Source organism: Henckelia pumila, chromosome 3 (genome assembly GCF_033568475.1).
Source record: "Henckelia pumila isolate YLH828 chromosome 3, ASM3356847v2, whole genome shotgun sequence".
NCBI lineage: Eukaryota > Viridiplantae > Streptophyta > Magnoliopsida > Lamiales > Gesneriaceae > Henckelia > Henckelia pumila.
Genome location: NC_133122.1, coordinates 169,272,124 through 169,344,212, shown reverse-complemented (window position 1 = coordinate 169,344,212; position 72,089 = coordinate 169,272,124). Strand labels below are relative to the sequence as shown.

The 72,089-nt window shown below is 37.0% G+C and overlaps 2 protein-coding genes and 1 non-coding gene across 4 annotated transcripts; 2 read left to right on the top strand and 1 right to left on the bottom strand.

The window, feature by feature from the left end:
• Nucleotides 1-14,952: 14,952 nt before the first annotated feature.
• Nucleotides 14,953-18,870, top strand: LOC140887978 (phenylacetaldehyde reductase). The gene is given in 7 exon segments (XM_073295629.1): nt 14,953-15,115; nt 15,201-15,373; nt 15,458-15,643; nt 16,122-16,191; nt 16,194-16,283; nt 16,481-16,667; nt 18,540-18,870. Coding segments are annotated over 7 exon segments (972 nt in total). The 5' UTR covers nt 14,953-14,994; the 3' UTR covers nt 18,685-18,870.
• A 13,034-nt stretch (nt 18,871-31,904) lies between these two features.
• LOC140887626 (probable aquaporin NIP5-1) lies at nt 31,905-38,644 on the bottom strand. 2 transcript variants are annotated; one of them, XM_073295010.1, is made up of 4 exons: nt 38,310-38,644; nt 32,780-33,199; nt 32,634-32,695; nt 31,905-32,361 (listed from the first exon to the last, which is right to left on the bottom strand). In XM_073295010.1, the coding sequence occupies exons 1-4, from the start codon at nt 38,523-38,525 to the stop codon at nt 32,157-32,159; spliced, it is 903 nt and encodes a 300-aa protein (XP_073151111.1). In that variant the 5' UTR covers nt 38,526-38,644; the 3' UTR covers nt 31,905-32,156. The 2 variants fall into 2 exon arrangements, with proteins under 2 accessions (XP_073151111.1, XP_073151112.1); XM_073295011.1 differs by lacking the exon at nt 38,310-38,644 and adding an exon at nt 34,671-34,809.
• Nucleotides 38,645-58,682: 20,038 nt separating this feature from the next.
• LOC140894106 (small nucleolar RNA R71) lies at nt 58,683-58,793 on the top strand. Its single transcript, XR_012153656.1, has one exon. It is a non-coding gene; the product is annotated as a small nucleolar RNA R71 (small nucleolar RNA).
• The last annotated feature ends 13,296 nt before the right edge of the window (nt 58,794-72,089 follow it).

The following is a 72,089-nucleotide window of genomic DNA, read 5'->3' as shown; positions in this document are numbered from 1 at the left end:
CCATCTGGTCTCTTCTTTTCTACTTCATTTACTGGAAATTTAAGTATTGGAAAGTCAATCCTACCATCTCTGTTTTCATTTTCTTTCATCAATACTAATTTCTCAGTAATTCATACATTTTGGGGACAACTGAATGGATATTAAATCTGTTGTAATGTGCCTCTTTTCAAAGTCCAATATTCCATATCTAGAATATCGAGCACAATCAACCGATTATTCACTTCAAATACACTCACTCTAATATGTTGTATTACCTCATATCGGGATTTATCATTCTCAATCGAACTCTAATCGCTTGATCTCATATCAGAGTTGCTTTAATCTTTCCAAACCAATCGAACTTAGCTTGGATTTCAACAATTCTGTTTGTTTGAGTATCTATCACAACACTCAAGCACATAAAGGAAAGATCAATCGATCAAGCATTCATCTAGTTTCTTCGTTCTATTTCCCAATTATTGGCAATTCATGCCATTAACCCCAAAAATCTTGCTGATACTCTATCAGTTACGAGTCAAAGACATCAAAATATACTGAATATATACATCAACTACTCAACAACTCTTGAATTTCATAATCAAAGAAACTCATTCAAGTCAAGGTCATCCAAAGATCAAATATTCTGAATGACAAATCCGCTAAGTGAAAACAACTCACTTGCATCTGAATAACAAAACCTCAGAATCAATATCAAGAAATTCAAGAATCATGATTTTATGATGTAATAACTTCAGCAAAATCAAATAAAAGGCTCAACTGTAACTGAATTTTCTTTTATTCTCATTTGATATGAGTTTATCAAGTAATTCCCATTTGATCATAGTCATTTCAAATCCTATCGATTCAATTTACGGTTATACAATTCATAACCTCTCTGATACTAGGATAACTTGCTTTAATCACTCTTGTGATTGGTTCCGAAGTTCTTCATTTAAGTGGGGATATTCTATACGAGTATTCACACTAACTTCGTACCAGACACCCAATTCAATATAGAACTTTGTTCACATCACAGCAAGGTCGGAGTATATATCATCTGCACACTTTTGTACATTCTAACCATTGACATATATGTCAATTCCAGGTTAGTTCTCTACTGGTCTAGTTCATAAACTAGAATTCTTCCGACACTCTGTTGCATTAATCTTGATATAGCCCGTATCAAATAAAAGAACTCTTAGTTTTTGAAACACATATCATAAATTTCAAGTTCTATATCATCAAGTTAAATCTTATATCCTCAAATCTGTATTTCATCTTTTCTGACTAATCGTGCAAAGACTTCACATCTAGTCAAAGGCAAAGACTCAACAAATACAATAAATAAAGGCTCATCAGATCAAGATTGTAGCATAACAAATCACCGTTCTATTATGCAATGAGATCAATAATCATCAATACATAAACAGGTTAAGTAGAGTTACTCACTTACATGCAATCTCATTATCTGATACAACTTGAGCCCAATTCTTCTGTACTTGCTTCTTGCCTAGAAAATTATTCTCCTATTTCTTAACATACTCACCCTTAGACTAAATCGATTCTTTGTTGTTGGGTGATCATTAACTTTTTCTTCATAACTGTTCTGCTATAAAATCTATATCTGAGGTGAGAATCGTAGTTTTCTCAACTACAAAGTTTGGCAAATTCTGCTATTCTATCTTCTCTATCAAGTACAGAAACAACTTTCTGATAACGATTCTGTTTACATACCTGCCAAACAATTTCAGTACCTTGATTCTTAAAAATTCTTTTCTTCACAATTCATCAACTTCTTGCTAAGGCATGGAGTTGATATCAAATCAGGCTGGTTTCATGTTCATCTGAGTAATCTCAACTCGAACAACGGATCCAGCTCTTCAAATCAACTTCCTTTCGTCTTAGAATATTCTGTATCTCTCTGGGTTGGTGATTAATAGCTCAACTCCAAAGCTACTCAAATAACACCATCTTCAGTGCTATTATCATATCTATCAGTTCAATCTTACCTCAACACTGCTATGTTCTGTCTGAGGGACTCATTTTGTTTGTAAGATCTGTCCGATTCTAAACAGACATAATATATCATGCAGAGATTATAAAATATAATCAACATATAATCTCATGCTTTTCAATTCAACACATGCTCACAACGAATTCAAATAATCCTATGAATTAATTCAATTACTCAAGTATGCACATAATCAAGTTCACATGCAATTTAACAAATCAAGTAAAACATTAATCATGCAATACAATAAATGCATGCGACTCAATCTACCCCGCTCATACATTTCTCCCAAGTCTAGAACCTATGCTCTGATAATTTTATACATAAAATCATATTTTACTCAATATTTCCATAAGATCATATCTTATCATCAATTGTACCAAAAATAATTAATTTCATAAAATTTGATTTAACGGATAAAATATATAAATTTTCCAAAAATTCAAATTTATCCAAAAATCAATTTTAAAATTTTCGGACTCGAACAATTCGATCCGATGCCTCGTGGACCAATCAAAAATAATTTTCGATCGGACCAAAAATATAATTTTAACATATTAAAATTTTAATTTTAAAAATTAAAAATTAATTTTTCCGCGGGCCGCCCGGGACGCTCCCGGGCTGCCCGCGCCCCAAAGGGGCTCGGGCCGGGCAGCCCGGCTGCCCATGGGCAGCGATCCAATCGCTGCCCGTGTTTTTTTTTGCCCGAAAAATTTTTAATTTAAAAAAAATTTATTTTGTTTCAAAAAACCGAGGCTAAAAAATTTTTGTACAATCGATTAATTTAATCGCTTGATCTGAGCAACCTGGCTCTGATACCACTGTTGGAGAACTGCGATCAGATCAATCAAAATTGATACCCGGTGCAGCGGAAGTTTAAAATTTTATATGGAACGATTCCATAATGGGTATCAAAACTTTACGATTAAATTGTGTGTGTAAAAATTAAATAACAATTATAAATTTTTACCTCCAATCTCGAATCGAGATTATGGACACCAACAGATTGCTCTGCTCTTGTTGTATCTCCCAGAAACTGATGGACGAACTGTTCTTCAATCAGGTCCACGAACAGAGATTTAATCCCTCTGATAGATTGCACTAGAAAATCTATCAGAAGTTTCTACGAAGAGAATTAACGAATTTGATCCGTTAAACCAGACTGTAATTCAAAATTCACAGACTGGATTTTTCCCGAGCAGAGGGGAGGGGGGCGGCCACTATTTGAGAGAAAACTAGGGTTTTTCGAAAATTGTGACCTGTGTTGTGTAATTTCTGTACTGCAATAACTTATTTATAATGTAGGCCGCTAACAGCTTAGGGCCCATTAGTCATAAGTTTAAGCCTGACAAGCAAAGCCCGCATGTTCAGAAATTAATATAAAATTTATCGTGACTCTGATTGATAAACCGATTTTACCAATGTTCACAGAAACCATTTCTGCACCTTTTAAAGTCAAGATAAATTTTTCTGAATCCGAATTCAGTGATTTCCAAAAATGCCCATCCCTATGTCATTTTAGGAAATTTTACTCCTCTACTCTTAAATAAAAAGTCCCACTTCTTTGTTCATTAAATTTAACTATCTCAACGGGGATTAAAAATCCATTACTCTGTGTGACCCTCAATGGTTCAGGGATACAGCTAGCCGTGGGCTCACAACTCCTTGTGACTCGGAACAACAATTTCCGACTTGCCCATCGAATCATGGTAAGAGCGCCTAGCAACATCGCCCCATGATTCCTTAGGTATCACTGATAGTGCCTGCAAGAACCAATAGATTTTGGTTAGCGTACAGTACGGTCCCTTCATCCATATATCCCGATCGAATCAACAACCATTGGTAAATCGAGAGTCGTTCGAGATTCGATAACTATGCAATACATCTTGAAGATCAAATAGTGACATCGCATGTGCTACTAAGAAACCATTTCTTAAAACACATCATGTACTCTGGCCAGAGATTCGTCACACTAATATCTCCTCAGATCGCATAGGATATCCACACTCACAAGTATGTGGTGAATCCTTGACAACAAAGCATCGACTCCTATATGTGTTGTAACTGTACCCAATCCCGACACCTGATGACCCCAATAGAGTCGGTAAATGAGTCAAAGCACAGTACTAGCATATAGAGTCTCAATGATGTTTCAAGTAGTAAGGACTAATGGTGTAAAATCAAAACCGCGGACTTTATCCATTCGATAAGTGATAACCACTTGGAAAGTCCGGATAGGGTAGTTCGATCATTCATCGTATGAATATCCATTTGCATGCTTCGAACATCTCTATGTTCCTTACCAATGAAACGTGGTACTCTGCATCGCAAATGCTAGTCTCAATCTCGAGCGATCCTTATCCTTATTATCGGACGGCTCAATCGACTAGGAACAGTTTAGAATATACAGTGACTATAAGATGTGTTTCATGATAGACATCCCCATGTACTACCACATCTTACATACACTATAGTATATTCAAGGTCTTTATCAAAACAACAATAGTATATCACAATATAACAATATGAAGAAAGATAAAGTCATTGCCATTAATAAAAGTGTAAATTATATTAAACAAAAGATTGTTTATACAAAGAATCATCAAAGCCCTTAGCCACAAGTTGGCTCACCGGGCACCCACTCTTTCAGTAATGCCCATAGCGAGTACGGAATGCAGTCTTGGCTACGTCCTGATCACGGACTCTCAACTGATGATACACAGATCTCAAGTCGATCTTGGAGTAAACAGAAGTGCCCTGCAGATGATCAAACAAGTCATCAATACGAGGCAATGGATACTTGTTCTTCACAGTGACTCGATTCAGCTGCCGATAGTCAATGCACAGCCGCATCGACCCATCCTTCTTCTTTACAAAAAGAACAGGAGCTCCCCAAGGAGATACACTAGGACGAATATACCCCTTGTCCAAAAGATCCTGTAGCTGATTCTTCAATTCACGCATCTCTAACGGAGCCAGACGATACGGTGCTTGAGAAATAGGAGAAGCACCGGCATCAACTCTACGCCAAACTCGACTTCCCTAGCAGGAGGAAAACCTGGAATCTCATCAGGAAAAACATCTGGAAATTCATCCACAACAGGAATACTCTATAACCCAATGCTCTCAGCGGACAAATCAACTGCATAGATAAGGTAGTTTTCCCCGCCAGACTCTAGAGCTCGACAGGCTCTCAAAGCTGATACCAAAGGCATCGGGGGTCGCGCTCCCTCACCATAGAAAAACCAGCTCTCACTCCCCTCCGGATGAAAGCGTACTAATCTCTGATAGTAGTCCACTGAAGCTCGATAGGCAGTCAACATATCTATTCCCAGAATGCAATCAAAGTCGTCCATCGCCAGGACCATGAGATTCTCTAACAGAATATTCCCCTCGAACTCTAAAGGGCAACCCATCACTAGACGCTTAGCCAAAGCAGATTGGCCCGTCGGAGTAGAAACAGACATTACTACGTCTAGTGCAATGCATGGTAACTTATGCCTCTTAACAAAACGTGCAGAAATGAAGGAATGAGATGCACCAGTGTCAATAAGTACAAGAGCAGGTATACCATAAAGCAGAAATGTACCTGCGACGACTTTCTCATTCTCCTCCACTGCCTGATCATGTCTCAGGGAAAACACCTGGCCAGAAGCTCGTGGCCTCAAATGAGAACTCCCAGCAGGCTGTCCCTGCGTCCTCTGCTGAACGGTAGCCTGAGAACCAGATCCTGAACCAGAACCAGAACCGCCTCCCCCAGATAGTGGACAATCCCTCCGGATATGACCAGTCTCTCCACAACGGAAACAACCTCCAGAAGCTCTGCGGCAACGGTCAGATGGATGGTTCTTCCCACAGTGATCACACTTGTCCTTCTTACCGAAACGGACAACACCTCCAGACCCAGAGGAAGAAGTAGATCCAGACTACTTGAAAGATTGGGCACGGGGACCCAAAGAACTAGCAGGCCTCAACTGAGGGAAAGACCTGTTTCGCCGAATGCTGTCCTCCGCCTGGTGACAACGGCTCACCAAACCCTCGTAGGACATGTCGTCGCCAACCGCCACACGGTCATGGATCTCAGGGTTAAGGCCCTGAAGGAACAGATTATACTTCATCCCAGAGCTGTCGGCAATCTCGGGGCAATAGGATAGCAGATCAAAGAACTTCTGCTGATACTCATCAATAGACATGGCTCCCTGTCGCAGACTCAGTAGCTCACCTGCCTTCGACTGACGGAGTGCAGAAGGAAAATACAGCTTCTGAAAAGCTGTTCGGAACTCGGCCCAGGTGGCCACTCCTCTCGCCGCAATAAAGGGTGCAGAAGTAAACCTTCACCACCTACGGGCTCGCCCATCCAGAAGATAGCCAAGGGTCTCCATCTTCTGCTCCTCGGTGCAGTGGTAAGTCTGAAAAGTCGTCTCCATACGGTCTAACCAGTTCTCCGCATCCTCCGAAGACTCACCTCCAACAAGGGGCTTAGGACCCATCTGCAAAAATCGTCGTACAGTGAAATGATCCTCATCACGACGACGAGGATGACGGTCCCGACGACGCTCACGATCGTCATCTCCCCAGCGTCCACCTCCACTACCATTGCTACTCTGGTCATCGTAGTTCGCCATCTACAAAAGCACCTCACAGTTACCTTATGCAGAGTCTAAATCCCAAGAATACTATGCATGCTCTGATACCATAAATGTAGTGACCCTTACCTGGATCACCTACTAAATAGAACTTAGGCATGCAAATAACTTAATAAACAGATATCAGTATAAACTGCGGAAACATTACTAAAATTACAATCCCAAGGCAAGGAATCTGTAAATATCCAAATATTATACAACCAGATCGAAAAACTGTATTAATCCAAATAACAACAGAAATAAACCTAGACGAAGCTCCAGCTGGCCAACCACTGTCTAGCCCCTCTTGGAACCACCCGCCTCGTCCAATCGCAAACCTGCCCCATGGAATAGGGTGTCCAAAAACACAGAGTACGAGACGTGAGCATAAAACGCTCAGTACAAGAGTATGAGTATACATGCATACAAAGTGAACTCCCTATAAACTCGAGGTCAAGGATCATATAACAGAGACAGACCGGGCCCTGGTATGTAGCACGCTGTGCCGTCGCTTCAGGAGGTGGCTCCCATACCATAATACCAGTGGATATGCCAGACCCAAATCGATGGAAGTCCAACCACTAACAGGATAGGAAAAAACCCTACTAACAGACATCTCGAAGGAGATAGCTCAGTATGCAAATGAATGAAGCATAAATCAATGACATAGAAACCATGAAGTCACATAATACATGCATACTCAGTCAGGATATCTCGAACAGTACTTTCGTACCTCAAATCAGTGCAAGCTCTACCAACTCTAGGTCCACGCCTATAGTCTGCTCTACACTGTCAAATGATACTACTATCATTAAAGTGCTCTAAAAGACTAAACTAAGCTATTGCATACTCCTAAATATTTATAGGAAGCAAAAGTTATACCTTCGTCCGTCGTTAGCCCTTTGATGTCGAGTGCCTCAAAACTAGGCCACAGCTCCGCTACGACGTCTGGATCGTTATGCCACTTCTGGATTCCCCACGGGACACCTAGAATTCCCTAGATGTGAGTTAGAAGGCTAAGGGATCGAGAGAGAGAAGAGAGGAACTGGTGCACTTCAAAAATGAGCTCGGCACCCCCTATTTATAGACAGAGTTCGGATCGTACGAACACGTTCGGGTCGTCCGAACTGGGCTTCGGGTCGTCCGAACCCGATATTACATCATTGCTTACGTCAGCATGATGACGTCATCCATGACGACTATCGGCAGCACGTTCGGAGCGTCCGAACCACTCTTCGGATCGTCCGAACCCTGACTTCGGACCATCCGAACCTTGACTTCGGAGCCTTTGAACTCGATGACCCTCAAACCATTTCCAAGTGTTCTGAATCCAATTCCGGACTCCGTTAACCCATTAAGAGTTCCCTTAATCACGTTTACTCTTAACTAGTAGGATTAATAAATAGATTAATACTTAATCACTGATTTCGGGCACGGGCTACTACAATTTTTGTTAGAATTGAGTGTCCAATAATATTTTAGATAATGCTATTCACCAAAATCATTTATTACAATATTTCGAAAATTGTGCTTATAAATATAAAAAAAAATAAAAAGTCAAGCGATTAACTATATTTTAAAAGAGGAAATATAGTCAAAATGGTCCTGTAAGTTTGCCCATTTTGTGTTTTGCTCATGTAAGTATTTAATTTTGAATTTTGGTCCTATAAGTTAAGTTATAATTGGTTTTTAGTCTTTTCTTCATTGAATGTTGATGTGGCATCAGAAAATGCTGACGTGACAGCTAAAAATGCTTAAGTGACATTAAAAATGATGACGTGTCTGTTGTGATATTAACAATTAAATGCTATGTTTTGAAAACCGGACTGTATCGATCGGTTCAACCGGTTTGACCCGAAATCGGTCACTGATTTGATCCGAAATACTCCCAAAAACCATTTTAACGGTTAAATCACTCCCAAAAACCGTTTTAACGGTTGAACCAGCAAAACTGATCAAGAACCGAAAAATTAATTTTTCGATTTTTTGTTTGAAAAATTAGTTTTTTATTTTAAAACCTTAATTTAATATTTATTATATGTATACATGATTATTTGAAATTTTTTTTTTCATTAAAAATATTATTTATTAATATTAGAGATAATTTTTTTGAATATATTTATGTAGTTATTTAGTTTTCAAACTACAATAAATATATATTTCTATTTATATAAATTTTTTAGGTTTTATTTAATTTAAAATATATTATTAATTATATTATATTATATAAACGGTTTTTCGATCCGACAATCCGGTTAAAATAGTTCAACCAGATGGACCGTTTTTTTTAAGTTAGATCCGTTTAATCATTGGTCCGGTTATAAAAATATTGTTTAAATGAAAAAGAACTAAAAACCAAAATATAACTAAATTTACAGGACTAAAACTCAAAATTAAATATTTACATGACTAAATCACAAAACAAGTAAACTTACGGAACTATTTTAGCTATTATCCCTTTTAAAAATGAGTAACACTCTTGTAAGACTGTTTCACGAAGAAACGGGTCAACCCAACAAAAGAAATTACCCGGTCCGATTGGTATTTGACCTGTATTCTATTCTCCGCTTGATCTACCCTATATTCTCTCAGTCGCTCAATCTTTTCACCTTCTTCTCTCAATCGCTCAGTGGATCTTCTCACCTTTACTCACTTCTCTCAATCGACCTTCTCGCTTCACTCAATCACTCAGTCGATCTTCTCGCTTCACTCAATCTGCAGAATTTGAGAACAAAATCGAAATTTTAGGTTACATGTCGTTTTTATTGTCAAAAGTTGGTTTTTTTATCCTTTTTGTTGGTCCCCTTCCAGCTGATGCGAGGATTTTGGTCCAACAAGCAAGGAGCAAAGCTGCTGGGTTTCGCTTGAGATATGGTTATGAAATGCCTGTTGATAGCATTGGCGCGATGGTATGTTGATTTTTTTTTAAGGGATAGTATGATGATTTGATACTCATTTTGATTTATTGATTCTTCTTTGCTTTTTTGCTTTGATTTTATATTCTACTTGCCTCAGTCGAAATTAATTTGTTGGCCAAAAAATCTTGATGACTCAAAATAATTATATTATATTATAATCCAACTATTGTTCTGAAAAGCAATTGTCTCTTTGTAGTGTAACATTTGTTGAAAATGGTTCTCAAGTTCCCCTGTTTATGCAAAATGGATATGATGGTTGATGAGACACAATTCTTCTGTTGGAATTGTTGTTCAAATCTAAGTAAAATGGTCCCAGGATTATTTTGTACTCCAATTAGGTAATTAATGTTTCATTGAATGAATTGCTATTGTCCATGGCAACATCTATATCGATCGAAGGTTCTCGAATCACATCTACGATAATGTCCATGGCAACATCTATCTCGATCCTGTAATTTTCTAATTCATCTCTGCTTTCAGTTACATGCCTTGCTATCTTTGAGGAGTGGATTTGGAATTGAAATTTGTACATTTTGCTTTGAATTTGTGAATTTAACTTAGTTCGATGCTATTTGTATTGGCGTAGTAGCGTAATTGATTTGTAATGCTATCGTTCGAATGATAACGATATTGAAGTTCCTCTCGGTTTTCTGTTGTCCTCTTCTAAATTACAGTCTACAAATATTTCCATATCCTGAATCATTATTATACCTTACAATTGAAATGTGTGGCTTTTTTCCAGTCAAAAATTTTAGATTCTCTGAGAAATGCAAGGGCAAAAGATAATTCTTTTCAATTATATCTCATCTTATGGTACTGAGTTATTATGACAGCAGTCATTGAGATATAAATCTTCTCGAAATGGAAAATAAAATTGATAAGTAAGATGATCGACTTGTGCTGCTAGAAGGTGGTCTTTCTAACTCAGCACCGCAGAAGTTGCCCAGCCTATCCATTAGAACAAACTTAATCTGGTGAGTGTTTCTCAGAAAATTCCACTTTTATTCTTCTTGAATTAAATTGCTTGAATAATGATTAGGAAGTCAATTTTTCGTTGCTTTCATATTCATTTGAAGTTAATTTTTTTTTTCTTCAAAAGTATTAGTTTTCTATTTGGCGGCTAAGATGTTCAGAAAACAGAATTTTTGGGCAATATGCTCGGCAAATTCATGGATTGGATGTAATGATGGCTTTTGGGATGTCGTTAGTACCAAGAAGATGGTTCTACTGAATCAGGTTATCCAATGACAGATGTTATTCAATATGTTTCCGTCTTTTTGAGTTCGCAGTCTGTGAACCCTACTTTATCTATATTTTCCAACAGGCAATGGAGAGAAACGCAATGGACAGAGACAATACTGCAGAGATAATATGGCCTAATAATTAGTTGTTATTATGATAGAATATGCTCTCACCATCTTTGCTCTATTGTTATGGACAAGAAGTTGATTTGCTCTGTTCTAACAAGGAATTCTCAAATTTCTTGTAATTATTTTATGACGATTAAAGATGTCATCTAATTTTTGAGTTTGTGTTGCACTTTTTATGATATATAACATGTCCTCAAACACTTAAATATTTAAGTATAAAAAAGTCCCTTCATTATTCCAAATTTCCAATGTTTTGGCTTTCATTTTTCCATCTTGGTATAGTTCATTGCATCCTAGCAGCATAATATATACTTGTTATTACAGTCATTTCTACTCATATGATTTTATTCGTCTATATATATCCTCGTCTTCATCGTAATTTAATGGTAATGGACCTAATCCTTTTAACATAATAAGTAATAAGCATACTTTAAAATTAATATTTTCAACTAATACCTTAGGAATAAAAAGTAATACTTTTGGTCAAAAAAATAATATTTTATTTGTCAAATAATTAAGAATACATTAGAACTAATAATTTTGATATAAAAACTAATACTTTTAGCATAAAATATAATATTTTTGACCAAACAAATAATACTTTATATGTTAAATAAAAATACGTTAGAGTAGAGGTAATACTTCATACTTTTGATCAAAAAATAATATTGTTTTTATGTCAAATAAGCATATATTATGAAGTAATATTTTTCACACAAAAACTAATACTTTTAGCATAAAAACTAATATTTGTTTACCCAAACAGTAGTAATTTTTTATTTCGAATAAGCAAATATTAAAAGGTAATATTTTTAACATAAAAATTAATACTTTTAGCACAAAAACCAATACTTTAAACCCAGAAAAGTAATACTTTTTTTATATATAAAACTAATATTTTATATAAAACTAATATTTTTTGATCAAAAAATAATACTTTTTATGTCAAATAAACATATATTACAATACAATACTTTTGACATAAAACTAATACGTTTAACATAAAAAGTAATACTTCACATGCAAATAAGGATACGATAGAAATAATACTTTTAACATAAAAAATAATATGTTTAACTAAAAAATTAATACCTTTGACATAAAAATATTAATTTATACTTTTGACCAAAAAATAATACTTTTTAATTCAAATAAACATAACTTAGAAATAATAATTTTGACATAAAAATTAATTTTATTAATCAAAAAAGTAATATTTTTGACATAAAAAATATTACTTAATAATATTTTTGTATGTCAAATAAGCATATATTAGAAGTAATACTTTGAACATAAAATCCAATATTTTTGACATAAAAAGTAATATTTTTGACGAAAAAAAAAGAATTTCTATGTTAAATAAACAATCGTGAAAAGTAATAATTTAGTCCTAAAAAAGTAATACTTTTTTACATAAAAAGTAATACTTATAACATAAAAACTAATATTTTTATGTCCAAATATTCGGGATCCCGTCGGATAGGGACATGAAATCTCGAATTTTTTTTTCATTTTTAAGATTTCGTTCAAAGATAGAATATGTATGATTATTATGTTGTGTTTTACTCAAGATTCTACGCACATTAACATTTGATACTTTGAGTGCAACGTCGATTTATGAGATGCATCTTGGTTTTCAACCACCTACAAAAACCTTTGATAAAAATTAAAAACTAAACATAAGAGGAGAAAAGATTCACATTATCGTCAGCAGGTAGCCACAGCAGCATGCCTCTAACTATAAGAAAGGTCTCGCATATGGGCATGTATGGCAGTTTTACAAAACATCAAAATTATCAAATCCAAAAGAAAGTTTTAACTGGTGAGATCAGTGAAGTTTAAAGGCATTCAGTCACCGTGAAAATGTATCTTTAAACCAAGATAAGCCAAATACATGAAAAAGAGCACAAGGGACAACAACCAAAACAAGAATCCTTGTCCAGAAATCCGACCAAACCTCCTCCCTCGACGATAAGCCCGTGACTTTTGCTCACTTTGATCCAGAGACTTACTGACCACACCTGCAATGCCTCTTCTCTCAGGTAGCAATTCAGTGTTCTTAAATAAGCCATCAATACATGCCTCCCACAACTCAATTATAAACCTGCTCATCTGCTTTAATGAATAAAGGATGGTTCCTATAAGCTTCGCGTATAAGTTATTAGAGTTTGATCTACACACACATCATAAAAAACGCACTAACATATTTAAATCATGCAAGCTTGATTCGATCTTTTGAGCTTAAATTCTCAGAAGAGAAACATTTTCCACTTCAAGTAGCCTATAAACAAACCGATTGAATAGCTAATAATAGCAGCTAAAACAGTCGTGTGATCTACAATTAGCAGCTAAAACATTTTATATGCATCATAGCAGCACGTAAAATCCAAAATACATACACATCATGAGTACATAGTATATACAAAAACAACATAGCACTGCGAACAAATGCTTAGTTGATTTGGTGAACTAAATCTACTGAACGGACAATTAACAAGAAAAGTACAATATTCTCCTTAAATTTGCTTCGGAATAAAGCAAGACCATATCTATAACATGAAGCATAGCCAACATGCCTACAGAGCAATAACCAAAAACCCCCGAAGTTGTTAGTTTATGTAATAATCATACAAGATATATTATGCCAAACAAAAGGGCCAAAGTTTCGAGATTTACGGAAAATGAGGCGGCTAATTACGATCTCGAAATTACAAGCATTGTTGCCAGCGGATTCGAGCTCAAGACGCAAATCAAGGGACTCACTATTTCTTCTTAATTTTTTTGTTTCCTTTAATTAATTTGCTTTAGTTTCAATGCATCGTTTTTTGGTATAATTATATATTATTGAAAGAAATAATAGATGCCAGCCTCAAAAGTTCTCAAGAAAACATGCAATTACATCAAGAAACTGGAGAGAGAGGTGGACTATTTAAGTGACAAACTTTCCAAGATTCTGGCTTCTCAAGACATCACGAACCTTGATGCCAATGCCATTAGAACCCTTCTCCAGCAATAAGTCCAAAAAAAAAAAAAATTCCCCGAAAAGGAAGGCTATGTTTAAATAAAATGACACTTCCAAATATACAATTGCAGCATGAAGCAATCAATCAATTCAGCTCTCACTTTGCCACAACAGAAAAATAGCCCGGAGCTCAAGCAACAAAGCTGCATATTTAGGCCAGATACACAGTTACAAAACCCAACAAGGATAAGGAATGAGAATTGTATTTGATTTATCAGAAAACCCAACACATAAAGTGAACAAGTTTGCTCAAGCCAATGGGATAACAAGGTAACAAAAGCAAAAGCTCCAGTGTTCCATGAAGTTTTAGCTTAACTTGTTCATCATATCGGTTTCAGACCAAATAATCATGCCTTGCTGCTAATACCACAAAATCTAATTTCAAGTTTCCCATGGGTAAATAATTCGCAAAAAAGTGTCAAATTTATAGCAACAAGTCCCAAGATGAAACTTTCTGGCTCACCAATGTGTCTCCGTTAAAGACAACATGATCATCTCCCTCTTTGCCTGCGACAAAGTAACTGATATGATCCTTTGTATGGCTGAAATCCAAACAAAGAAATACAATGGCTAAAGAGATCAACAAAGACTCGATAATAAATTAAATTTCTCAGGGATCTTGCCGATTTCAGATTTTTTTAAAACAGGAAATTTAGATCTCAATATAGTAGCAATCTTCGCGATCTTCGTTCTTCAATGTAGCCAAAGATTTCAGATGGATGAAAGCGATTGAGAAGCTGGGAAAATAGCAGCGATCTTGTCGATTGAAAGTAGGCGAATGCGGAATCTCAAAAACAAGAAGGCCAATACGAAAAATTGGGAGAAAATAGAGTCAAGACTGAGAATTGAATCTCACGGGTTAAAAAAATGGGTTAATCCGACCCGAATCCATTGCACGAACATGACCCGTAAAACAGTCTCATATAAGTGTTTGCCTTTAAAAATTACAAACCGTTTCGTAAAAAAAAAAAAAAAAAAAAAAATACAAACTGTACCTAAATTATTCCAGAAAAAGCCATCTGAGAACTCTCTTTTGGACTTTCTGGAAGCAGAGGCGAGCTAAGTGAAAATGGAAGAGAAACAAAGAAAAGTAGTTTGTGTAACAGGTGGGAGCGGCTTCATCGGCTCATGGCTCGTTCAGCTTCTCCTGCAGCGCGGCTACACCGTCCACGCCACCGTCAAGAATCTCAGTTCCTTCCTCCCACCTTTTTGATTTCATGGAATTGTTGCGTAGTTGAGCTTTCACTTACATTTTCGATACTTTTTTCACCTCAGAAGATGAAAAAGAAACGAAGCACTTGGAAGCAATGGAAGGAGCTGAATCCCGCCTCCGTCTTTTCCAGATGGATTTACTTCATTATAATTCCATCGTCGCCGCCGTCACCGGTGCTGCCGGAGTGTTTCACCTTGCTTCTCCTTGCATTTTCGATCGAGTCCACGATCCTCAGGTTCCTGCTGAATTAAGACAACATTTCGCATTATTAACCGAATCATACTATTACCCTGCTATTCTTCCATATGTTTGATTTTAGCGTGAATTATTGGATCCGGCAATTAGTGGGACCATTAATGTACTGACGGCAGCCAAAGAGTTGGGCGTTGGACGGGTGGTTGTAACCTCTTCAATATCGGCTATTATTCCGAGCCCTAATTGGCCGGGTGATGTGGTCAAGAATGAAGATTGCTGGGCAGACCAAGAGTTTTGCAAGAAAAATGGGGTAATTTTCTTAATTATTCAAGTAGCGTGCTGAAATTAACGACTCAGAATTCGAAAGTCATACAAGTACACTGAAATTCGTAGTCTTTCTCCAATATCTTTTCTTCTGTTCAACTGCTGGGATTAGCTAATGGTTTGCTGAATGTGTGTCCGAAAGTAACATATTTAAGCTTTAAACTTCGAGTATTCCAGATGTTTTTATCAAATTTCGAGATTGAGAGAAGGTATAATTTTTCTAATTGATGATTCAGTTGTGGGCTGATTTCTTTTAATTTGTGGCATCATCCTATCATCTCACAACCTTTATCAATTGGATTAATCAATAAATGCGATCTGAAAAGATCAAAATTTTGACCATATTAGCTGATGACAGATAAAAGCTATATAGAGACTAGTATGGAGAATCCCTGGACTGTAGAACAGATGCAATGTTGTGCATGCATTATTACAACATATTTATATTGGAGTCTGCTTGTTAGGTTTGGTATCCGCTTTCTAAAACACTAGCTGAAAAAGCTGCTTGGAAATTTGCTGAGGAAAATGGTCTGGATATGTTGTCGTGAATCCTGGGACTGTGATGGGTCCTATAATCCCTCCAACATTGAATGCTAGCATGTTGATGATTCTTCGCCTTCTTCAGGGTAATCCAATTTCAATATGTTTAAGTATCTAGTGCTTGGGATGGAATTACTTTGTTACACTAACTGAGAGATGAAAAGCTGAAGCCAATGCTGTCATTTTACCGCGAGCTTAGTTTTCAATGATAAAAGTTTTGAGAATTCAGTGATGCACTTATTTATCAAATCGATACTAATTATGATTTTTTGATCTAATATAGGTTGCACTGAAGTATATGAGAATTTCTTTATGGGCCCTGCGCATGTTAAAGATGTGGCTCTAGCACATATACTTGTGTATGAAAATATATTGGCTACTGGACGCTACTTGTGCATTGAGGCTATTTCTCATTATGGTGACTTTGCTGCTAAGGTTGCAGAATGTTACCCTGAGTACAAGCTGCCTAGGTAATTTTCATCTACTCATAAAACTTCTCTACGATGTGTTACGTTCTTCAATCACATGAATCTGGTCTATGAAATCTGAGCATTAAACACCAGTATAAGCTTTGATTCTGTTATCAAAACAGATTCCATGTGACTCTGACAAAATGATCTCCTGCGCCTTGTCATTTCCTTTCAACCTAGTTCTGAAAATTTGTCTCGAGGGATGAAAACCCCGAGAAAAGGAAGTTCTCAGTTACTAAAACTTGTTTTGCACTGTAAAGTTTGCATGGCTATACCATTAGGTAATAAGCTATTGAATATTGAGTTGTTAAAAAGTACATTCAAGAGATGAGAATTGCTGGGAAGCGAATGGTAAGATTGAATGTGTGGTCACACCAGGATGAATCAAAGTATAGATGAACATATTGTAAAAAAGTTGGGTGCCTGCAAGATGAGCTTAGGTTTGAGTTATTAAATTGATTGAATCTATTCAGCGGCAAAAAATTAACATTTACCAAGTAAAAAGATGCGATACAAATATCTAGTCGAAGAAAATGAGAGGAATTGCAAAACTATCTAGGGGCGTAATTTATTAATTATGGCTTTGCTATTGGGCAAAAATTAAGGACAAACTAATAATATGTAGGATGATATGGTAGAAGGTTAAAAAATAAGGAATTGATTATATAGATTTTATTTAATTTCCTTATAATTTCCCTAGCGAATGTGAGATCACAGAGGTTCTATCAAAGCGATCCTCAAAACCCTCTCCAAAATACATTGATCATCCCATAACATGATCTAAACCTGAGATCATAACAAGTTGGCACTAGAGCCAGTCATCATGGAAGGATTCCAAGCACTACAACCACAATATGAAGCTTTCGTAATCAATTGAAGAGATATCCAAATGCTTGTAACCATGCGATCGGAAGATCGGGGCAAAGACAGCAGCATTCAACAGGGTTTACCGAAGGACATCAAGACAGTGAGTGTCTTATCGAAAGTACCTCAAAATTTGAAGCTACATTTTCCCCGGTGCAGTTGCCAATCAGACCTAGTGAGAGATCTTAGTCATTGTGAAAGTCTTTTCGACACCAACACGGATAAGAGAAAGACAAGGAAGGATTGGCCTCTTTCCACTTTTGAGGGCGATTGTGAACCATGGTTCCTCGAATGGGAACGAGATCGTCCAATGTGAAGTGGGAAAAATTTAAGAATTACCACCATTTGCGCTTAATCCTTGAAATACTCCTACAACAACAATTGTTCTTGAAGTGGTGAAGAATTTTTCAGAGTAACAAGAGAGTATCAACCATTTGGAAGAACCTGGAATGTCTCTTTATCGTGCTTGATGACAAGCACGATTTCGAAGGGGAGGAAGATGTAATGGGCAAGAATTGGACAAACTACTGATATCAAGGATGATATGGTGGGAGATTAAAAAAAAGGAATTGATTGGAAAGATTTTATTTAGTTTCCTTATTTAATATTGCATGCATTCTAGTCATGAGTAGGGGGATAAGGTCAGATTTCTTGCTAGGGAAAAATAATGTCTATTGTTGCAAGGAATAAAGTCATCCAGGATTCTAATTCAAATAGTGAATGCGAGATCGCGAGGTTGTCTCAAAACGAGCCTCGAAACCCTATCCAAAATACGTTGATCATCCCAGAGCATGATCCAAACCTGGGACATAACAGGCCTTGGCTATTTGCTGATCATTTAAACATCAATATCAAATGCGTGCAGTGGAAAAGAGTATCCTGTTTGTTTTGGACCTACTAATTGGTTTGGCGACAATGACAATGGTGATGGCATTGTTTTTCATTTTTATATCTAGTCTTTTCGTGTAACATTTCTGAATCATATTTTGCAATTCATGTAATTTGTAGGCTACCAAAGGATACTCAGCCTGGATTACTGAGAAGCAAGGATGCAGCAAAAAAGCTAATAGATATGGGTCTACATTTTATTCCCTTGGAACAAATTATCAAGGATTCTGTCGAGAGTTTGAGGAGCAAAGGTTATATTTCTTAAAACATTAGATTGCGTTGATGTCTTAATCTGAGTAATTGGAATTCTATGATTTGAATACTTGATAACGATGATTCTATGTAAATTTCGTGGCAATGTTGTGTTAAAGGATGTATCGTAGAGCGCGATCATCCTGGTAAATGGATGCATTTTATTTAAATTTTGGCTTTGAAAAGAAATAGAATGTAGCATGTGAAATTATCTATCTATATTATAAAAGATGTGTAGGTTAGAATAACCTTGGGGACACCAAAATAATTTATTCCAAAATTATCCTTTTCCAACCATTATTTTACTAAAAACTTCCCACTAACTCCATGATTTGTTTTTTTTTAAAGACTTTTTTTTACACACACAAAGTGTATGCATTTTTTACTAGTTGTAATAAAAGATGTGAGTTCATTTCCCATTTCTTGGGTTTCACAAGTGAACTAGAGTTTTTCTTTTGGTTTAATTAGTGCATTTTTTACTAGTTGTAATAAAAGATGTGAGTTCATTTCCCATTTCTTGGGTTTCACAAGTGAACTCGAGTTTTTCTTTTGGTTTAATTAGTAAATTTATCGTTGTTATTGATCTTGTTAAGCCTTTGTGTTAGGTTATAAACCCATGAGATGTCCATCCAAAAGGCTTGCCTATTGGGTGGGGTTGCCTCAAGGGTTTATAACCAACACTTTATTAGTTTAGTATTTCAATGTGGGATATTGTAACATTGTTGACCCCTTGAGAAGCCGACGTCCGCGGCGGCCTACTCTAGACGGCTTTCACTCACCATTCTTTTTAGGTGGTAGCCCTTTCCTAGGTCGCCCCTTCCGCATGGCGGCCCACTCTAGACGGCTTTCAGTCACCTTTCTTTTTGGTGGTAGTCCTTTCATAGGTCGCCCCTTTCGCTAGGCCGACTCTCAACGAGAGCACCAAATGTTAGGTTATAAACCCATGAGGTGTCCATCCAAAAGGCTTGCCTATTGGGTGGGGTTGGCTCAAGGGTTTATAACCAACTCTTTATTTGTTTAGTATTTCAATTTGAGATATTGTAACACTTTTTAAATTTGGAAGGGATTTTTTGTGATACGGGAAAAATGGTCAGACAATAAAAAATATTAAATTATATGAGGAGGATATGAGGAAGGGGAGGGGAGGGGAGGGCTCACTGATTAGTTTCGTGAAATTTTTCAACTTAAAAGCCATAAAGAAACCAATCTTCCCAGAGAGACCATCGACTCAGAAAGTAATTTCATTCAACTTGGAAATTTTCCAACTTACAAAACATAAAGAAACCAATCTTCCCAGAGAGACCATCGACTCAGAAAGTAATTTCACTCAAATTGGTATTTTTGAGAAAAATACATTCACGGACAAAAATTTAGGTTCACAACGGTTGTGTCATTAGCCCAAAATGGGCACACCTTGAAGTAGGGGTGTCAATTCGGGTGGGTTGGGTGGGTTAGGGTCGGGTTGACAAAAATAATTTTAAAAAATCGTCAACCTGAACCCGACCCAAACCCAACCCAACCCGAAAATGCCCAACCCGGACTCGAACCCGAACCCGTCTAACCCGATCAACCCGACCAACCCGATTTTATTATTTTTATTTTTTAACAAAATAATTAAATAAAAATTCAAAACACACAATAATAATATTAATATTTAATTTAATCACATAATAACAAAATCTAAGCTTATATATAATTTAAATTTGAACTTTTATTGAAGAAAATTTAAAGTATACTTATTACAAAAAATAAAAAATAATTTTAAAAAATAAAATTTTTACAAAATAAACATCAAATGACGAAAATATATTATATCAATATACAATTATTTTTTTTCAAACATACAACGTATAAAAATGTATTAAATCTATCTTAATTTTATATAAATAATAATAATAATTAAAAGTTTCGGGTCCGAGTTGACCCGAACCTGAACCCGATTAATGTTTTCGGGTGAGCTTTCGGGTCAACCCGATTCGACCCAAACCCAAAACCCCCATCCCTAATCTGATATTTTTCGGGTCGACTTGTGTCGGGTTGGCAGGTTGGGTTGAGTTTTGACATCTCTACCTTAAGGTCGGGACAATTAAATATATTAATATAGGTAGGGTCTTGGTTTTAATTCAGTAGAAGAGACTATTGACTTTTTAATTCAGTCAAAGGTCTCAATTTAAGGATAATTTGGTCTTTTCACATTGAATACTTTTTTTTGAAAAAAATATATAGCAATCATCTCCCATCCCCTCTCTCCTCCTCGGGTTTCGAACCGTGATCTCCTCTCTCCTCCCGAGTTCTGACTACTACGCCACCAATACTTTTATTTATTATTACTAACAATATATATATATACACACACAATTATAAGGCAGTCGAGACCGGTCGAGAAGCAGTGAAAAGCGGTCTAGACCAGTCGAGATTTTTTCAAAATCAGTCAAAATCACACATACTCGGTCAAGATCAGTCGACAAGACAGTCGAGACCAGTCGAGAAGCAATGAAAAGCGGTCGACACCAGTCGAGATTTCTTCAAAATCAATCAAACTCAACATACTCGGTCGAGATGTCGATATAAATTGAAAATCGATCGAAACCGGTCGAAAATCAGTCTATGTGAACAAAAAAAAATTAGAAAATCAGTTCATTTGAATCAGAAATAATTCCATATGAAGTGAAAATCAATGATGATCGGTCTCTTTACGATTTCGCTTAAAAACATTCAACAAAAACTGAAAAATGCGCAGAACAATGGTAAGAAAAAATGCAAAAATATGAGAAAGAGGAAAGAGGAAAGAAAAAAAACGCAGAGAAGAAGAAAGAAGAAGAGGGAGGAGAGAGAAAAACATATCTACACGCAATCTAATATTGTAAATGAGAGACAATATAGTCTTTTTGTTCAGAGGTCTATCTATTGAATTAAAATCAAGACCGGGTCTATATCCCCCATTTTTCCTATTTGTGAGTGAGTGGAGAGAATTAAGAAAACATCATCCAAGCCTTAAAGATCATTAGAGAGATTGTCTATTGTTTAGATCTTGATTTCTTATTTTGAAGAAAAACTGGAAATATATTGAAGAAATATCTTACCCAAGATTCAAGATGATTGAAGATCAAAAATAAAAAAAAGAAGAAGAAAGAGAAAAAAAAAAAAAGGAAGAGAGAAAATATGATCTTGAACAAGAGCATTGATTTGATTTCATTACAAGTCATTATGAAAGGACTCAAAATTCAAAAGAAGAGAGAAAAATAAAAATGATTAAATTTTGAATTAATAGATTTTTTATCTTTTGATTAATTTGGCTTGTTTGTTTATATGCATTTTAAGCTCATTTTTCCGAGTGCTAATCTGTATTCCAACTCCATGAGAGAAAACGTTACTTTGAAATACATTTAATAACCAGTGAGAATATGGAGTTGAGACTCTTATTTGAAAATTCTAAGGTCATATATATTTAAATATCTGGTAAGAATCTTTGAATTAATCGGCCCATCTTATTTCATAAATTACTATTATTCCGCTGCACGCGTTGCGTGCTCATACATTTTGTTTTTTTAACGAAGACACTAAATAATAAATTGTAAAATTAAAAAATAATAAAAATATAACGTTTTTTAAACAAATATTCACAAAAAATATATATCTTATAAAATGAGTGTCATTTTTGTAAATAAAAGAATATCAAAGGGCACAAAGTGAACATCTAATGACTAGAAAAGAGAATCGTAAAAAATGACTATTTTGTCCAATAATTTTGGTTTTATTAAAAATTAAGTTAGGAGATAATGATAATTTCAAATCAAGTTTCACCAATTAATTGGAAGTTTGTTAATTAGAGGGTCTCTACTTTAATAATAAATATTAAGATATATTAAGATAATTATGGTGATTTTGATATAACTTTGATAGTCTTCAAATAAATTTTAAACACTTGGATAGTTTCTATTACATTTATGTTTAAATCAATCAATATGTTTTGTTTTGTTATTGACGCTTAAATTTCTAGGGACTAGAAATAAGCTGGTTGGCAGGTGTGATAAACATAAAAAACTATATATTTATGATATGTTTTATAATAATATTTTAGAATTTAAGTTTTATTAATGAATAAATTTTATGTGTTTCTTAATAAATTGTATAAAATATAACTTGTCGTGTAATTGTATTATTTTGCTATTTTTAAAGGTTTGGTAAAACAATAATAACTTTGGCTTTGAAAATGGAAATAAGATTATTCTTGGACCTGTAGAAAGTTGATTTCAATATCTACAATATTGATTAAAAGCATGAGATAAATGTCTTTCCACAATTGGGACCAAATTAAGCAACAAGTGAAAGTTGTACTAATGGAATTATAGTTTTACCAAGCACGAGTATTTTGATCATATATCTCAATTTACTTGGTCAAATAGTACTAAAAAATTACCACAATTCATACACTCAATTATCTACAAGTTTTGTTTTTTTTGAAAATCTGAAATCGGATGGAGAGATGGTCAAATGTGGAGTGCAAGATCATATGAATGCTTGGGAAATTTTTGAAGACTTATATGTATAAAATAATAATTTTTTTTTTGTTTCCTCAAATTTGGCTATAAATAGGGGTGCATTTTGATGTATTGAGATATATCTCATTCTATGAACTAAACCTTGAGTTCATATTTTCTTTATCTCTTTATTCTCTCTTTAGTTCTTCAATTTAAAATATTTGTCATGATAATTATATGTTCTAAGTTCTACACTTTGAACATGAGTTACTAATCTTCCAAAAGTCGAGATGAAAATGTGAAACTCTTGGTATGATATTAAATTTATTATAAGATTATAATATATGCTTAATATTATATAATCTTTATTTATTATTTATGTTATATTTAATTTTTTTTTATTTGTGCACTTTTATACCCTATTTATAAGTGTGAGTCTTGATTTATTGTTATTACATGTTACACCAAATTCTTGGTACCATTTAAATGTTAGTTTGGTTTTACCAATCATTTCAAGTGGATACCTTGATTTATTATTTATAAATTATATCATAATATTGAATTCTTGGTACTATTTAAATGTTAGTTTGGTTTTCCAACCATTTAAAGTGGAGACCTTGATTTGGTGTTAACAAATAAATTAATAGCACAATAAATACTTGAAAATATCTATAAGTTTTGGTTTATATAATATAACTATAAGAGAATACTATATAATATAATATAAATAATGATTATTTAAAATATTAGAACCATTTTATCAAATGGATTCCAATTTTGTTCACTAATTCTAACTTTATTTGAATACCAAAAGTTGATCATCTAATCTCGACTACTTAGTTTAAAATTTGATCACATCTTAAATTCATAATCATCTCTAAAAAAAAAATTAAAAATAAAAATAATAATAATATTTAATAGATTTGTGATTTCCTTATCTTTCCTGTGGATACGACATTCGGACTCACATATTATACTACTTGTGGATAACATATACTTGGGAGTGCAACAATCAGAATTGTGACAGTTGCCTTCCAATAAATGTCTAGTTTATAGTCCTTAGCACTACTATAGCTGGTTCTAGTCCATTACTGTCACTTTGTTGGAAGTTTTGCTCTTATCTTTCACCCTCCAAACATACTCAACAATCTTCTTGAGATTAACTTTCCTTTTTTTCTTCTTTGCCACCAGCGGAACATGCTTGCTTCGCTCGTCCACTTTACTCGAAACTTTGCTGCAGCGTTCCATCGTCTTTTCTTGTTCAACCATGAACGCCTTTTCCTTGGATTGATTGCTAGCCTCCTTGAATACAGTAAATTAACGTTACTTTATCTCCTTCAACTCCCATCGACAGCTCTTCTTCTTGACATTGATCTTGGCTTCAGCAGTAGACAAGAATGGTCTCCCAAGATCAATGACATGTTTTCATCTTCCTCTATATCTAGCACCACAAAATGCGCAGGAAATATAAATTTGTCAATTTTTACCAGAACATCCTTAATGATTCCACGCGAATAGGTGAGAGATCTAATTGCTAGCTGCAATGCGATTGTCGTGGGTTTCACTTCCCCAAATCCTAAACTTTTGAAAACGGACAAAGACATTAAATTAATGCAAGATCCTAAATCACATGGTGCTTTGTTAAAATTAGAAGAACCAATAGTGCAAGAAATCTTAAAATTCTCTAGATGATAAAAATCTTTAATGATATGAATAGAAAACACGATTATAGATTTAAACGTGCCCTCAATTCAATAACAAAAAGAATCAAAAGTGTTTTTTCTAATCTTTTGATACAAGTAAGTTTGTGTATTTTGGATAATCACTCCTAGTTTACAATAAAACTAGTAACAAATAAACGCAGAATAAACAACTGAATTCAAAGGAACCTTCAAAGAATTTGTCTTTGACAATCCATGATAAAGAACAATCGACAAACTCCATAAAGTTTTTAAACTTTGATAAGTTTGATTTAGAACAACGCAAAGCTTTGAATAAAAGTCTAGAGAGAATTTTAATTGATAAAAATAAAAAAACTGAATAATTCTTATTAATGAATAATGGATGTAAGTTTTCAATATATAAAAGAAAACAAACTAGGATTCCTAATAGAATTAGACTATAAGTTTCCTAGTTGAAAAAAAGGTAAAAAATAATACCAAAATATTAAAAATAATTTCATAAGGACTCTAAAATACTTGAAATAGGAAAATATTAACAAAATATAAAAAATCCCCGAAAACACACACAAACATGCCGCACTGTATGTTTTCGTTTGCCATGTGCGCTCGAGCGGGAAAATATGCTCGCTCGAGCGAGCAAGGTTCTGCCCGAGAATTTCAAAATCCACAGGGCGCGCTCGAGCAAAACATCTTGCGCTAGAGCGCGGCGCACTTGAGCGCAACAACTTGCGCTGGGGCACGAGCAGTTTTGCCTCCCACTTCGAATTCTTCCTTCTCTTGCCCTCTTGATACTTCAATGACATTTAATTGTTGTTGGGGATCGAATACGTGTGTAGAGGGGGGGGGGAGTTTAATACACACTTATGAAAATCTTTAACTCTAATGTAATGTGATTGAGCAAATGTTAGTTTACTCAACCGATTTTCTGTTAGCTTGCTAGAAATATAAGAGCTACTTATAATAGTGCGGAAACAGCTCTTAATATGCTAGATGATAATGATAGAATATTGTAATGCAATAACGTAAGTAAGCACATATATGTTTCTGGATGTTCGGAGCTCAATCTCCTACGTCACCCCTTCTTCCACCTGGGAAGGATTCACTAGAAGACTTTGGTTATTACAACGTCTTGCAGTATACCCGATCCAAGTTAGGACTTATCCAATGCCCAAGATGGAACTCCTAGATTCACAGTGATAAGATTTAAAGCTCTTATCAAACTTTTCTTCAGTTGGTGATGATAAATGTTTAAGTTTCTTGAAGACTTAGACTATCAAATCCTTGTAGCAGATAGTGTTTTTAAAACAACAGCTGGATTTGAGTAACCCTTGATAAGATCTCCTTGTAGATCGAATATGATTTTTAGCTAAGGGTTGAATGAGCGGTCGAATATTCAAAGTAGATTCAAGAGCTCAAGTATGCAAATTCTTTGTAAGCGTTGCGTCTCTTCTTTGTAGAGAGGCTCTATATTTATATCAACTTTCTTTAACGTCTTTCTCTTTTGTCAACGGTAGAAAAGCGTCTATGATGTCAGATATCAATAGCTGATATGTGAAGAGTGATAATATCTTTTGAATATGTTGTACTCGTCCGCCTTTAATTGTCTATTCAATGTGTCTTCACATTAAATGCTATTTATGTTTTTCTCACTTTATCAGACGGCTCCTTAAATGCTTCCTTCTTTGCATTTAAGTTGTCTTGTCAACTTTCCGAGAACTGGGAATCTGTGACTTCTGAATATGGCATGTATCTTAACACCTTCGAAGTTTAGTAGATACCTTAGCCGGTAGACATGTCTTGCTCGGTTGACAAGTAGCGGATGACATGCTTTGATCAGCTGATACTGCTTATTCTAGTTGATATTTCTTTGTCAGCTGATGTCTTGACGTCGGTAGATTACCTGTGTATACAAGTAAATGGCAGCCGATCTAAAACAACGATGTATTGTTTTGTTATCACCAAAAGTCAGGATTCAACAATTGTTCTCCAAATTGACTCCCGTGTTCTCCAACTTGGTTTCCATGGATCCCAAACCCTTCAAGTCTTGATGGCAATTCATGAGACGATTCTTGAAACATCACGACTCTTCGAAACGTCTCTTTGAACCTTTTGGCTTGGCTCCTTGATTTTGGACTCTCCAGCAACTCAATCAAGTTCATAGCATCTTTAGCAACTTGATCACTTCGTAGGATTTTTATATTCATATTAGACTCTCCTTCTTCAAAAAGATTTTTTCTCAAATCTTGCCCTTTACCTACATCAAACAACAAGAAATTATTAACACTAAAATTTTTTTATTGAAAATACAATTACTTCTCATTTTCTCTTTGTAAGCTTTATCACCCAACTTATCCAATAATTTCAATGAATCCAACTCAATGATTGATCATATATTCTCCACAACAACTTTTGTACCTTGCACACTCATAACAAAGTCAAAGAACTTCATGCTCAAACTAAACATCTTAACACTACTAGCATGCATAAATATGATAAACATCTCGTTATGTATGACATAAATTAAACTTCTCCCCTTCTTAGACCTAGTTAACCCTATCACAAAAGTCATAGATAATTGTTTTGTAGGAATAAAAAGTAATTCATTCAAATCATACAAATATAACACAACCAAATCATCAAGATATCTATCCAACACATATAAAACTTTGACATGCTCATAATCCAAAATTTTGATATATACTAAGATATAATCAAAGCATATCAAAACAAATATACCTATATGCGCATGCAAAACATAACTCATCAATCTCATGAAAATACTAGGCTCATTAGTTAGTCCAAAAGTCATTAATAACCATTCTAGCAAATAAAAATTTCCACATATAAAGTTATGCACTATCCACACACTTCAACACAACTCAATCTCCTAATATACCAAGATTCAAACTTAATATCAAGATTTGAATTTAAAACATATCTCATAGATAACACATTCTCAAACCTTTCAACAAAGTAATTAAATCCCAACAAATTAATATTAAGGTCATACCTTCAAAAATTGACATTGTATTTGTACTTGAGATTTGAAGCTAAATCATACCTCATGAAGGGAACAACTTTAAAATTTCTAACCTCACCTAGAGTTTGCTCATCTTTACATGGATTAAACATTTTGACTCTTTCAACATCAAATCTCCTTTGTTTAGCCATCCAAACATCTTTCACAACCTGCAAAGAAGAAAGAATATTGCTCGGGATTGAACCGGCTATTTCATCACAATGAGATAAAACCTCTTTGTACAAAAGCACTTTAAAGGTTTTATTTAATTATTTCAATCTCATAATTTTGGACCATTATATTATTTTCATTGGTCTCTTACCAATCATTTTAATTCCTCTCTTTTTTTTCTCTCCAAGGCCATCTTACTCTTTCGTACACTCTTTTTTTTTCGGGCTCTAATATTTCTTTTTCTTTTTTTTTTTCAATGGTCATCTCACTTTTTTCTTCACTCTTTCTTTCGGCCATATCACTCAATCTATGCAATTCCAATTGATCCTCAAGAACCTTTGGACTCAATTGAAAAGGAAGAATACATCGTTCCTCCAATAACTCATTACTAGTCTCACCAGTAATATCAACATAGTCATCCTCTACAACATGCACATTGGAAGCGTAGTAGCCCAGTTCCATTCTACAAGATTAATTGGATAAACATGATTAAGGAATTGATCAAGGGATTAAAGGAGATTAAAAATAGTTGATTTGTGTGTTAAAAATATGTATTAGTAAATATCGGGTTATAGATGATATTAAAATACATATGTGATTTTTATAGCACACAGGAGTTAAAATAATTCAAATCGAGTCAATAAAATAGTACACATATTTAAACACGTGTACACACACGTTCTCTCCACATCACCATCATCTTCGCGTCTTCTCTCTCTCTCTCTCCCCTCCCGTGAGTTTTTTCTCTCCTCACCATCGCCACGTTTTTCCGTCGTTTGGCTGCCACCAGTGGTCGAAACTCAAAAGTAAATATACGGTTGGAATTCTCGCGACGAGAGCTAGCTATTGACACCCATTTTGCACATTTTTATTGCGACTCTCGGAAACCGCCGCCATCTTCTCGCCATCGGCTAACCATCTTCGGTTGAACAAAATCGAAACCAAATATACGGTTGGAAAGCCCTTGACGAGAGCTATCTATTGGTACCGATTTTGCAAGGTTTTATTGCGTCGACTGGAAACCCATTTTCGGCCGTCGCCTTTGCCACCGTGTTTCACCGCCGTAAGTCATCGGAAATTTGAAATTGGTTGATGGGTTGTGTTCATTATGTCGTAAGCTTTGTTTTGATATAAATATTGTGCAGAAAAGCCGCAACTCCGATGATCGCCGTTTTCCAACCGTCGTCATCGTTGTGCCGCCGCCGGCGTCGATCATCGTTCAGATCAGGGACAATCTTATTTCATTGTTGGGGCTTGTTTCGAAATTTTGAGATATAATTTCGAACCTAGAGTTTAGACATCAATAGGCTAACTACGAACAAAGATATGGTCTGAGAATCCTATTAAAAAATATGAGTATCTGTTATTATAGTTAAAGATTTTAGAGTATTATAAGTGATATGGTGATTATTGCTTACAGGCTTGGATTGTGAGTACCTGGACTGCTAGATTGCTAGGGTGCTTGATTTGTCTGGATAGAGGCACATACGTATTATCCGAGATAGCCTTGTAGAATATACATATTCTAAGTTTTCATGTTTTCTGTGACATTTTTATATGCACTGATATTATGCGGCATGCATGTACACGTTGAGCTTTATGTCTTGATTTTCATAGCACGTAGTGGAGGCTGCTCTGCCCCATGTTTCTAGTGGATGGATTTCCATGGACTTGGTTCCGATTATATCCACATATTTTTATGGTATAGGAGCCACCTCCATACGCGACGACCCAACGTGCTGCATACCATGGAACCTTAACTGAGCAGTTTTTTTGGATAGGTTTCCGGTACCCTACAATTGCATTTGTATTTGCATTCATTGCATGTTTATATTCGTACTCTCGTACTGAGCTTTAATGCTCACGTCCAGTATTTTTCTATGTTTTCTGGACACCCCATTCGATTGGACAGTTACAAGTGTTCCACCGGGACTTGGGATTAGGTGGTGACCAAGCAGAGCTACATTTATATTTGGAATTTGTTTTATCGGTTGTATTCTGTCGATCCAGTATTTATTTGGGTTTCCGCGATTTATCTCTGATTATCTCAAAATAGTCCCTGATCAAAATCAAATCGATCCTCGAATTCTATAATCTCCTATTATCTCAAATAAACTCAATTAAGATAAATTCGGGGCGTTACACCAATAGAACCTAATTCTCTCTTCCCCCATTAGGTTCTAACAGTCGCTTAGCCTTATATTTCTTGATTATATTGTCTGACATCAGGAGATGTTGTGATGATGGGGATTGAATTTACTGTGATCTGGATGAGTGTGTGGATGTACCTAACATGTTGACCCCATATGGTACTACAAGATCATTGACACCTAGACTGAGTAGGACTTGTGATAACTAGTATCTAGTCATTTTCATGCATAATACTAGGTTTGTATACTCATGCTTATCTTATTGAGCGTAGTCGCTCACGTCCAGTATTTTGTTTCTTGGACACCCTATTTGAGAGGCATGTCTCAGGTTGGACGACGCCAGTGGGTTGAAAGGTTGAGAACTAGAGTTGTGGTCGCAGTGAGTTTTCATTAGTTTAGTGGTGTAGATACTGAGTTTCTATTTGGTTGATATCAGTTTATCACTTTTGGTTTTAGTCACACAAATTGTATTCCGCCGGTTTGGTTTGTAAACACAGTTTTATTTTTCTTTGTTTAATTCACTTTATCGCTTTGATTAAGTTAACTCGTTTTGCATGCTTATTAAGTTTCGTAGTTGGTGATCTAGGTAGGGCAATACAGTATGCATGTTTATATGTTGCATTTTATGTGTCATGTTCAATTTTTACTTCTTTATTATATTATGTTGCATATGCATACTCATTTTGATCCAAATCTTCTTTGAGATAGTCATTTGAGTAGGGTCGGTCAGCTATACATCCTTGTTATATTGTCGAAAACCAGGAGACACCGTGTTGATGGAGATTGACGTTACGGTAATCTTCGACGAGTGTGGGGAGCTACCCAGCGGCGTGGACCCCAGATGGTGTTACACACTCATTGGCGCCTATACTGAGCAGAACTAATTGGCCAATACTCTGTCATTTGCATGCATCATATTAGGTTTGTATACTCGTACTTTACGTTCTGAGCGTTATTCACTCACGTTTTTGTTGTTATGTTCTTGGACACCATATTCGACGGGGCAGACCTCAGGTTGGACGCGAGGTCGATGGTTCGAGGCAGGGTTGAGATTCGGATCAGTTGCAACAGAGTTTGCTTCAGTGCTTTTTAGGATACTGTTATTCGATTTGGTTGTATAACATTTTATCGCTTTGGGTTTTAGTTTTCGATTGTATTCTGCCGGATTGGATTGTAAAATATTTTCCAGTTTCCATTGCTTTATCATTTACTTAAGTTATCTTATTTGCATGCTACGTAGACCAAGTAATATAGTGATTCGACTCGGATCCCTACAAAACTGTTGTAAAACCATTGTCGTTGACAGAAAGACAACGATTTTTCACCATTGTTTTTGAGCGCTCTTTTTAACAACACGACTTTTAACAACAGTATTTTATGACCCACCGTTGTTAATTAAAAATGTTCTTTTCACCGTTAATTAAAATTTTCTTCGCGGGAAAAAAATATTTGTGTTTTTTGTCCTTGACTTGTAGGATAATTTATGAATTTGCCAAATTTATATTCTCAATTTGAAAATAACGGAGTGATGTAAATTGTCGAAGACATAGGTATAATTTTACCGGATCTCGCAATTTTTTGGTGTTATTTCTTTTACTTTGTTACAATATTCAATATATATGTGGGAACAAGTACAAGAAATTTCCCAATAAATAACTGCTTTTTAATTGATCACTTTATTCACTAATGCATATATAAGTATATAACAAGCAAATGGACCTACCCAGCAGTTAATAAACAAATCGCGTCCTTGGCCTTTATTCTCACACACAAGTCACATATAGTGCCAATCATTTGGATACATATTAGTGATAATCAAAATAATAAAGCACAACCAGAGTTGGTTTACTCATCAAGGGCCGGAAAACAATTCGTCCTTGGCCTTTATTCTCACTCACAACAAACCACACACAATACAGTACCATTTGGTCAGCATGGCAACCATAATATATATTTCATATGTATGTATATATAGTTCCCAGCTAACGACGGAAGCTCCTAACCTGGCGCGGTGGTGGAACCCCATCTTCATCTTCTCCTCGGAGTTTAACGAGTGTATAGATGGCTGCTCCCGCCACAGCACCAAGTGTTGGTGCCACAATATATATCCATATCGACTTGTAATTCCCCGCAGCAACAGCTGGTCCTAGAGTTCTCACTGGATTCATTGAACCACCACTAGATGGCCTACAGGATAAATAAAGTTGGTGCATAACGATAAGTAATTAACCATTGAAAACATGATTAAGAAATTTAGATAATATTTAAATGAACGGTGGAATAACAAAGAAAAATTCACAATTGAAAGTGACATATTTAAATGTAGTGTAATAAAAAATAAATGTTAGATTAGAACAAGATCTTTAAGTTACAAGTTCATTATTATTGAAACACAGCACAACAAATCAATGAATCATTAGATATATGATGCAGATAGTTACCATAATTTATGTACTCACCCAGCAACAAGAATGTTAAGCAAGACTGTAGCTCCAACTGCTATACCTGCCAGTTCTCCTACCTATAAATTAACCGAAATTCACTGAATCAATGCTAAGAAGATATACTAAGTTAATATAGAAGTGAACAAAGATGGAGTACTCACGGCACGGGTATCAGTAGCAACTGCTGTTACCACGAAGAGTAGATTAAATGTAATGAGGAACTCTAGAGCAAAAGCCTGACCGTTGCTGACAGAAGGCAGGGTGACACCACCAGACATAAAAGGGTGGAATACGCCTTTGAGTGCAAATGACGCGCATATAGAACCTGATACCTGCGCGGCAATGTATGCGGGCACATGTGCCCAGGGAAAGTGACGGAATACCGCAAATGCTATGGTGAGTGAAGGATTTAGATGTGCTCCAGAGATGTGCCCAGTCGATAGAATCACTATCATCACGGCCAATCCCGCGCAGGCCGCATTTCCAATCAGTGTTTCAGCTCCATTATACTTTTGGTTCACTATTGGCCCAGCAGTTGCTGCAAATATGAGGATGAAGGTTCCCACAAACTCTGCCCCCACCTGCAAAAAAAAGATTGTAAACAGGAAATGTCTCAGGCCTTTGCCTTACCTTAGTCAAAGGATAGATGGCGGGAAATTTAATAGAAAATTTATTGAGAATGCTATTTGCTCCCTCATGTGCAGATTATCATGTAAAACTATAAAACAGTAAAAAAAATCTACATGACGATCAAATAAACTCACGAGTTGATGGATTCTCTCCATTGATCTACTAGCATCAATGCAAAGTAACAACTGAAAAATGATTGAGAATGCTCACAACTCGTTTAAGAGAGAGAAAGTTAAGCTTCTGAGGAAGCCTCAGACCTCAAACAGAGTGACAAGATTCACCACTAGCAAGTAGCTAGTTACACATTAAAATGCGTTTGATTGCCGAAAATTTGGTCATTATAAGTCTCCATGAGCCCAAAAACTAGAAAGTAGCTGGTTACGCATGCATTTGCTACGTGCGCATGTAAGATCAAAACAAAGACTTGCTTTGGGAAAAGGGTTACAAAAAATCTTGTATGTGACGAGGAGCAATTCTCAATACAAGATAATTTTGTCAAATCATTAGCAAACATTTGGAATAAAGGAATGATTCACGTGATACAGGAAAGCCACATAAAAAAAATTGGACAAGTACATATCTGATGATGCCAAACTCAATAAAAATTTCTTAGAATAGAATCAGCTGGCTATCATACGTACATTAAGCAGTAATTGCTTAACTAAAGTAAAAACTTCTATCAGACTTTTTTAAAGCCATGCCCTCGTGCAATTTGGGCATTTAAGGACAAGCAAAATGTCGTCTTACTTCTATAAAAATATGCTATAAAGAAATTTAGACTTGAATCAGGCCCAAGTTCTTTCATATACAGGTTAATTATAATTAATTTCACCTCTCTAGTTAGCAGTTTATGTAGACATAGTTGCATGATCTACCGTTGACGCATTATATTCGTGGAGTTCAAAGTCTATGAAGAGAGTTAAAGTGAGATGAAATAAAGAACTTGTGAGCCAACAAAAGGCAACTGTCAAGCAACAGTTCACTTCATTTCTCAAGAATATACCAATGTAAAAGCTAGGCACATGTAGTTGTCTATGCATAACACCTTGAAAAACCTTTAGAATCAAGCATCTTCAAAGATAATTTCAAGTAGTTGAACATCATTTTTCACAATGTTATGAGATACGATCAAGGCATTTTATTTTTTTTTGCTATAACAATGCTACCAAGAATTGTATCATGGGAAATCGATCGAATATCTCATATCAACTTTGATGAAATTAATGTTAATATAGTGGAGCATTGAAGAAGAGAAGCAGATCTAATTTATCTGTCCTATGAGGATGTCTCTTCTTCAAAGAACCATAATTGCATTCGATGTCGAATGGTTGTTAATCCAATAAGCAGTGTCATCAACCAGCAACATATGATCATCAATACATATTCAAAAGGATCGTAGCAGATGATTAGAAGATTATTAACCTGCTTCACTTCGCAGGTTATGACCCACAGACATATCATGTAGAAGCCTTGTGTGATGAAAGTAGATCAAAGTTATGGACAAAATGATGCATGCAACTTGGTTCCATGTATCTGATAGATGCTTGTAATAATACCTTCTATATATTGAAATTTTATTTATAATGTATATTACTGGGGAAAAATTATTAATTTAAAACTGCTTGGTTCTTTAACAGGTGGGACAAAAGCCTTGAAGTATGAGCTGTAATAAGAATTTGATGGAGTACTTAGCCAAATTTAAAATAAATGCATTGAGAAAAGGAACTACAAACAAAAATGACACAACACATATTACATATACGCGTGGTATCTATAACTAGCTCCTTAATCCTTATATGTATATTGTTTTCTTTTCCCTCTAGCAAGTAATTAATTAAATCACGATAAAATTTTATTTTTATCTTTTTAAAATAGACATATAACGGTTATATTTTGTAAAGCAAGCAAACAAAAACTACAAGTATTGAACTCTGGTGTTTTGATTCAGGAAGAAAAAAATATTCTGGTGTTCCATATTTTAAAAAAATAAAAAAAAATGTGTTGATTTTTAGTCAAAGTTTGCTTGCGTTGGATAGGTACTGAAATTTTTAAATACGCACTAATAATATGGTACACGCTACACATGGTTCTGCCAAATTAATTATATTAGAAACATTTTAGTATTTTGAATTGAATAAAATATTAAAATTTATTGTTTTATATCAGTATTAAATGTGGTGTATATTTAGATATATTGAATTAAAATAGTGTAGATAGATTTACAAAAAAATTACAAAAAAATTATAGAGGACATAGTTTAATTTTATTGAAATGAATATTCGATCTAATTCAAAAATCGAAAAAAAATTATTTAATTTATATATCAAAAACATTAGTTTAAATAATTATTAATGTGTTTCAAATCGACCGGTCACATATATAAATAAAATATTTTTTCGGAGACATACTAATTTATTTGAAGCTTTCTACAAATATAAGAAGAAGAAGAATAATTTAATTCGGAAAGCCATATCAATAACACACGAGAGCACACACAAAAAAACTGGATCCACATTGAAAAAATATATTCTAACATAATATATATACTTTTTAAGTTATTCTAACATAATATTAGAAAATGGAAAAATCATATCAATATCAAAGACAAAGAAACAGTGTTTGTTATATTATTTATGTTTGGTGTGAACAAGGAAAAGCGCAGATGCGTATAAGATGAATGCGTGCCAGTTATTCCGGGTGTAAATGGTTGTCAAGTTTTTATTATCTCAGTCGGAAGCCAAAAATATTTAACAAATTTAAACTCCAATTAATAAAAAATAACTCATTTAAACAAAACAAAGTTAAATAATTCAAATCAACTTGTTAATTATTTATTTATTTTATATAATAAATAGTACTGGCATGGCCAGCTGGTGTTATGATGCTAGCATGAATAGAGAGATGATTATGTTTTTTAAGTTTAAAAAAAGAAATAATAGAGTTGAAAAAAAGTAAACCAAAGACATCAAAATTATCATTTTTAATTAAAGGGAAAAAAGTCAAAACAAATGATATAACTGAGTGTTTGTTATTACATAATAACTCATATGAAATCGTTTAACGATTAAATTATTTGAGATCCACTTCATAAAAATAATTTTTTCTCGAAAAGCATTATTTCCACGTTCATAGATTTTAAGTAATTCGATCCAATTCATAAAAATAATTTTATGTCAAAAAGAATTAATTTCCACCGTTCATAGATATAAATACTTAAAATCATCTTTATATATATATATATATATATATATATATATATATATATATTTTGTAATAAGGTCTCAATTCCGATACATTATTCCAAAACTATTTTGGACCTTTGGTGCGATAAACATCATTATGACAAGACTAAAATGGTCAAATAAAAAATGAATTATCTTTTCCCCGAGACCGACCTAAATAATTGATTGAAATTCTTTATTTGTCAAATCATAACTTGTATTTTATAATAAAATGTTATCGACCATCGTAAAAGTTGAAGGGATTTGGATAATTATATTAAATCATCTAAAAAATGGACAAAAGGAATAGGGACCTATTTCTGTCAACAGCATATTTTGCAATGTACGTATTTGTGACAATTATTATTATTGAACTAATGCAAACAAAGATTTATCGATATGAACCGTGAATTTACGTCTCATGAAATCAATCACATCATCAATCACTTTATAAATAGTAAGCTTACATTATCATTCGCTAAAATCCGCCCTTGGGCGCTTGACGGTGACGGAGACTTCCAAAATGCAAAGCTATTACTTTTATTTAATTTTTTAATATTTTAAAGTTGAGTTTTAATAGATGAATTTCATTTAATAAAAATATTCGATTGGGACGAAGATTCCACGGTGGATTTCAATACATATATAAATATAATATTTGAGATCTTCCATAATTATTATAAAATTTACTTAATGCACATAGAGTGAATTTAAAATTTATTTAGCGATTCAAACACAAAGTTTGTCAAACTAAGTGGAATTTGAATCTAATTAGTGGTTAAATTTGAAGATATTCTCTCTTATTATAATATAATAATAATTCAATTATTTGTGGTGTTACATTTAATAAATAAATATAAAAATAACAAAATTATGCATTAAAAAAATTATTTTAATTATGTAAACATGCAACACAAGTATGAAAAGGTTGAAGATCAATATTTTTTCTAAGATATCTTATATCATTTTATTATAAAAATACAATTCAAAAAAATATAATCTGGCCTGCTTTAAACTTTTATGGGAGTGTTTGCTAAAGATTATGCATTTGGAGAAGTGATTAAATTTATAAATTATAAAAAAACTTAAAAAAATCAAAAGTTTGTAGTGGAAACAAATGTGAAAATTTAAAAATGAAAGTTGGATAGTGTTTGATAAATATGATTTTAACATTGACTTTTTTATTAGAATCACTTTTGAAGAATCATAATCATCATATGACTAGCTTTTGGATTTCAATTAAGTTAAGCATAAGTTAATAAATAATTTGGGTTTAAAAAACATACAAAAGTGATTTTTTAAACCAAAATCTAACGATCACTTTTTTTTTTTCTAGTGATTGCAAACACTACCTGAACCTCTAATTTACGGTTTTACAAGAGTTGTCGTTGCACCAATGAAAAATAAGGTTGAGGTGCAAGTAATGTTAGTAGTCGAACAGATCTACATCTAGAAAACAATTCACTCCATCAATTTAGTAGTATTACTATCTCAAAAAGACAAAACACGCCAGTCAAATTATTAATTAACTAACTATTATTTTTACACACATATATATATATAATCAAACACATAATATATATTTGGGTAATCCATACTTACATTAAACAGGCACAAATAGTAAAATCATCGAAATTAATTTCTAAAAAGTTTCGTGAGTTAGTTGAGCAGATTGTTTTATTAAACAGTAGAAATTAAATAGAACAAGTAGATTTATGAATTAAGAATTAGGCAAAAGAAAAAAGAATAGAGGTAGGAATAACAAACAAAACAGAACCCCACAAAAAAAAACAAATTAAATACGAATCTGTGACAGAAAGAGAGAGAGAGAGAGACAGACCTTCCGAGTGAGGGAGATATCATTTGGAGAGAAGCCTGTGAGGCATGTGTGAGGCGTACCCCATGTTGGCGCATCCACAGGCAGGCACTTGCATCGAGGCATTGACTTGCGATCGTAGGACAGTGAATCCACCCGCAGCGAAGACATCAGCGGAGTCGGCGTCCCCGGAGTCACCGGAGCCGACATAGTTGCCGCTCCTTCTTCAAAGTCCGGCATCGCTCAGTAAACTACGTACGTACAGATTTCTTTCTTTTTGTTTTTTTTTTGTTTTCTAATTTGGTGCTTGCTATATATATATATCAAACGGACGTGTAAATCGGGAGAGGACACAGTTACATGATTTGCAGGTTTTTATAAAAGTTGTGGCTACAGGAGCTTTGGAATGGTACCCAGATCGAGCACTGTTTGATTAATCAAAGAGATTGAAGAAACATGTATGTATGCAAACAAAAAAAAATTTAATTTTTTTTTGGGAAAAGGTGACGGAATGAATTGAATGGAAGATGGATGAAATTACATGATTTGCAGATTTTTATAAATGTGCGGCTACGGAATCAGGGAAAGAAGTAAGATACCCAGCTCAACAAAATCAGAAATAGTATTGAGATGTTTGAGCTCAGCAATAATGAATTGCAGGGTATTGTAACTAAGAAGAATGGGAAATGGAATAGCAAATTAAAGTATGGGAGTGGTTGGGGGTGTTGAATCAGCAAATTGTATTAAGCGAGTAGAAGAGATGCGAGTGTAGGCTGGAATATAAGGATGTGGAGAGGAGAGGAGAGATGAGGGGCCAACCAGCCTATCAATCCTAGGCCTAGCTAACACACTCTTAATTAATTAATTAATTAATTATCAGGTATAGTTTGAAGATGAATTATATTGTTAAAAGTCAATGACCAGCCAAGCTATATATTTTACTTTATTTTTTATGGTCGTCACACTTGCCGCACCATTTTATTTTAATGTATTTTTATTTATGATGATCATTTTCTTTGCCGTATTCAATGCTTTTGTTCTCAGAAAAAAGAATTAACAAATTCCAACGCATGTGATTTTTTTCGAGTCAAAGGTAGTGAAGCTATTGTGTTGTGTGTCTATTATGTGAAACGTAATGAAGCTAATTTTTTTTTAAAGGTCAATTTCATCATTTAACGCACAACGAGCAAATTCCAGTTGATTCGAATATAATTAATTATGTGGTGAGAAAAATTGCTGTGTTTGGTTTTGCACCAACGTTTTTGAAGAATGTGATATTGTAATGTTCCAATTTTATAATCGGAGCGTTACTCGACATACATAATTAAAATTTTGAGGAAAATTAAAAATTTTGCGGAAGCATCATCTTCTTTATTAAATAAGCGGATTAAAAAGTGCACAAATAATGAAATAAACATTTAAAAGACTATGCCAAAATATGATCATCAACTCAAAATTCAAAACTTGTTTCCCATCAAAACATAAATTGGTTTGAACAACTTTCATTCATAAATCTTTCGCACTCATGCATCACCCACTGGACCGACCCCTGCCTCTTCTTCATGTCCGCCCACAAAATCATCAATGAATGCATCAACATCATCGTTACATGCACCATTCAAGTATAGTGAGTCTAAACACTCATCAAGAAAATGCATAAAAAAATATCCTTCTAAACATTAAAAGAGAAAACTGTAGTAACCCGTAACCCAATAAAGTGTTAAGGAAATTAATCATAATTAATATTCCTAATGATCGAACAGCCCGAGGAGATGACCGGAGGATCCGAAGACGTTCGGACGATCCGAAGTGAAGTTCGGAGGCTCCGATCGTGTTCAGACGGTCCGTCGGCAGGTTCGGAGGATCCGAACAGTGCTAGAGCTTACGTCATCAATTAGGTCAGCGAGGTGACGTCATGGCTTACGTGTGGATAGGACATCAGACGGTCCGAATTCGGGATCGGACGCTCCGATCGTGTTCGGACGGCCCGAACTCCGTCTATAAAAAGGGGAGCCGAGATTCATTTTCACTCGCACCTCTCCTCTCTTCTCTCTCAATTCCTAGGCCTTCTAACTCAGATCTAGGGAGTTCTAGAAATCCTATGGGGAATCCGGAAGTGGCATAGCGATCCAGGAGTCGTAGCGGAGCTGTGGCCTAGTTTTGAGGCAAGCGGCAGCAAAGGGCTGACGACGGACACAGGTATAGCTTTGGCTTCCTAAAAATATTTAGGAGTATGCAATAGCTTAGTTAAGACTTTTAGAGCTTAATTATTGATGCATGGATAATTACATTGTAGTAGCAGTAGACTGGACTAGTAGGCTTGAAGTCTAAACCAGTGATGCTAGGATTTGCCTGCAATTGTTAGAGGTACGTAAGTATTGACCGAGATGGCCGACATGATATATATGCTTATATGTTGCATGAGTATGTGTTATATGTTTTACCATGTTTTACGGCTTTAGCACATGCATATTTTAACGGTTGACTGCATCTGGTATGATGTGAGTCATTGACGGTTTCCATCGGTGATGGGTTACTCCTTATGGATGGTTTTGCTATCACTAAGAGCGGCCACGACGGTGGGTTTTGACGCTATAGTTGATAGGAGAATATACGAGTACCCCGCGGAGTCTCTCTCTTAGCACGGTACTGTATATTCATTGGCGCCCTGAGTAGATTGTTTTAACCAGTATTTTAAAGTCATTTACTTGCTGCATATTAGTCTATATATCATTTCTTTCGTATTGAGCAATGTCGCTCACGCCCCTATGTTGGTTTCTTTTGGGATTCCTTGTGGCGGGGCAGGTTTGAGGCTGGACGGTCCAGGTGACTCGCAGCAAGGTTGAGGTTGCTACCTGTTGCAGCGAGACTTTAGTGGTAGGGTTTGTTATCCTAAGACTTTCGATTTGGTTGTATAAGAGTATTTATACACTATTTTATCATCGGTTGTATTCTGCCGATTGGATTTGTTGTATTTGATATATTTCGATCTTTACGCATTAAGTATTTATTGCATGCACTAATTAAACTCTAATTAGATAGTGGATCCGGGTAGGGTCGCTACATTTATTGGTATCAGAGCGCATTGCAACTGAGAATTAGTAAAGCGGATTAATACATTATCTGTTATTAATTGACAGATGGCAGATTACGACGAGAGCCATGACAGTGGAGGTGATGGTCGTTGGGACGGTGGAGACGGTCATCGACATCGCCGTGGACATCGCGAAGAGCGAAGGAGAGTCAGCATGCATAGGTTTATGCAAGTGAGCCCTAAGCCATTAGCAGGAGGCAAGACCCCGGAGGCTGCTGAGGATTGGCTAGAGAGGATGGAGCATTGCTTCAGAGAGTTCCGTTTCACAGACGAGGAAAAGATGGAGACTCTTGGTTTCTTGCTAGAGGGTCGAGCGAGGAAGTGGTGGAGATCTACTTCCGCACCATTTGTAGCAGCAAGAGGAGCAGCTACTTGGATTGAGTTTCGTACCTCTTTCCAGTGATTGTATTTTCCTCCAGCCCTTTGTCAGGAGAGAGCTAGTGAGTTGCTTGGACTGCGACAGGTGACGATGACTATTGAGGTGTATCAGCAGAAGTTCTTTGATCTTCTTCCTTATTGCTCGCATATCGCTGAGAGTTCGGTTGCCAAGTTTGATCATATTCTCCAGGGTTTGAACCCTGAGATTCATCAGATGGTTGTTGTTAGGAGCGACATGACCTATGAGGATTTGGTGAACCGTTGCCATCAAGCTAAGGACAGTCTACGGAGGAACCGGTCTATGATTCCTTCCTTTTCATCCAGACCGACTAGTTCTTTGGGTTCGATGGGTCAGTCTTTCAAGAAGCAAGGTGGTACTTCTTCTTCTTCTTCCGGATCTGGCAGAGTGCAGTGTTTCGGTAGCCAGAGGATGAGCCGATTTCGTTAGTGCAAGCGGAGACATCCTGCAGGATCGTGCCCTATCTCGGCCAGCGCATGTTACCAGTGTGGTCAGGAGGGACATATGAAGAAGGACTGCCCTATAGTAGCCCGTAACCAAATAAAGAGATTAAAGGACTAATCGCAATTAGAAACCCTGAGTTCGGACGCTCTGAAAGAAAGATCGGAGGCTCCAAACGTGATCGGATGATCCGAAGCCAGGATCGGAGGCTCCGAACGTGATCGGACGCTCCGTCGGTAGGTTCGGACGGTCCGATCGGGGTCGAGTATTACGTCATTGATTACGTCAGCAAGATGACGTCACGGCTGATGTATTGAGGGGACTTCGGACGCTCCGAAGATGAGTTCGGGCGGTCCGAACGTGTTCGGAGGCTCCGAAGTGGGGTTCGGATGGCCCGAACTCCGTCTATAAATAGAGGTGCCGAGATTCATTTTCAGATGCACCAATCACCTCTCTTCTCTCGATTCCTTAGTCTTCTAGCTTAGATATAGAAAATTCTAGGCGTCCCATTGTGAATCCGGAAGTGGCGTAGCGATCCAGGCGTCGTAGCGGAGCTGTGGCCTAGTTTTGAGGCAAGCGACAGCAACGGGCTGACGACGGATGCATGTTTAGCTTTTGCTTCCTAAAAATATTTAGGAGTATGCAATATCTTAGTTAAGGCTTTTAGAGCACTATAATGATATTAGTATCATTTGGCAGTGTAGTGCGGATTATTGGCGTGGACCTAGAGTTGATAGAGCTTGCCTAGTATTTGAGGTACGAAAGTACTGTTCGAGATATCCTGACTGATTATGCATGTATTATGTGACTGCATTATTTATATGACATGATTTTATGCTGCATTCATTTACATATTTAGCTATCTCGTTTGAGATGTCTGTTAGTAGGGTTTTACCCTATCTTGTTAGTGGATGGACTTCCATCAAATTGGGTCCGGAGTATCCACTGGTTTTTGGTATGTGAGCCACCTCCTGAAGCAACGGCATAGCGTGCTACATACCAGGGCCTGGTCTGTCTTTGTCATCTGTTTCTTAGCCTCTAGTCAGTAGACGGTACACTTTCATGTATGTATAGTCATACTCTTGTGCTAAGCATTTTATGCTCACGACTCGTACTTTGTGTATCTGGACACCTTATTCCATGGGACAGGTTTGCGTTTGGATGAGGCGGGTGGATCCAAGAGGGGCTAGGCAGTGGTTGGCCAGCTGGAGCTTCGCCTAGAGTTTTATTTTATTGTACTGGGTTGATACAGTATTCGATTTGGTTGTATAAATATTTGGGTAATTACAGATTCCTTTTCTTGGGATTGTATCTTGTTATTGCTTCCGCAATTTAATTTTGTTTATTTAAGTTAATTGCATGCCTAAGTTTCTGATTAATAGGTGATCTCGGTAAGGGTCACTACATTTATGGTATCAGAGCATGCATAGTATTCTTGGGATTTAGATTCTGCATAAGATAACCATGAGGTAATTTTGTAGATGGCGGATTGCGATGATCAGAGTAGCCATGGCAGTATAGGTGGACGTTGGGGTGATGATGATCGAGAGCGTCGTCGGGAACGCCATCATCGTCATCATGATGAGAACCGTTTCAGTGTGCGCCGGTTCTTACAGATTGGTCCTAAGCCCTTAGTCGGAGGCGAGACTCCGGAGGATGAGGAGAACTGGCTAGATCGCATGGAGACTTGTTTTCAAAAATTTAACTGTACTGAGGAGCAGGAGATGGAGACTCTTGGTTATCTTCTGGATGGGCGAGCCCGTAAGTGGTGGAGATTCACTTCTGCACCATTCGTTGCGGCAAGAGGAGTTGCTACTTGGGCCGAGTTCCGCGCAGCTTTTCAGAAGCTGTACTTTCCTCCTGCACTCCGTTAGGCGAAGGCGGGTGAGTTACTGAGTTTACGTCAAGGATCTATGACGATTGACGAGTATCAGCAAAAGTTCTTTGATCAATTATCCTATTGCCCTGAGATTGCTGATAGTTTCGATATGAAGTATAATCTGTTCCTTCAGGGTCTTAACCCAGAGATTCATGATCGGGTGGCGGTCGATGATGATATGACCTATGAGGGTTTGGTGAGACGTTGTCACCAAGCCGAGGATAGCATTCGGCGTAACAGGTCTTTCTCTCAGTCTAGGCCTGCAAGTTCTTTGGGCCCCCGTGCTCAGTCTTTCAAGAAGTCCGGATCTACATCCTCTTTCTCTGGTTCCGGTGGTGTTGTCCATTTTGGGAAAAAGGAGAAGTGCGACCATTGTGGGAAGAACCATCCGACAGACAGATGCCGTAAATCTTTTGGGGAATGTTTTTGCTGTGGAGAGGTTGGTCATCTCCGGAGGGATTGTCCATTAGCTGGGAGAGGCGGTTCAGGTTCTGGTTCAGGATCGGGTTCTCAGGCTACCGTTCAGCAGAGGTCGCAGGGACAGTCTGTTGGGATTTCCCATTTGAAGCCGCAGATTTCTGGCCAGGTGTTTGCCTTGAGGCACGATCAGGCAGTGGAGGAGAATGAGAAAGTCATCGCAGGTACATTTCTGTTATATGGCATACCTGCTCTTGTACTTATTGACACTGGTGCATCTCATTCCTTCATTTCTGCATGTTTTTGTTAAGAGATATAAGTTACCATACATTGCACTAGATGTAGTAGTTTCTGTTTCTACTCCGACGGGTCAATCTGCTTTGGCTAAGCGTCTAGTGATGGGTTGCCCTTTAGAGTTCGAAAGGAACATTATGATAACGAATCTCATGGTTCTTGCGATGGATGACTTCCATTGTATTCTGGGGATAGACATGTTGACTACCTATCGAGCTTCAGTGGACTGCTATCAGAGATAAGTATGCTTTAATCCGGATGGGAGTAATAGCTGGTTTTTATATGGTGAGGGAGCGCGACCCCCGATGCCGTTGGTATCAGATTTGAGAGCCTGTCGAGCTCTGAAGTCTGGCGGGGAAGGTTACCTCATCTATGCAGTTTATTTGTCCGCTGAGAGTGTTGGGATAGAGATTATTCCGATTGTGAATAAATTCCCAGATGTATTTCCAGATGAGATTCCGGGTTTTTCTCTTGCTAGGGAAGTCGAGTTTGGCATAGAGTTGATGTCGGGTACTTCTCCTATTTCTCGAGCACCGTATCGTCTGGCTCCGTCAGAGATGCGAGAGTTGAAGAATCAGTTACAGGATCTTTTGGACAAGGGGTATATTTGTCCTAGTGTATCTCCTTGGGGATATTCTGTTCTCTTTGTGAAGAAGAAGGATGTGTCTATGCGTCTATGCATTGACTATCGGCAGCTGAACCGAGTTACTGTGAAGAACAAGTATCTGTTGCCTCGTATTGATGACTTGTTTGATCAGTTGCAGGGTACTTCGGTTTATTCCAAGATCGACTTGAGATCTGGTTATCATCAGATGAGAGTCCGAGACCAAGACATAGCCAAGACTGCATTTCATACTCGCTATGGGCATTACGAGTTTCTAATGATGCCTTTCGGTTTGACTAATGCGCCGACTATATTTATGGATCTAATGAACCGCATTTTCAGGGGGTTTCTGGATAAGTTTTTCGTGGTTTTCATTGACGACATTCTGGTATATTCGCGCGATGCAGACGAGCATGTTTCTCACTTGCGGTTGGTACTGCAGACTCTTCGGAATGAGCAGTTGTACGCCAAATTGAGTAAGTGCGAGTTTTGGATGGATCGAGTGATATTTCTTGGCCATATTATATCCAGGGAGGGGATTTCTGTTGATCCGAGCAAGATAGAGGCGGTGCTTAATTGGTCGCGTCCGACGACGGTTGCTGAGATCCGTAGTTTTTTGGGTCTAGCAGAATATTATCGTCGCTTCATTCTGAACTTCTCACAGCTAGCTCGACCGTTGACGTAGCTTACTTGCAAGGGTGTTGATTTCGAGTGGTCCTCAGAGTATGAGGAGAAGTTTTGTGAGCTTCGACGGCGGTTGACTTCTGCGCCGGTGTTGGCATTACCGTCGGGATCTGGAGGATATGTGGTCTACACAGATGCTTCTCTTCAGGAGTTAGGTTGTGTCCTAACTCAGAATGGGCATGTGATCGCATACGCTTCTAGACAGTTGAAGTTGCACGAAGACAATTATCCAGTTCATGATTTGGAGTTGGCAGCTATTGTGTTCGCTTTGAAGATCTGACGTCATTATCTATATGTCGAGAAATTTGAGATCTTCACCGACCACAAAAGTCTCAAGTATTTGTTTACTCAGGCGGAGTTGAACATGAGACAAAGGCGTTGGATGAAGTTGCTGAAGGATTAAGATTGCAAGATCAAGTACCATCCGGGAGCTGCTAATCTCACTGCTGATGCCTTGAGTCGCAAGGTGCGACTATCCGCACTTCAGACTTGTTCGATGTCAAGTGCGATCGAGGATTGTTGTTCTTCAGGGTATACCTTCAAGCACAAGAAAGGTATGCAGAGTATCCAGATGTTTGCAATATTATCTGAGCCAGCTTTGTATTCGCGGATTCGGGATGCTCAGATGTCTGATTCGAAGACCTAGCATTTGGCTCGTCTAGCCAACGAGGGTAGCACGTCTGGATTTCACTATCAGTCAGATGGTTTTCTGTGTTTGTCTGGGAGGCTTGTGATTCCGGAGGATGTAGAGTTGCGAGAGGAGATTTTGTCTCAGGCATATCGCACTAAGTTGAGTATTCATCCGGGGAGCAGCAAGATGTACAAGGATCTACGTAACGGTTTTGGTGGAAGGGGATGAAACGCAACGTGTATCAGTATGTTTCGAAATGCTTGGTTTGTCAGCAGGTCAAGGCAGAGCACCGACGACCTGGAGATTTGCTTCACAGTCTGCCTATTCCTGAGTGGAAATGGGAGCTTATCACGATGGATTTTGTGACCCATTTGCCGGTATCCTCGAGGAATTGTGATGCTATCTGGGTTGTGGTGGAACGACTCACCAAGTCAGCGCATTTCATTGCCTATAGCCGAGAGTATTCTATAGATCGTATGGCTCGGTTGTACATCCAGGAGATCGTTCGACTTCATGGAGTACCTGTGAGCATTGTCAGCGATCGAGACCCCAGGTTTACTTCTAGATTCTAGGGGAGTGTTCAGCGTGCGATGGGCACTACTCTCAGTTTGAGTACTGCCTATCACCCGGAGACTGATGGACAGTCAGAGCGCACTATCCGTACTTTGGAGGATATGCTTCGAGCGTGCGCCATGAATTTTGGTTCAGCCTTGCAGGATCATTTGCCATTGATTGAGTTCGCGTACAACAACAGCTATCATAGTAGCATTGGGATGGCACCTTTCGAGGCGTTGTACGGGGGACGTTGTCGTACTCTACTCTTCTGGGAAGAAGTGGGGGAGAGACAGGCTGAGGGACCAGAGTTAGTCCAGCAGGCAGCCGATATTGTTGATCAGATCAAGAAACGAATTAAAACTGCACAGGATCGTCAGGCCAGCTATGATAATACCAAGCGTAGGCCTTTGCAGTTTGATGTTGGGGAGAAAGTGTTTCTGAGAGTTTCTCCTTTCCGCAGGATTATCAGGTTTGGCCTCAAGGGAAATTTGTCTCCCAGATTTATTGGTCCTTTTGAGATCTTGGAGAGCATTGGAGATCTGGCTTATCGTTTAGCTTTGCCACCGTATCTGTCCAGTATTCACGACGTGTTCCACGTATCTCTGTTGCGATGGTATGTGGTGGAACAATCTCATATTCTGCAGCCGTCTGAAATTCAGGTGGATACAGATTTGACTTATGTAGAGAGATCTATTCGTATTCTGGATCATAAGGATAAGGTCTTGCGTAATAAAGTTATTCCTCTGGTTTTAGTTCAGTGGCAGCGCCGAGGCATTGAAGAAGCCACTTGGGAGCTGGAAAGTAGGATGCGTTCAGAACATCCTGAGTTATTTTGATTTTGTTTTCGAGTTGTATTCAGTTGTGAACTCTGTAAACGTTTAATTTGAATAAGAATGTTTTTGCACGTTGTTTTGCTTTCAGTACTTAAGATTTTATTTCAAGGAAGAAATATCTTAAGTGGGAGAGAATGTAGTAGCCCGTAACCAAATAAAGAGATTAAAGGACTAATCTCAATTAGGAACCCTAAGTTCGGACGCTCTGAAAGGAAGATAGGAGGCTCCGAACGTGATCGAACGATCCGAAGCCAAGATCGGAGGCTGCGAACGTGTTCGGACGCTCCGTCGGCAGGTTCGGACGCTCCGATCGGGGTCGAGTATTACGTCATTGATTACATCAGCAAGATGACATCACGACTGACGTATTGATGGGACTTTGGACGCTCCGAAGATGAGTTCGGACGGTCCGAACGTGTTCGGAGGCTCCGAAGTGGGGTTCGGACGGCCCCAACTCCGTCTATAAATAGAGGTGCCGAGATTCATTTTCAGACGCACCAATCACCTCTCTTCTCTCAATTCCTTAGTCTTCTAGCTTAGATCTAGGAAATTCTAGGCGTCCCATTGGGAATCCAGAAGTGGCGTAGCGATCCAGGCGTCGTAGCGGAGCTGTGGCCTAGTTTTGAGGCAAGCGACAGCAACGGGCTGACGACGGACGCAGGTATAGCTTTTGCTTCCTAAAAATATTTAGGAGTATGCAATAGCTTTGTTAAGACTTTTAGAGCACTATAATGATATTAGTATCATTTGAAAGTGTAGTGCGGATTATAGGCGTGGACCTAGAGCTGATAGAGTTTGCCTAGTAATTGAGGTACGAAAGTACTGTTCGAGATATCCTAACTGAGTATGCATGTATTATGTGACTGCATGATTTATATGACATGATTTTATGCTGAATTCATTTACATATTGAGCTATCTCGTTTGAGATGTCTGTTAGTAGGGTTTTACCCTATCCTGTTAGTGGATTAACTTCCATCGAATTGGGTCCGGAGTATCCATTGGTTTTTGGTATGTGAGCCACCTCCTGAAGCGACGACATAATGTGATACATACCAGGGCCCGGTCTGTCTTTGTCATCTGTTCCTTGGCCTCTAGTCAGTAGACGGTACATGTAGTAGCCCGTAACCAAAATCAGTGATTAAGGGATTAAGCAATGCTAATTAAATAGATTGGGTACCGGACGGATCGAAAGCTCCGATGCAGGATCGGACGTTTCGATCGAGATCGGAAGCTCCGATGCAGGATCGGAAGCTCCGATGGTATTACGTCAGGCATGACGTGTGGTAGGATCGGAAGCTCCGATCACCCCTATCCGAAGTCAACCAGTGATAGTTTGACACGTGGCAGATGAGGATCTTTGGAAGCTCCGATGGCAGGATCAGAGGTTCCGATCGATGTCTATAAATAGAAGGCCGAGGGTTCACTTTCATTTGCCAATTCCGAGAATCCCTCTCTATTCCAGGAATATTTGAGTAGTTCTAGTCTTCCTAGGCTTGACCCGGGGGTTGGCGAGGCATTCGATAGTCGTAGCGGAGTTGTGCCCAAGTTCTGGAGGCATCGATATCAAAGGGCTAACGACGGACGAAGGTATAGCTTTTGCTTCCTATAAATATTTAGGAGTATGCAATAACTTAGTTAAGGCTTTTAGAGCACTATAATGATAGTAGTATCATTTGGCAGTGTAGAGCATACTATAGGCGTGGACCTAGAGTTGGTAGAGCTTGCACTGATTTGAGGTACGAAAGTACTGTTCGAGATATCCTGACTGAGTATGCATGTATTATGTGACTGCATGGTTTTTATGTCATTGATTTATGCTGCATTCATTTACATACTGAGCTATCTCCTTCGAGATGTCTATTAGTAGGGTTGTACCCTATCCTGTTAGTAGATGGACTTCCATGGCTTTGGGTTCGGTAAATCCACTGGTATTATGGTATGGGAGCCACCTCCTGAAGCGACGGCACAGCGTGCTACATACCAGGGCCCGGTCTGTCTTTGTTATCTGATCCTTGACCTCGAGTTATAGGGAGTTCACTTTGCATGCATGTATACTCATACTCTCGTACTGAGCGTTTTATGCTCACGTCTCGTACTCTTTGTTTCTGGACACCCTATTCCATGGGGCAGGTTTGCGATTGGACGAGGCGGGTGGATCCAAGAGGGGCTAGGCAGTGATTGATCATCTAGAGCTTCGTTTAGGTTTTTATTCTGTTTTTTTGGGTTTATACAGCTATTCGATTTGGTTGTATATTATTTTGGATATTTACAGATTCCTTTTATTGGGATTGTATAAATGTTATGGATTCCGCAGTCGAATTCTGATTACTGTTTTGATTAGTTAATTGCATGCATAAGTTCTGTTTAGTAGGTGATCCGGGTAAGGGTCACTACAGTACAATTGCATGCATGTATAATCATACTCTTGTGCTGAGCGTTTTATGCTCACGTCTCGTACTTTGTGTATCTGGACACCCTATTCCATGGGGCAGGTTTGCGTTTGGATGAGGAGGGTGGATCCAAGAGGGGCTAGGCAGTGGTTGGACAGCTGGAGCTTTGCCTAGGGTTTTATTTCATTGTACTGGGTTGATACAATATTCGATTTGGTTGTATAAATATTTGGGTAATTACAGATTCCTTAATTAGGATTGTATATTGTTATTGCTTCCGCAGTTTAATTCTGTTTAATTAAGTTAATTTCATGCCTAAGTTTCTGATTAGTAGGTGATCTTGGTAAGGGTCACTACAGCCCTATGTTGATAGGAGCAGCTAGTGGTTCCAGAGGTTCTCAGGCATCAGTACAGCAGCCGCAACAGCCTTCTCATTAGCAGCACCAGCAGTCGCAGCCATCGCCGCGATTGACTTCTTCCCGTGGTCATTCTTCCTTACGGCCACGTGTTCAGGGGCAGGTCTTTGCACTGAACCAGGAGCAGGCGGAGGCAGATAGTGACCATATGATTGAAGGTACCTGTAGTTTATGTGGTTTTCCTTCATATGTTTTGATTGATATGGGTGCGTCACACTCATTCATCTCAGCAAATTTTTCTAAGAAGTATAGATTGCCGTTTATTTCTTTAGACATGTTGTTAGTGGTCTCTACTCCGATGGGTTGCGAGGTCTTAGCTAAGCGTCTAGTGGTTGGTTGCTCTTTGGATTTTGAGGGGTATCAGCTTAATGCTAACCTGATGATCCTAGCTATGGAGGATTTTGACTGCATTATTGGGATTGATCTCTTGACTACAAACAGAGCGATAGTGGATTGCTATCAGAGGTCTGTTCAGTTTCATCCTGAGGATGGTGAGGCATGGTATTTATATGGTGAGGGAGCGCGACCCCCGATGCCAGTGGTTTCTGCTCTGAAAGCCCGGCGTGCTTTAGATTCTGGCGGGGAAGGCTACCTTATCTACGCCATCGATGAATCGTTGGAGGGACCAGACATCCAGGAGATACCTGTAGTCCGTGAGTTTCCTGATGTGTTTTTGGAGGAGATTCCAGGCTTACCACCAGTGAGGGAGATCGAGTTTGGTATTGAGCTAATGTCAGGGACAACACCGATTTCTAGAGGTCCGTATCGATTAGAACCTTCTGAGATGAGAGAGTTGCAGAGTCCACTTCAGGATCTTCTTTATAAGGGTTACATTTGGACGAGTGTTTCTCCATGGGGAGCCCCAGTACTTTTTGTTAAGAAGAAATATGGATCGATGCGTCTTTGCATAGACTATCGACAACTTAACCAAGCGACGGTGAAGAATAAGTATCCTCTTCCGCGGATAGATGATCTGTTCGATCATTTACAGAGTACTTCTGTTTACTCAAAGATCGATTTACGGTCGGGATATCACTATTTGAGGGTTAGAGACGTGGACATCTCTAAGACAGCATTTCGTACGCGATATGGTGACTACGAGTTCTTAGTGATGCCGTTTGGATTGACGAATGCTCCTGCAGTCTTCATGGATTTGATGAACATAGTATTTCGTGACTTCCTGGATAAGTTCTTGGTAGTGTTCATCGACGATATCCTGGTGTATTCTCGCAGCATTGATGAGCACATGTTCCATATCCGTACAGTACTGCAGATACTGAGAGAGAGGCAGTTGTATGCTAAGTTGAACAAGTGTGAATTCTGGATTGATCGAGTTGTCTTTCTTGGTCATGTTATTTCACGAGATGGTGTTTCCGTTGATCCTAGTAAGACGGAAGCCATTTTGAATTGGTCGCGCCCGACGACAGTTTCGGAGATTCGTAGTTTTCTTGGGATGACAGGCTAACGGAGATTCGTGGAGAATTTTTCTCAGATTGCTAAGCCTTTGACGCAGCTGACGAGGAAGGATGTGCCTTTTGTTTGGACATCGGAGTGCGAGGAGAGTTTTCACGAGTTACGACGCCGTCTGACTACAGCTCCAATGTTGGCTTTACCGTCTGGATCAGGAGGCTTTTTAGTTCACACCGATGCTTCTCTCCAGGGGTTTGGATGTGTGTTATCGCAGAGAGGTCATGTGATTTCCTATGCCTCGAGGCAATTGAAGACTCACGAGGAGAACTATCCCGTACACGATTTAGAGCTTGCGGCCATCGTCTTTTCTCTTAAGATATGACGTCATTATTTGTATGGTGAGAAATTCAAGATCTTCATTGATCATAAGAGTTTGAGGTACTTTTTCACTCAGGCTAAGTTGAACATGAGGCAACGTCGTTGGTTGGATTTGCTGAAGGAATACGATTTTGAGATCAAGTACCATCCAGACACTTCTAATCCAGTTGCGGATGCTCTTAGCCGCAAAGTGTACGTGAGTTCGCTTCGTACCAGCTCAGTTGCACTAGTGGTAGAGGAGTGTCGTTCTTTGGGTTTCACTTTTTGGCATAAGAAGGAACAGCAGGGAGTTCGCGTTCCGTCAGTACTTGCCGAACCAGCCTTGTATACTCGTATACGTGAGTCGCAGGCCATTGATCTGAAGACACAGAAGTTAGCCCGTTTGGCTCAGGATGAGAATACTTCTGGTTTTCATTTGCAGAATGATGGTCTGTTGTGTCTCTCTGGATGTGTGGTAGTTCCTGATGATTCCACATTACAATAGGAGATTCTATCACAGGCTCACCGTAGTAGATTTTCTGTGCATCCAGGAAGCATGAAAATGTACAAGGATCTACGTACGAGGTTTTGGTGGAAAGGAATGAAGCGCAGTGTTTATCAGTTTGTATCTCGATGCCTTGTGTGTCAGCAGGTCAAGGCAGAATATCGACGACCCGGTGGATTTCTCCAGAGTTTAGAAATTCCTAAGTGGAAGTGGGAGCATGTGACGATGGATTTTGTCACCCACTTACCGATGACTTCCAAAAATTGTGATGCTATTTGGGTTGTTGTTGATCGATTGTCGAAGTCTGCGCATTTCTTTCCTTACAATTGGGACTTTACTTTCGATCGGATGGCACGTTTATATGTGCCAGAGATTGTTCGTCTGCATGGAATTCCGTTGAGTATTGTCAGCGACAGAGATCCGAGGTTTACCTCTAGGTTTTGGGGTAGCTTCCAGCGAGCTCTTGGCACTACTCTGAATTTGAGTACAGCCTACCACCCGGAAACCGACGGGCAAAATGAGATGATTATTCGTACTCTCGAGGATATTCTTCGAGTGACAGTGATGGATTTTGGACCAGCGTGGCATGACCATTTGGCGTTGGTAGAATTTACTTATAACAACAGTTACCACAGCAGCATTGGCATGGCACCATTCGAGGCTTTATACGAACGCCGCTGTCGTGCGCCAGCTTTATTTTGGGACGAAGTTGGCGAGCGTCAAGTCGAAGGCCCACATATGATTCAGCAAATGATCGATGCAGTGGAGATGATCCGTAAGAGGATTAAGGCAGCCCAAGATCGACAGCTAGCTACGCTAACACTCACCGTATACCTTTACATTTTGAGGTAGGGGAACATGTGTTCCTGCGAGTGTCGCCTTTTCGGAAGGTGATGAGATTTGGACTCAAAGGCAACTTGTCGCCAAAAATTATCGGTCCGTTCGAGATTCTTGAGAAAGTTGGAAATGTGGCTTATCGTTTAGCTTTGCCACCATATCTTTCCAGTATCCATGATGTGTTTCACGTGTCTTTGTTAAGACATTACATGGCGGATGAGTCGCACATCTTGCATCCGACTGAGATGCAATTGGATCAGGATCTATCCTACGTGGAGAGACCTCTCAGGATTCTTGACAGGAAGGACAAGGTGCTTCGCAATAAGAGCATAACTGTAGTGATGGTGCAGTGGCAGCGCAGAGGAACTGAGGAAGCAACTTGGGAGCTGGAGAGCCGGATGCGAGCTGAACATCCAGAGTTGTTCTAATGTTTTTGTACTTTTCTTTGTACGAAAGATTTATACATTGTAATGTTTAGTTGTAATAATGAACATTGTTTTGACGTTTCGTGTTTTCCTCTAGACTTAAATTTTGAGGACGAAATTTCTTAAGTGGGGGAGAATATAGTAACCCGTAACCCAATAAAGTGATTAAGAAAATTAATCATAATTAATATTCCTAATGATCGGAAAGCCCGAGGAGATGACCGGAGGATCCGAAGACGTTCGAACGATCCAAAGTGAAGTTCGGAGGCTCCGTAGTTGCACTAAAGTCAGGGGAATTGATATATTTAACGCCACCTCGATTGGGTAAGTTGGTGGTCGGTTAAAGATTTTATTTCCCCGGGATCCCAAGAACTAAGATTTATTGGTATCAGATTTGATAGCCTATTCTTTGAAACATGCATTGCATTTATGCATTAACCTAGAGATTTCTATGGTTTAGAATATGCAATTATAAATGCTAGAATGTTGTGATATGTCATTCTAGATATGAATATATTGATATGCTTGATATGATAATGCTTTAGATGAATAGCTATGCTTTGAGGATTTAAGAATGGAGCATATTTCTATGATTACATGTTGTTACATGTTTTTTCGTGTTCGGACAGTCCGTCGGCAGGTTCGAGGATCCGAACAGTGCTAGAGCTTACGTCATAAATTACGTCAGTGAGGTGACGTCATGGCTTATGTGTGGATGGGACAACGGACGGTCCGAAGTCGGGATCGGACGCTCTGATCGTGTTCGGAGGCTCAGAACTGGGTTCGAACGGCCCGAACTTCGTCTATAAAAAGGGGAGCCGAGATTCATTTTCACTCGCACCTCTCCTCTCTTCTCTCTCAATTCCTAGGCCTTCTAACTCAGATCTAGGGATTTTTAGACGTCCTATAGGGAATCCGGAAGTGGAATAGCAATCCAGGCGTCGTAGCGGAGCAGTGGCCTAGTTTTGAGGCAAGCGGCAGCAAAGGGCTGAAGACGGACGCATGTATATATTTGTATTCCTAAAAATATTTAGGAGTATTCAATAGCTTAGTTAAGGCTTTTAGAGCTTAATTATTGATGCATGGATAATTACATTGTAGTAGCAGTAGACTGGACTAGTAGGCTTGAAGTCTAAACCAGTGGTGGTAGGATTTGCCTGCAGTTGTTAGAGGTATGTAAGTACTAACCGAGATAGCCGACATGATATATATGATTATATGTTGCATGAGTATGTGCTATATGTTTTACCATGTTTTACGGCTTTAGCACATGCATATTTTTACGGTTGACTGCATATGGTATGATGTGAGTCATTGACGGTTTCCATCGGTGAGGGGTTACTCCTTATGGATTCGTGTCTGGGGAGACTCAGCCCCTGGTTTCGCTATCACTAAGAGCGGCCACGACGGTGGGTTTTGACGCTATATTTGATAGGAGAATATACGAGTACCCCGCGGAGTCGCTCTTTTAGCACGGTACTGTATATTCATTGGCGCACTGAGTAGACTATTTTAACCAGTATTTTAAAGTCATTTACTTTCTGCATATTAGTCTATATATCATTGCTTTTGTATTGAGCGTTGTCGCTCATGCTCCTGTGTTGGTTTCTTTTGGGATTCCTTGTGGCGGGGCAGGTTTGAGGCTGGACGGTCCAGGTGACTCGCAGCAGGGTTGAGGTTGCTACCTGTTGCTGCGAGACTTTAGTGGTAGGGTTTGTTACCCTAAGACTTTTGATTTGGTTGTATAAGAGTATTTATATACTATTTTATCGTCGGTTGTATTCTGCTGATTGGATTTGTTGTATTTGATATATTCCGCTCTTTACACTTTAAGTATTTATTGGATGCGCTAATTAAACTCTGATTAGATAGTGGATCCGGGTAGGGTCGCTATAAAAACATTAACTTAAGCTTTCATGCAATAAACATAACTTTGATGTAGCCATAACATAAAAATATTTGGGGTGATGAAGTATGAGTAGTGTGACAACCGTCATAATGAGCTATTCATAGTTTTCTGTTGATCAACAAGCATATGGCATTACGCCCGTAAACTTTCATTCTTTGGATAGCCGCTTTGGAGCTCATCCCAAAGTGCATATCACGTATAATCACCACAAGACGCATAAGTCATCAAAATATTTTTCATGCACCATGTCATACTTCGTATCATAACATAACATGTCATGCCATTGTCATACATCTCACAAAATCATGCTCTATAAGCTCCTCGTGATACTACATGCATAAAGTTCTTCAAAACTTTTCATGAGAGAAATGTTTTTCATGAGAAATTCACATAATCATGTCATACATAGCTTAACCAATTCGTGTGAGTCATTCCGTCCGTCCATCATGATGACAATATATATCAGTTTATCATATAATAAATTGCAATGTTTTGATAAACACCAAAAATGGGGAAATTGTTGGGAAATTTAGTTTTGGTATTTACAAAAGAAAGCCAAAATACTTGAGCAACTACAAAAAGGGCTAAACTGATATTCAGGAAATGATGACATCACTATGACCAACAGATACAGTTTACGTTGCCAAACTGAATCACTAAACTGAACCATCAACGACCGCGCTAAAGGGATACAAAGCAGTTGACCTCGCTAAACTGAATCCATCAGTTTACCCTTGCCAAACTGATTGCTTCAGGGATACAAAGCAGTTTACCTCGCTAAACTGAATCCATCAGTTTAACCTTGTCAAACTGATTGCTTCAATTGTCCACAACAGTTTACTACCGTGCTATTTTCGGATAAGATCATCCTTACTCTGACATCTCTGCAGAAGGTAGTGCCGCGATACTAAGGGAATGTCGGCTCCAAAAATCGTTGATGATAGTGACAAATCCAACGGGAATAATTCAAATCTTATGAGAAAGACAATTCAAACTTATGACCGTTGGCAATCCAAAGGGTATAAATAGAGATCTTGATCAACATCAGAAGATAGGTGAAAATACGCACTGAAAACTCTGTCATTCTTACGAGAACACGAAAAGCTCTTTATGATCAAGATCCGATCAAGGAACTCAAATCACAAACGTTCAAAAGAATTATTCTGATCATTGAAGGGTCGATCTTGTGTTAAGAATTTCGAGTTACATTTACTCTATTGTTATATCAGTCTAGGACTCAAACTAAGGTGTTATACTAGGAGTTCTTGTTTAGGCAGTGTTTAAGTCCTAAACTGGATTGGGTTTGTGCAAATTACTTGTATAAATCAAAGTCTTCTAGTGAAATCCTTCCGAGGTGAAAGAAAAGGTGACGTAGGAGTGTTTGAAATCTCCGAACATCCATAAAAAACTACTCATATCATTTCAGTTTACTCATCACCAACACACACCCTAAACTGATATTCACTCAGTGTTTTAAATCTGCAGTTTGACATATTTCCGCACATATTTTGTTTGCCAAACTACATTTGACACTAAGATAAGCCTCGAACTCATTCCTTAAACTGATTGAGTTCAATATTTCCTACTAAACTGCTTGAAAGTATATTCACCCCCCCCCCCTAGACTTTCAACCGATCCTAACATCATTCATAGATTGAATGTTTTGAATATTGATAGACTCTTGCTTTTGAATGTATGCATGAATTTCATCTTCAAAATGTTTTCTTGGAGGTGGGATATAAGGAGCATAACCTTGATGATTTTGGTTATTTTGAAAAGGTTGTTGTGAAGGTTGTGCATTATTATCGTTCCTCCAACTAAAATTATGATGATTTCTCCAACCAGGATTATATGTTTGTGAAAAAGGATCTAATGTTGGTTTTTAAAATTGTTAACATAATTTGCATGTTCATGGAGACATTCTTTAAATGAAGGCAAAGTAGGACAATTTTTTGTAAGATGATCATGTGTGTCACATATATGACAAATAATTTCTTGAACACTTTTTAATTGATCACTCCTTTTCATTTCTAATGACTCAATTTTTCTTGCTAAAGATGCAATTTTGGCTTGAATATCTACATCATCTTTAAGATGATAAATACCAATCTAATTTGTTGAATTATTGGTTTTACTTGGTGGTTCAATTGAGCCTATATTATCCCAATTTTGAGTATTTTCTGCTAATGACTCCAAATATTCCATAGCCTCATTTGGGTTTTTATCTTCAAAAGTTCCATTACACATGAATTCTATCATTTGCCTATCTTTAGGTATTAAACCTTCATAAAAGTGAGAAACTATCCTCCATATTTCAAAACCATGATGTGGGCATGTATTAAGTAACTCTTTATATCTATCCCAACATTGATAAAATGTTTCCCCTTGTTTTTGAAAAAAAGTTGTAATTTGTCTTTTAAAAGAGTTTGTTCTATGGGAAGGAAAAAACTTTTTTAGAAATTTTTGTTGCATTTCTTCCCATGATCTTATTGAACTTGATCTCAAATTTTGCAACCATGTTTTAGCTTTATCTTTTAAAGAAAAAGGGAAAAGCTTTAATCGAACAATATCCATGCTACAATTTTGATCATTATAAGTGTTGCAAACCTCCTCAAATTCCCTTAAATGCAAATATGGATTTTCAGAATCTAGGCCATAAAATTTGGTAAAAGTTGAATGATTTGAGGTTTAAAATTGAAATTAGATGCATCGGGAGGAAAAACTAAACAAGATGGTGTACTAGTTCTTATTGGATTCATATGGTGTCTAAGTGTTCTTGGTTGTTCATGTTCTTGATTTTTATTATTATTATCATCTTGATTATTAGAATTATCCTCCATGTTTAAAATATTTTCAGATACTCGAACAAGTCTACCACTTTGTTTACGACTCCAAACAATCATACAATTAAAAACAACATACTATTTACATAAATAACATAAATAACAAAAATTAAACTTAATTTATACCTCCCCGGCAACGGCGCCAAAAACTTGCTACAACTTAAATTGTAATTCACCCAAGTGTAGGTTGTCTGCAAGTAATATACTCGTGAGTACGAGATCGATCCACGGAGAGGATGCTGTAAGTTTAATTTTAGCAATGATATATTATAGATGAAAATATTATTATAAAACTTCAAATACACAAATTATAAAATTGTCAAGGTTTCAAAGGTTCATTGTTGGTTTATTTAAGATTTCTTAACAAAAATAAATAAAAAAACATAAAATAAGAATAAAAATAAAAGAACAATGAAATATTTAAACAAATATATCATATAATATAGTTCCCACTATATTAATATCAGATTAACCAATATTTAATACATGGTACCCATAATATATATATAGATGCATAAATATAAACATAAAAGAACAATTAAATATTTAAACAAATATATCATATAATATAGTTCCCACTATATTAATATCAGATTAACCGATAATTAATATATAGTACCCATAATATATATATAAGTGCATAAATATAAATTGACATAAAATTAAATGTTAGATCAAATCACCATATTTCATTTAGAACAACCGGCAGAGCCACGCTATCGTCTAAATAAAATATATGACTTTTGTTTTATGTTAGATGCGAGAAAGTAAATATTAGTTGCGAGAAAGTAAATGTTAGATGCGAGAAAGTAAATGTTAGTTGCGGAAAAGTAAATGTTAGATGCGAGAAAGTAAATGTTAGTTGCGGAAAAGTAAATGTTAGATCAAATCACAATATATTATTTAGAACAACCGGCAGAGCCACGCTATTGTCTAAATAATATATATGACTTTATTATAAATTGATACATATATTTATCGTATATAATTATTTTAGTATTTATTGTATCATATTAGACAACAAATCAAGGTAGTCACATTTAAGGTACCAAGTATTTGATGTAAATAGATAACAATAAATCATCCAAATTATTCCTACAAATAAAGATCAATTAGTAAAAAAAAATAAAAATAGAAAAGGAAAGAATATAAAAAATATAAACAATCTTACTTGACCAACAATGAAACTTTTTCACCTTGACATAAAATGATTTAGCTTGCCATGAACATAAGACTCAAGAGTAAGGATAAAAGAAATTTCATACTTAAACTTGGAGAAATATGCACACTCAAACTCTTATTCTTACACACACAATATTTATTTTACAAGTGAGGTATTTCTCTACATTTTTGCACACTACAAAGGTTATACAACACATCTAGGGGTCGAAAAACCGTTGTACTTTTATGTGTTGTCGTAAGTATAACATACAACAACGGTTTATATTCGTTGTGGATTCCAACATATGACAACGGATATGCAACAGTAAATATCTGTTGTCGTACACGCTTTTCGACCACAGTTTATAACCGTTGTGATAAGTTGTCTTTTACCACAGTTATAAACCGTTGTCATAAGTATAACATACGACAACGGTTTGTATCCGTTGTGGATTGTAACATATGACAACGAATATGCAACAGTGAATATCCGTTGTCGTAGACACTTTTCGACTACGGTTTATAACCGTTGTGTTAAGTTGTAAACCATTGTCTATGTAGGTGTACGACAACATATATGCAACTGTATATATCCGTTGTCGTTAGCTTATTACTCAACCACATTTTAAAACCGTTGTCGTATGTTATTTTTCACAACATCTATTATTTGTTGTCCTCGGCATTTTAAAATGTTGTCATTATTTAATTTTCACTATGAATTCAAAACCATTGTCTAACTTAATTAGTGGTATATACCCATATAAAATAAAATATTTACTACATGCATAAAATATGTGGAAATAATATATATCTTCAAGTCTCAAAAGCTGTTACATGCATCTAAATACTTTCGAAATTGTAGCGCTAGTAATTTTGAACCCAACCTGTCATGTAAGTTGTACAAAAAATTTAGATCTACTTATCTGACTGAATTTTCTAATATTTTGAATCACGATTTTCAAAAACAGCTTCTCCTCAATTGTTAAGAGTTCGATCTTGAAACAAAGCGCTTCTCCTGAATTTCCAAAAACAGCTAGCTAGTTCATTTCACAGCTTCATGCCCATGCCCGACATGACTTCCAGTCACCCGACAACCAAAACTACAAGTAACAGCAAATACCAAATAGTGTTACAAAACAATTACAAAACTCAACCACACACCAAACGAGTTATCAATAGTTTGAGCGAAAATAAGAGTTGTATACTATAAATAGGAAGATGAGAAGAATTAAATAAAATGAAAACCAACAAAGAAAACATTGAAAAGTAGCTTGAAATGACCCATAAAGATGTAATTTTTGAATGCTCTTTACATACAGTTGACCTCACACATGAGATGCCAAAAAGAACACAAAGAATACAGAGGCAAGAACAGAAAAGGGTAACCAAAAACAAAAAAAAAGATGGATCTTTGGGGATATGGTGTCATCAAAATTCTGGAGAATTGGAAAATATCAAGCAGTGACCCAACAAGAAATGAAGAAAGTTATCCAAACCACAAAATAAGTTTCCAAATCTGCCTCTTTCTGCTCAATGAAGAGTTTTAACAGTCACTAGCGAAACAATTTCCTTGAACCAAAGACAACGAAAAAACCACGGAGAAATAACACTCCTTCCTCGTACATTTGCCATTTTCAAGACATTGAGGAGTAATAAAACAAGAAGCAAAGCAAACAGAGAACAATATGCACATATTTGTTCTAATTGAAAATCGGGAGGAACTTATAACGAGATCTTTATGGGACCTCATATTTTGCAAATTCTGAGGCAAACAGTAAACAATTACTACCAGATTATTAGGCGCATGAATATGATAACTACTGTACAAGTTATGATAAGATCCAATGATACAAAGGTCTTCCAGTGGTCTGTAAATAACTGTGTATATAATGGCTCATACATTAATTCATTTCGTCCGTTGGATGATGACAGTGATAGCGAGTGTGACCAACCCCATCTAGACTTGTTTCTTCCTACTTTCATGATTCTCATCTTATGCTTCAGCCCCACCCATTAATTTACACACACACACACACACACACATTCCATTAATTATTTCCATTTCATTTTTATATTATAGTAAGAAAACCTAATATTTATATACCTCTCTTTGTAATGAAAGTAGCTAACTAGCTTTAAGACTAATGGTGATTGATTCTTGTTTTATCCAATATACGTACCCTAATCCTACAAGAAGTTAGATCAAAGAATATTGTTGAATTATTTTCTCATAATTTTGGCCTTGACAAAAGAACCCATAAGCATGCAGTGTGCACCAATAGTGTCTATGTTAAATCCTCTACAAGCTGTCAACTTTAAATTTGGAAATTAAGAAATCATGTCTGAATCATTATTAATCATGCACCAAAAAAATTTTGGCAACCAATTCTGTATAAAAGAACAAAGTCAATGAATTATTTGGTTTCAGGCATAAACATCCAAAAGCATAAAAAACTCATAACCGAAAGATCCACCTCTAATTGAAAATAGATAAATTGGGACAGTAAAGTACAGCTGCATTTCCATGAATCCAAATCTTTCATGATTTTTTGTCCAGAATATGATATAATCGTAAATAAATATACGTACCTAGTAATCAATATAATCTTGTATGCATTCCGCCCATTCGGAACGGACTTCATTAATTTCTTCCATTGAGTACTCTGTTTTCACGAACTTCAAACCACAAAATAAATTATATTATTACCCAAATAAATGTAAATGACTTTGGAAAAAAATAACAAGACAATTATTTGAGAAGATTTACTATAGCGGACAGTGAATTCTTTTCACTGTTAACATTTCCTTCAATAATATCTTTCATAAATCTCATGACATAATAACCACATTGTTTTGCATCTGGTTGTCGAGGACCCTGTGTAGAAGAAAGCAGAATTCACTGTCTACAAATAATTTTTGTAGATGAATCACAAGTAAACATATATATACCTCTTGTTTTGTGTCTGACTTAGCAGATAACTTGTCACTGTAAGTCTCCATCAGAGTAATTCTGGTATACTCGGAAGGAACCCTGCTATGCAAGCTCAGTTTCGTAGCCTACAAGTAGAGTGTAATTCCAGTCAAAAAACATGAACACAAAAATCATTCAGATCGAGCGTTTCCAATCATGTAAGGAGAGGTGTCAATATTGCATGTGGCTAGAATATTGCCTGTATAGATATGCATGGAAAAGCATGTTATCATGCTGTACTAATCAAGATTTGCAGCGGAAAATAACAACCACATTAAAGAGCTTTCGTTAATATTTAAAGGTCATGAGTACAATACAATAAGAACTCGTTTCAGATTAGTTATACATGCATTTAGATATATATCATAATTTTAGATTGAGAACACTAGAACAGACCTTTTCCTCTTGGGGTTTGCTTCCTGTAAACCATGCATGAGATGTAAGGGCATCAATTTGTCTCCTCGCAAATGCCTGGTAGAAGTACGTACATAGCCATACAAAAATGGAATTAAAGTTATAAAATATTTTTCAGTTTCATGAGTACTTTTACGAAGGTGATTTATTGTCAATGAGTTGAAGACATACCCTGTCAAGAGGTATATCTTTTGCATGTTGAACTTTCGTTTGTATAACAAAACTACTCGAATCAGCCAAGATCCCGCCAACTTCAACAAAGTTAGGAAAGTTTCCACAATATCTTCCTGATACAAACAATGGACATCCAGATGACAGGTCTGGTATATGAAATGGATGAAACTGCAATGAGATCGAAAAGTTATAAGTTGGATAGACATGTTACTCAAAATTCTGTATAATCAATTAAAGCAATGATTCGAGATAATAAGATTAGAGTGTATAGTAAGTGTGGAAGCATTTTATTATATACTGAAAATAGGGACATGATCTAATGTAATTTTGTTCTCTGCGATTTAAATTGTGATCATATATATTCTGGTTAAACGAAACAGTTAACAAACAAAGTATTTGTTCTGTTCTAATGATATTATATGATGACACTGTCATAATTCATCATACCTCAAGTGAATCGAGATCCTTGGAAGCATCAAAGCTTATTTCTGCAAGTATAACTTTTGACGCATGACTATTTGTCAATTTAATGAACAATATAGGAACATTCAGCTTGAAGATTTCATTGAAAATACCATATCTGGATATTAAAAAATGATTCAATGAACTCTGAAAGCAACAAATTTGATGGTTATACTTCAAAAATCAGCAATAAGAAATGAAGAAAATGATTGTGAATGTGAACTAAGGAAGAAAAAGGAGAATGCTTTAAAATGGATATTTCTCTCGGTACTCTGCTATCATATATACACTATAATGTATGACTGAAATGAGCATTCATTCAAGTAATAAAAAGACTAACTGGCTTATCGATGGAATCCTTGATGAGGGTAGTCCACAACGAATTCGAATTTATAACCACAATGGAAAACACATCAACGCAATAGTGAAACAATAATAAAAACCAGCAGAATAGCAAAAGGAGCTCACTGCTCACCTCAATAAACACTAACATACAAAAAAAAAGAGCTCAATCCCTACTCAAGCTCGAGTTCATCATCCTACTCGAACAATTTCAGTAAAAGAGCATACTGCTCTTCACGCTTCTTTTGCAAAAACTTTGAAAAGGAAAAATGATAAAAGAGAAACTGACACAAGCATAGTGGACTAATTAACAACTAATCCACAATCTTAATCATCCAATTCTCCCTCACAGACATTTCAACAAACACTTAACTTACCATCAAGAGGACTGAATTTTTTCCTATCTTTCTTCAGAAAAAATAAATTCAATGATGTATAACAGAATTAAAAAAAAATTATATGACATTGAAAGAAATCGGTACCTCCTTGAATCCGATACCTTGAAAGCAGAGATTTGGCTACTTGTGTTTTCTCCTTCCCGTATTTTCTTCTTTTTCAAGCTGAGTTTTCGAAAATTTCAAGTCAATAGGACGTATAGATACCGTTTCAAAAGAGAAATCCCACGCATCCAAACTTGAACATTGTTTGAACAAATCCCTAAAAAAAAAAGAACACAAAACAGAGTCTCGATTTTTAACCCTTTTCTCGACATTCACCAAAAGCCCAAACAACAATAAATATAGACCCTCAACATATACTAAAATACAACGAAGCATGAGCACGAAGCAAGAGAAGAAAGGAACGAAACTTACACAGTGAAAGTCGCGACACTGTAGTTCCGATCCAAGCATTAAACTCACGATTGAATTCACGATTGGCGTTGCTAAGGCTTGGGCTAGATGCAAGGAGGTCGGACGACCATTTTTCGGCGATCTATCGGCGCCGGAGGTGAGCTGGGTTGAAGGGGGCGACGGGTTTGGCTAGGGATTGGGTTTCTCCCGTTTCTTCACTAAAGGCTCAAGGCGTGTAGTGTATAGGTTATATGTATTATATCGTGTATATTTTTTAAATTTAATTAATAAATTTATTATATTGTGTATATTTTTTAAAATAATAAAAATAAATATAAATAATAAATAAAAACGACAACGGATTACAAAATGTGTTGTCGTAGACCTCCAAAAAATGCACATAGACAACAGTAAATTTAAACCGTTGTCGTAGATCATAAAAAACCCGTTCATAGACAACGGTTTTTAAAAACCGTTGTCTTTGATATATATAAGACAACGGTTTTGTGAAAACCATTGTCGTTTCTAAATAAAATATGGCCAAAAACAACGGTTTTTTTAAAAACCGTTGTTAAAGACTAAAAGACAACACTTTAGATATAAAACCGTTGTCTTTATAGTGTGGTTAATTCATATATTTGTTGTAGTGAGTAAAGTTGGTGGGTGCTTGTCTCCTTGAATGTTAATACCCTGACCCAACTTTAATTGACATGTTTGATGCCTTAGACTTCCGATTTGGATTTTGCACAAAACATATAACACGTAGCCCTTTGTCTGTAAATGTATTTTGACATATAATTCACCCATTTTCGATAAAAGGTGAAATACTTATGATATATTTACTCCAAGCTAGTCATAGTAAAAGTAAATCTGTCTCCATTTTGATGTTTGATTATTTTGATCATCTTAATGAGGTTTTTGGAATTTCTCGTGTTCTACAAAGTTGAAGATGCCTCTTTTTTGATTCTACAGGATTTGAGATTACTCCAATATGACCTTTGTAGCTTGAGTAATTTTATTTTTACCAAACCTGCGCAAAACATAAAATACAACATTTTTAGTAAAATATTTAAATATAAACACATAACACTAAAATAATACAACTTCATAATTTTAATAAAACTTTAATTTTAAAACACAGTTTTTAACATATAAATAATTACAAATTTTAAGTTTCATCATCCCACTATGGATAATATATCAAGGGAAAGTGTTAACATGATAATGCATGCAACATAATAGTCGTGAAATAATATATTCACGTAAGCCATGCCATATAAAAATTCAAATATAAAACATACATACTCAACTATGATATTTCGGATAGTATGTCTGTATCTCAATATGAGCAACCTAGAAACACTACTCTCTAGTCCAAGCCTATAAATATATAATTCATCATATCACTTACTGCATACTAAAAGTCTTAACTAGACTAATAACTACTCACAGAAGCTAATCAAAGTCTAGACTTATACCTCCATCCGGCGTTAGTCATTTGATGTCGATAGCCTTAAACTCAAGGCACAACTCCGCTATGATTCCAGTAGTGTCTTGCTATCGAATGACCCTCAAGAAGACGCCCAAAAGCCCTCCAAAACCACAAAAAAGGAGAGAGAGTGAAGAGTGAATTGGTGAGTGGATGTGAAGCCCTGGGCCCCTATTTTTAGACAATGATCGGAACTACTGATCCAATGTTCGGAGCTTCCGATCTTTAGCTATAAAACGTGTGTTCTTGATTGGACAACACACTGATTCCGATAGAGTTCGGACCTTTCGAACTGGGGTTCATATCTTTCGATCTATCTCACGTCAGCTCACCAATCAGAAAGCTCATACTTTCTTATTCAATGGCAATCGGACAATCCGATCTTGAGTTCGGAGCTTCCGAACTCATCCTCTGCCTTCGAAGTAAAACGTCGCTTCCGAACCAGTTCGATGCTTCCAAAATACTTTTTGGAGCTTCCGAACTGTCCAATAACTTGATGTCCCATTTTTTTTACATTTACAAGAATCTAGATGCAAAAAAGTGTGGGGAATTTTTCAAATGCAACAGTGCAGAACATGCATCGCGTTTTCAAGTACAACGACTCGAGATTGAAATTAAAATCTAATGACCATAACGTGCATAAAAATATTTGAACAAAGGATGCAATCCAACAGTCAACAATCGGTTCCTATACGGGCGCACCAAAAACTACTACTTACAAGAAAATCTGAACCGACAATTAAAATCTTATGAAAGTAAAAGAAACATGAGTTTTGATAAAATAATCTTTGTGCGAAAAATGCCTTTTAAAACATTCATGAAACTAAGCATAAACTATCATAAAGAAACAAACAACAAAAAGGATAAAAACTTAAAATCAATAAAACTCGTCGTCACGAGACCGTAATTGAAAATACTAAAATATAAAATTTTATTTAATATTAACTCTTAACGGTCGTGCATCAAATAATTTAATAACGAAAGAACAATAAACATATGAAATCTTCTTGCTTTAAAACGTTAGAGTTTCGAACAGTCGTTCCATGCAATGCCTTCGCCTCTTGGAATTTTCGGCCTTTACACCAAATCTTTTAATTCAGTTTACATCTGAAATCTAACTGTACCAATCAAGAATACTGAGTCTAAAGACGCAAAAAGCATATACATACATATATCTTATATGAAACATAAAACTTAATGCAATGGCATAACGTAAACATATCATAAAAACTTGTCATTTAAGGGTGATGAGATACATACATTTGTGGCAACCGTCGTATGAGCACATATTTTGGAAAGGTCATCCCCGGACCTCATCCAAAGGTGCCAATTCCACATTTTCTTGAGCACATATTTTCCCCGAGCTCATCCTAGGGTGCTAGTTTCACATTCTCTTGAGCACGTATTTTGAAAATGTCATCTCCGGAGCTCATCCCAGGGAGCCAATCCTCTCATTCTCGTAATTTCCATCTCGTATTGCCACCACAAAGTCACATACACATCAAAATATTTTCATGCATCAATACATAATAACTTTGTCATACTTTCTCATCATAAACATCATCGTCATAAGCATTTTCTTCATAAACTTTCTCATAACTTCATCATGCTCATCGTAAAACATTTGCTTCATAACAATTCTTATCGTTCATGAAACATACTTAAAATGTAGTGACCCTGCATGGTATCACCTACTAACTGGCAACTAATAGCATGCATTAAACTTAATACAGCAAAATAACTTAACAGAGTAAGACATGCAGAAACAAAACCATAATTTACATATCATCTTAGTAACATAATCCAGACTTAAATCTGTAGTGATACGACCAAATCGAAATCTTAAACAGTAAACATTATACAGCTATATCCAATCCTGCTGTATAATAAAATCCTCAAGGCTCCTGCTCCCTAGTCCTGCCTTGAACTATCAGCTCCGTCCATCCTGCGACCTGCCCCATGGAATAGGGTGTCCAAAATAACAACTAGGACGTGAGCGCTAACGCCCAGTACATAGACATGAGTAAACATATGTATATAATGCATGCAACATGATGACTGGTACAGGGTCATCTAAAAAGTCATGCTCAGAACCGGCGCCACATGAGTGCTGCCACCGCACGGATCAACCTCTGGGTGCAACCACACTCGTCTAGTACACCAGAGTAGACAGACATAAATGCCCCCGCCGTCGTGGTACTCTCAGTGACAGACTATCGAGTATAGAGTTGAGCGGCTCTATAATCAGGTATAACAGGGAATAGGCTCAACGTGTATATGCACATGACATATGAGTATAGAAAACGGTAAATCATACATCATGCCATATAATAATGCCAAATAAATGCAACATATAAACAAGTATACTCGCTAGTAATCTCAGTCAATGTGTACGTACCTCTAGGCTAGTTCAAGTAAAGTAGATCCTAGGTTCCAAGCCTATATTCAAAAGTTCACCGTATCACTACACAAGTTCTATAAGCCTTAACTAAGCTAATAAGTACTCCCAAAACTTAAATATATTCTCGGACCATACCTTCGTCCGTCGATAGCCCTTTGAAGTCGCTAGTCCCGGATGACTATAACCACACCTTGGTTATTTCAGAACCTCTATTATAACCGATAGGGCCCTCAAGTGTATAACTCACACTATATAACTGAAGAAGGAAACTCGGGAATTCGTAATTCAGAAATGAATCTGAGAAGCCCTATTTATAGGCAAATTTCTCGGCCAGGATCGGAACTTCCGATTTCGGGATCGGAGCTTCCGATCCAGCTCATTGCGTGCATGTCTGCCACGCCAGGATCGGAACTTCCGATCTACGATCGGAGCTTCCGATCTGCTCTATGATCGACACTTGTCAAAACTCGCGACTGAGTCATCGATCATTTCTGACAGCTGGGGATCGGAACTTTCGTTCCAGGATCGGAGCTTCCGTTCCGATCGGAGCTTACTATCCAGGATCGGAGCTTACTATCTGGGATCGGAACTTACTATCCGGCCCAAAATGAAAAAGCCCAAATTTTACTTCTGAAGTCCAATAACACTCCGAAATTGGTTAAATACCAACCCTTAATCATGTTTAACATATTATTATTTTAAAATTGTTTCTGGGTTACTACATTCTCCCCACCTTTAGATATTTCGTCCGCGAAATAACATCTAAAGACAAATCAAGATAACAATATGAAACATCAAACCATGTCTTATTACAAAAATGGTAATTACATCTTACATGGTAATCAAAAATACAAAGCAAACAACTCAGGATATTCTGCTCGCATACGACTCTCAGTTTCCCAAGTTTCTTCTTCAACGCCTCGGCGCTGCCACTGTACCATCACAAGTGGTATAGTCTTGTTCCGAAGAACTTTCTCCTTCCTGTCTAGGATACAGATTGGTCGTTCAACAAAAGACAGATCTGGCTCTAGCTGAATATCAGTAGACTGAATCACATGAGATTCATCAGCTATGTACTGTCGAAGCAACGACACATGAAAAACATTGTGTATACTGGAAAGAGATGGCGGTAAAGCCAAACGATAAGCAACATCTCCGATCTTCTCCAGTATCTGGAAAGGCCCAATGTAACGAGGAGACAACTTGCCTTTCACACCGAATCTCATCACCTTCCTGAAAGGTGATACTCGCAGAAAAACATATTCACCAGGCTCAAACTGAAGTGGCCTGCGGCGAATATTCGCATAACTGGCTTGTCTATCTTGAGCAACTTTGATCCTATGCTTGATCAAATCTACCTTGTCTACAATCTGCTGTACCAATTCAGGACCCTCGACTTGCCGTTCCCCGACTTCATCCCAGAATAACGGAGTACGACACCGTCGACCATACAATGCCTCGAAAGGTGCCATATCAATACTACGATGATAACTGTTATTGTAGGCAAATTCAATCAAAGGTAACTGATCCTGCCAAGATAAACCAAAGTCCATGACAGAAGAACGTAGCATATCCTCCAGCGTACGAATAGTGCGCTCTGACTGCCCGTCAGTCTCCGGATGATACGCCGTGCTCAAACTCAGAGTGGTACCCAACGCTTGCTGAAAACTACCCCAAAAACGTGAAGTAAATCGCAGATCTCTATCACTGACAATACTCACTGGAATCCAATGTAATCGCACAATCTCCTGGATATATAAGCGTGCCATGCGATCATAAGAATACTCCCGGTTATAAGGAATGAAATGTGTTGATTTTGTCAAACGGTCAACGACAACCCAGATAGCATCACACTTACGTGAAGTCATAGGCAAGTGGGTAACAAAATCCATAGTCACGTGCTCCCACTTCCATTCGGGAATCTCAAGATTCTGCAGTAATCCACCTGGTTGTCGATGTTCAGCCTTGACCTGTTGACAAACCAAATATCTCGAAACAAATTGATACACACTTCGCTTCATCCTCTTTCACCAGAATCTAGTTTGCAAGTCCTTATACATTTTCATACTTCCAGGATGAACTGATAATCGACTCCTGTGAGCTTGAGATAGAATATCATTCCTGAGCTCCGAAACATTAGGTACAACCACTCTATTGGATAGGCACAATAAACCATCTGCCTGAAAATGGAATCCAGATGTATTAACTCCATTGGCTAGACGTGCCAATCGCTGAGTCTTAACATCAGATATCTGAGCATCTCTGATCCGAGAATACAATGCTGGCTCAGATAGAATAGTATACAAACGAATCCCATTCCTCCCTTTCTTGTGCTTGAGCGTAAAACTCAATGAACAGCACTCTTGAATCATATGAGATATTTCATTAGTCTGAAGTGCAGACAGTCTCACCTGCCGACTCAAGGCATCAGCAGTAAGATTAGCAAAACCTGGATGATATTTGATTTCACAATCATAATCCTTCAGGAGATCCATCCAGCGTCTCTGTTGCATATTCAACTCTGCCTGAGTGAATAAATACTTCAAACTCTTGTGATCCGTAAATATCTCAAATTTCTCGCCATAAAGATAATGTCTCCAAATCTTGAGCGCAAATACAATGGCGGCTAACTCGAGATCATGCACTGGATAGTTATTCTCATGCGTCTTCAACTGT

Bases quoted from the DNA above. Each gene is read 5' to 3' on its own strand.
- LOC140887626 (XM_073295010.1), bottom strand. From the start codon at position 38,525: ATGCCGGACTTTGAAGAAGGAGCGGCAACTATGTCGGCTCCGGTGACT. The intron at 32,696-32,779 runs GTGAGTACTCCA...GTTAATTTATAG, and splicing joins TTGCTACTGATACCCGTGCC to GTAGGAGAACTGGCAGGTAT. The intron at 32,362-32,633 runs GTGAGTACATAA...TTTATCCTGTAG, and splicing joins CTTAACATTCTTGTTGCTGG to GCCATCTAGTGGTGGTTCAA.